This window comes from Silurus meridionalis, chromosome 1, assembly GCF_014805685.1.
Source record: "Silurus meridionalis isolate SWU-2019-XX chromosome 1, ASM1480568v1, whole genome shotgun sequence".
NCBI classification, from domain to species: domain Eukaryota; kingdom Metazoa; phylum Chordata; class Actinopteri; order Siluriformes; family Siluridae; genus Silurus; species Silurus meridionalis.
Window position 1 is genome coordinate 1,127,501 of NC_060884.1, and position 68,465 is coordinate 1,195,965.

The 68,465-nt window shown below is 38.8% G+C and overlaps 3 protein-coding genes and 1 long non-coding RNA gene across 8 annotated transcripts in view; 1 reads left to right on the top strand and 3 right to left on the bottom strand.

The window, feature by feature from the left end:
- LOC124384491 overlaps positions 1–13,915 on the bottom strand; it is a 15,346-nt gene extending 1,431 nt beyond the window's left edge. Inside the window, exons 1-2 of the long non-coding RNA XR_006925409.1 lie at positions 13,626–13,915; positions 9,807–9,892 (exon numbers count right to left, since the gene is read on the bottom strand). This is a non-coding gene — a long non-coding RNA (uncharacterized LOC124384491). The remainder of the gene's footprint in view (positions 1–9,806; positions 9,893–13,625) is intronic.
- A 9,648-nt stretch (positions 13,916–23,563) lies between these two features.
- On the top strand, positions 23,564–38,941 carry LOC124393678 (endonuclease domain-containing 1 protein-like). 4 transcript variants are annotated; one of them, XR_006927391.1, is made up of 3 exons: positions 24,209–24,233; positions 38,237–38,328; positions 38,439–38,941. XR_006927391.1 is itself a non-coding variant. In XM_046861765.1 (2 exons), exons 1-2 carry the CDS (start codon positions 23,937–23,939, stop codon positions 37,483–37,485), a joined length of 561 nt encoding a protein of 186 aa, XP_046717721.1. In that variant the 5' UTR covers positions 23,564–23,936; the 3' UTR covers positions 37,486–37,749. The 4 variants fall into 4 exon arrangements, 2 of the variants coding, with proteins under 2 accessions (XP_046717721.1, XP_046717646.1); XR_006927385.1 differs by lacking the exon at positions 24,209–24,233 and adding an exon at positions 36,829–36,900; XM_046861765.1 differs by lacking the exons at positions 38,237–38,328; positions 38,439–38,941 and adding an exon at positions 37,222–37,749 and having other exon boundaries at positions 23,564–24,233.
- Positions 38,942–49,004: 10,063 nt separating this feature from the next.
- Positions 49,005–51,190, bottom strand: LOC124389579 (endonuclease domain-containing 1 protein-like). The gene is made up of 3 exons (XM_046854948.1): positions 51,074–51,190; positions 50,461–50,805; positions 49,005–50,127 (listed from the first exon to the last, which is right to left on the bottom strand). The coding sequence occupies exons 2-3, from the start codon at positions 50,761–50,763 to the stop codon at positions 49,522–49,524; spliced, it is 909 nt and encodes a 302-aa protein (XP_046710904.1). The 5' UTR covers positions 50,764–50,805; positions 51,074–51,190; the 3' UTR covers positions 49,005–49,521.
- Positions 51,191–57,900: 6,710 nt separating this feature from the next.
- Positions 57,901–64,500, bottom strand: LOC124389222 (endonuclease domain-containing 1 protein-like). Of its 2 annotated transcripts, none has more exons than XM_046854560.1 (3): positions 64,383–64,500; positions 60,956–61,458; positions 57,901–59,421 (listed from the first exon to the last, which is right to left on the bottom strand). In XM_046854560.1, exons 2-3 carry the CDS (start codon positions 61,259–61,261, stop codon positions 58,834–58,836), a joined length of 894 nt encoding a protein of 297 aa, XP_046710516.1. In that variant the 5' UTR covers positions 61,262–61,458; positions 64,383–64,500; the 3' UTR covers positions 57,901–58,833. The 2 variants fall into 2 exon arrangements, with proteins under 2 accessions (XP_046710516.1, XP_046710522.1); XM_046854566.1 differs by having other exon boundaries at positions 60,956–61,454; positions 64,383–64,470.
- Positions 64,501–68,465: the final 3,965 nt, after the last annotated feature.

Here is a 68,465-nt window from a genome sequence, read left to right on the forward strand (position 1 = left end):
TTTTGCAAAAGCATAACTCCAGGGTTAAAAAAGAAAAAGGTAATTTCATCGTAAATCATTATTTTCATAAATTTATTAAAAAAAATTAATAAATATATATATAAATAAATAGGATCCAAAATGGTTTTAATGCAACACGACTGTACACACACACACACACAGAACAGAAACAGGTGATTTTGTCAGTTCAGATCCTGTGTGTGTGTGTGTGTGTGTGTGTGTGTGTGTGTGTGTGTGTGTGTGTGTGTGTGTGTGTGTGAGTGAGCCGGTTAATACAGGATGTTCTAAACACGCAAAACACACACACACACGCAAACACACACGCAAACGAGCAAACTTAAAAAATAAACAAATGAAGTAAACACACTGTGTAAATTATGTCAAATACACACAATGCATAGATCTCTCTCTCTCTCTCTCTCTCTCACTCACTCCATCTATTTACACATCTATCAATCTCTCTACCTCTCTTTTCCTCCCTCCATCTCTGAATATTTCTTGTCTGTCTCACTCTTTCGCTCGCTCTCCCTGTGCATCTATCTACATCTCTCTCCAAATCTCTGTATCTCTCATTTATTATATCTGTCTCTCTCAATCTACCTGCCTCATTCTCCATCACTCTATCCAACTATCTCTATCCACTCTATCTGCGTTGCTCTCTCTTTGCTCAGTCTGGCTCTTTCAACCTATCAGTCTCTCTCACTCCACGTGTCTCTTTGGTCCTCTCGCTCTATCCATCCCTCTCTCCATCAATCATCTCAGTGTCTCAGTTTCTAGCTCTCTCCATCCCCATCTGTCTCCCTCTTTCTCTGCGGGTCTGTTGATCGCTCCTTCTCAGTGTCTTTCTCTTCCCATTGCTCAGTCTTTCTCCATCACTGCCTCACGCTGTACTCTAAGAGACACTTGGTGAAATGAGACACAGCCGGCGGCGTTTTCCTGCTGCGGCTTATAAACCTCACGCTGAGCGCACACACACACACACACACACACACACACACACACACACACACACACACAGTGTGAGAGAGGGCACTGCAGAGGTGTTTCGGAGAATCTCGTATTACAGGCACCAATTGTTTGGATTTTGCTGTGCAGTTTGATACAGAACTGTCTTTGTGTGTGTGTGTGTGTGTGTGTGTGTGTGTGTGTGTGTGTCTGTGTGTGTGTGTGTGTGTGTGTGTGGGCGCTTGTGTTTCTGTTCGACAGCGGGGGGAAAAAAGTAAAACAAGCCCTTGCTTTAAGCTCAACTCATTCATTATGCTCAGATGGACAGAAGGAATTGTGTAGGATTCACACACACACACACACACACACACACACACACACACACACACACACACACACACACACACACACACACACACACACACACAATTTGTAATTGTAAACACAAAATGAAAAAAATGATTTGGAGAACAACATGAAAACGAGTGAATACAATTAAAAATAAAAGGAAATGAATAAAAAAATAAATACAATTTATTCTGATACGATGATTTTATAAAACTATTTAAATATTGATTGCTTCCCAATTTAAATTATACTAAAAAATGTCTATGTCGAAAATTTTAAAATAAGAGAAAACAAATGAGCAGAAATGAAAAAAAATTTTTTTGTTACGTGCACTACGTAGAATTCTTTCGTTTGGAATTTACGTACATTGTACATCCGGCTAACATTTTATTTGTGTTTATAAACTTTCATGGTGTTCAGAGTGAGGGGGCGGGGCCTCCTGTACTACTGACAACCGTAAATGTAATCTAGTTAGCTAGCCGATATTGGAGTAGCGAGGACTGCGGAAAGAGCATTGCTATGGTTACGACTAGCGTGCAGTAAGTCTTACAAACAAACCAAGTCTAAAATAAAAGAGAAAATCGTACATACCTACATTTATATGACAACATATTCATTGTGTACACACACATTGTTCACACACACACAAACACACACACACACACAAAGGTCATAAGCTGACAGCACTTGAGCTATTTCCGAGAGCGAGAGTTCGAGGCTATTCTAAGCTCTCGTGCTATAATGCGATCAGAAAGTAGGTCGAGGAGAGAGCTGGCTCCGAGCGTCAGAGTCGGGGAGATCGGAAATCCGATCCGCAGTCGGTGTAAATTTATCCTACATGTTCCTCTCCGGGCCTCTGGTCTCGGCGTGCTGATACCGTACACCTCTGGGAAACGTTCTGAACGCTAGTCAAAATCACCTTCATGCTACGTTCAGTGTAAACTACAACTATTAAAATTTAGGGGAGAAAGCAGGGGGCCATGTTTTATGGTCGGGAAGTTTTTCTTTCAAACGGTAAACGTGAAATAAGAAAAGTTGGACCATGAACAGCGCAGCGATGGATCGTATTAGAGTATTTTGAATAAAACAGAGAAAAAAAAACCCTGATTTGTTTAAAAAACCCAACATCCCCATTGAATCGCTCTGATGAAAACACACACTTCCTGGGTCGACAGGAAGTGATGTCGTGTAGCATGTTTCTGACCACGTGCACTAAAATAACGATGTCGGCTCGGGTTTGATGCGTCTCGCTAAAAGAGGAATTTAACGTTTGACTTGAGCTTGGGCGTCGTGTTTGGAGACGGATTGCGGGTTGGTGCCGAGCCGAGCGCTGAACGGCGGCGTAATTCCAGCTATCAGGTTTTAATTGGAGGTTATCACGTGTCAGACCTGCTCGTGAGCGTCTAATCAATGCTATGAAACGTTAGACTCTGTCTCTAATGGGTGCTGTGTAAACTTGTTATTTAGGGGATGTCACACACACACACACACACACACACACACACACACACACACACACACACACACACACACTCTCTCTGACGTCAGGGGGTGTTTAGTTCTTATTTAGCCGCAGTGTTCAGCGATAATGAGAGCTTTGCTTTGATGGAAGGAAGGAAAGAAAAAAAAGTGTCTGATACAGCAGTTACTCGTGATGCAGCAGAAAGAAAGAACGGAGGGTTTAGAGACGGCGTGTGGTGACTAAAGTGCGAATAAACACGTCTCTCTATTCTTGGAAGGGTCTGAGAAAGAAAGAGGAAACTATAGGGGTGGGGGATGAAGTCGGAAAGACAGACCAAAACAAGAATTCCGGAAACTTTCAATTGGAAATTCATCTGGGGAATTTTTTTTTTAATATTCCAAGTTAGAATCTTACCAAGAATTGTGATGGGAATAAATGTAAAATTTGGGGCGATTGATATAAACTGTATCGTACACAAACATAAAATATAAACATTTTGTTTGATCATAAACTGACGCCTGCAAACGAACAGATTTTAAAAATGACAGATTTAATCAGTATAATGATGTTGTGCAGTAATTTACACTCAGCACGAGGGAGTTTTAAACAAATGTAAAAGTCTTTTGACATTAGTGTGTGTGCAGGATTGTAGAAATGTTATGCATGTAGAGGGCGTGGCCTCAGTAACCCCGCAGTACGTGTGCTGTGTGTGCTGTGTGTGTGTGTGTGTGTGTGTGTGTGTGTGTGTGTGTGTGTGTGTGTGTGTGTTTCAAAAAAGAAATTCAACAAAAATTCCATCAAATCTGGTTGTTTTAAAAAAAAATTATCCTTCAAGATTTTGTAACTACATTTGTTATGTTTATATTACAGGCTCACCAGCAATTTAGTAAATTCCCAGTTTATTTGTATAGAAAGTTTCCTGCGTTGAAAACTACTGGAATTTTGCGACACTAGCAGAGACACGATTTTGCGCACTGCACCTTCAATTCAGGTCGATTCTATCAGAACCTCCCTGTCAAACATGTGAACCGGATCCAATTAGCAAGAACAAATACGAGCAAAATGAATAATGAATGTTCTTTTCCTTATGGCGCTTTAAAGGTGTGTGTGCGTGCGTATTGTGTCACACGTGCGCAGAACACTGTGTACTTGACGCCACGTGAGTTGCACATGTGGTGATTGAGGTTGATCGTGAAAGACTGCTGAGCAACGATGCTCAAGGTCACGCTATTGGTTTTAGAGAGAGAAAGAAATCGATGGAGATAGTTAGTTGTGGTGTTCTCTCACTTTCACTCTCGCATAGAGATAAAAAAAACCCCAAAAAATAAAGATCTGCTGTACATTACTGCACTGCGTATACTTCACCCCCCACTACCAGCTGCAGAGTGAGCGAGAGAGAGAGAGAGAGAGAGAGAAAAGCTTCACCAGACTTCCAGAACATTCCATAGAGGCCAAGACAGCAGCAGCCTGATATCTTGCAAAAACAAAAAAAAAAAAAAAAAAAACCCCACATATACTGCAGATTTATAAAGTTATTCAATAGCAATTATAAGGTTCAGCACTGAAAGTGCACAAGAGTCTTATTCCTCTACATTGGGAATAGATGAGTTGGTATCAAAAAGATTTAAGACAAGCTCTTTTTTTTTTTTACATAAGAAAGTGCTTTATTTATCTACATTTACACACCATCACCTTCAAAACAGTCCCCTTACACCACCACTAGAACGTGAACTGCAAGTCTTCTTTTCGACGCGTGTCAAGAATCTTCTGCTATTCGCAACGGATCTCCACAACAGTGTCAAATTTAGTGAGTAGGGAGGGTGCGTAAGTGAGATCGTGTTGCTTCCTTGCGAGAAACTCGCGCATGAGGAGGAGCTCGGTGATGTACACAGGACGATGTCTTTTGGCACACTGACTTATGAAGGTCGGTGCTCCCTGTGACTGTGCGTGCAGCCTCATGCTGCCATTTACTGGCGTGTTAAAACAGAAGTCTTTTTCTTTTTGATACCACCTGGTATGGTAGGCCATGGACAGCTTTGGACATTTATTTTTGACCTGTAAACTCTCACTTTAGTCACTGTACATCTCTCAATGCTTTAGGGTCACCAACAGAAGAAATCTGACTACAAGTTTGAGACTTTAGAGTCATATTGGATTTTCTACAAACTATTTCTACAAATTTGATTCTCATCCTGAGACCAACCTGAAAACAACTCTGGGATTTTTGCAGTACGGGACGTTTCAACGCCACTGGAAGGGGAAATGAGTGAGTATTCGATATTTAGTCAGTTAACATTGTCCCACAAAATATTAAGCAACTATTATTAAAAAAAAAATTATTAAAAAAAAAAAAAAAAAACGCTAACTTATTAAATGCTCAAGTTTGGTCAAGTGAATCCGCTTCAGGGCCTCAACAGAGCGAATTCTTTCCTCTCGCTTTCACACGCACTCATATCTCCAGGCGGATTTTATTTTCTCTGATCACACGCCCGATCTGTTCCCAGTCCAGCGAGAGGATTTGTTTACTGTATTATAGTAACCTTTCTTCTCCTCACTTCTCTGTCGACTTCCTGTGCGTGAAGCTCCGAGCTGATGTTCTGATCCGATCTGGTCTCATCTTTTAAACTTTAATCCCTCTGCCCCGGACTAATCCCGGCTCTCTGGAGTTTTAGCGGCACGTGTCGTCTGGGATGATCTCCTGTAATAGCGTGTTGTGTAATAATACGGGATGGTGGTAACTAACACTGATAGTGTACAAGAACAACACCACCACCAGCACCACCGCAGGTTTGTCGCTTCCTCCCTGATGAAACAGTGCATCTGTTTTCACATCCACTTCCTTCCTCCTTTCCTCTCTTGCACAACAGTCTGTAAACAATCTGACTTTTTTATATCCAAAGCCACAGGTCTGTTTTTTTCTACTGATTTTGGGGATGATTTTTGAATGCATTTGTTTTTCCAGATGTTCAGCACTGCAGAAAACACCACATGAAAGACCCCCTCTGAGCTCCAGGGAATAAACTCCAGGTCCAAATGAGAAAAGCAGAGTCAGAGTGAAAACGCAGATTTTGTAGATTAAACGCATGGATCAATACTTCGAACAAGTAATGATTAACTAAAGCAAAAAAAGAAATAAACAAAGAAATAAAAAATAAGTCTTGCTAGCTAGGAATAAACACCAGTGTTGATATGTTATTACTACTGGTTTCTATAGCAACAGGTCGTTCGAAGAGCCTAGGGTTACACTAACGAGCAACTGGTATGGTTCTGTTCCAGTCCTGCGTATTCCTTATATGGTCGTATTTCCGTATTTTACTAAAACCTCGCTGTGCTGTAATAGAGAAATAATCTACGATGTCAGAGGCATACTGTTACCATGGCAACCCCTATTTATATTTGTAGAATTTGTGTTATATTCGATTTGCTCCATTGATGGAAGGAGTCTCCAGTGTCAGAGTTAAATCTGTAGCTCGTATAACAAACGTGAGGACAAGAGTTTCACGTGAGACGCCTCTTTGTATTTTAAAGTAGCCATAAATGGATAAAAAGAAAAAGGACAACACGAGTAGTTATTAAATTCTGAATGAAATGTAACTGTAAACGGAGTGTCTTTTTTTTTCTTTAACAAATGAAAAGCTGTCATGGTTACGAGAGGAATAAATAAATATCGTTGTTTGTTTTGAAATATGACCAAATAAGGAATATGGAAAACTTTGCTGGAACAAAACCATACGACCTGCTCATTAATGTAGCTACACAACACCACACACACACACACACACACACACACACACACACACACACACACACACACACACACACACACACACACACACACACGATATAACAACCACAGCAGGGATCTGAAATCTCCCGTCGCTGCCCTGGGGAGCAGAACTCACTCGCTCTCACTCCCTGTCGCTGTTTATCCCGTTAGTGTTACTGCGCAGTAGAAGCTCTGCACTTGCAGCACAAATGATCTCACTTGGCTGCTCATCCGTGTCCTCCAGAGAAAACATGAAACAAACACCCTCTCAGGCGGGTCACGACCTCAGCAAGGATGAGAAAAAAAAAAATAACCGAGTACTATGAATAATATCTTGTGCGATACAGTGGAAAAGAATTCCTGTTTGCATGTTAAACTCAGGTGTTTCGGGAAACAGTGGAATGTTCCACCTGAGCGTTTACACAACATGCCATTAATGCATGGGAAAAGTTTCCAGTCGGAATTTCTGTCACATCAACCAAAAAAGTCAAACGTGACACTAAAAAGTCTCGAAGGGTTAAGAGGGAGATCACGTGCAGGACACGTGCAGGACCTCGAGGACGACTTTGTTATGGATGTTGGCGAACAAATCTACGTAGATGGAAAACCGTACTGAAGGTCGCGCCTCGGGAACCTGTCAGACGTCCCCATATCGAGTCATAATTCATTCACAAGACATTTCTATTACGTTTAATTTAACGATTAGATGAAGACAGACAGAAAGAATGAATGATCGATAAGAAATCCATGATTTAATTTTTGAAAAAAAAAAGTGCTGGACGAAAAACCCAAAATGGAAGGACAGTGGAAGGACTGAACTCTGTACAACACTTATTTCAGTACAGTGTTTGTGCTTGTTTGGTGTTCGGACCCCTAAAATAAAGCGTATTAGCTACAGTGGGGTTTTTTTTTCAATCCATTCACAATGAGTTTTCTGTACGTTTGAGCTTCAAAGTGAAGAATAAAAACGATATCTATGTAAATCACACTGAGGAGAGCAGTGAGGCCCAAGTGGGGCACTTCCCTGTTCCTGAGAACACAAGTGTACAGGAAGGCAAGTGTTGTGTGTGTGTGTGTGTGTGTGTGTGTGTGTGTGTGTGTGTGTGTGTGTGTGTGTGTGTGTGTTAAAGAATGCTGCAGTGAAGGAGAGAAAAAAAAGAAAAGAAAAGCAGTTCTCCGAAACTCCTGACAAGCTGCCAGCTGGCACGAATCCTGATATGGGAATTAAACTCTCACACGCCTGAGAGACGCGAATGTTCAGGGGAACGCCGGCGTTCAGAGAAACGCCAGTGTTCAGAGGAACAGCAACGTTCAGAGAAACGCCAGTGTTCAGGGGAACGCCAGTGTTCAGGGGAACGCCGGCGTTCAGAGAAACGCCAGTGTTCAGGGGAACGCCGGCGTTCAGAGAAACGCCAGTGTTCAGGGGAACGCCAACGTTCACCAAAATATACTTTTTCTGAAGAAAAGAAAGAAAGACTGTAAAACCAATAATATCTAGTAAATATAAATAAATATTAATTAATTAATTAATACTAATTTCACCTACACACAAGGATAAATTATTATCCATTACCATTGGATTCAGGAGGATTATTTATATCTAATTATAAATATATTTAAATACTAATATGTTGTTATTATATATTATTATATAAACTCACACTGTAAATAATAAATATAATCAGTATTACTGTGAATTTCTCCCAGAACTAAGAAACGCTTCTGTAACGGTTTGGGGAAGGAGTCTCCAGTTTCAGAGGGAAGTAATAATAAACGGATAAAACATGATGTATTGTGCATTACAAAATAATAATAATAATAATAATAATAATAATAATGATAATAATGATAATAATGATAATCATCTACGGAAACAATAAACAGAAAACAACAACACAAAAAATAAAAATAATACAAACGCAAATTTGTTTTTATGCTGAAAAGTTTAAATGTTTTTGTTTTTTTTTACGGGGAAAAAAGTGCATTGATAAATAATAAAAACATTGAATAAATCATTAAATCATTAATTAAATACATCTGATCTGAAAGTGGCCTGTATAGTGATCATTTCGGAGGATCAGGGGGGAGATGAAGGGGAAAAATGTGCTGTTAGAAACAGGACGAGCTGAAACACGCTGGATGTTCTGGAACATTCCGTACGCGAGCGGAACGCCGCCGCGAGCTGCGCCGGAGTTTTACGCCTTTATATCGTTCAAGGGAATGTGTACAGGAATGCAGCAATAAAACACAAAGCACGCACAATAAACAATAATAACTACACAATGCAGGGAAAAGAGAGGGAAAGGGCCGTGTTTAGAGAGAGAGCGAGAGAGAGCGAGAGAGAGCGAGAGAGAGCGAGAGAGAGAGAGAGAGAGAGAGAGAGAGAGAGAGAGAGAGCAGATTTGAGATGTGAGAATGTAAATATATCACTATTACAGAGAACAGGAAACAGGAGACGTCCATCTACTGCACCGCAACACTCCATTAACCTCCTACCACTCTGCTGATACTGCAGTCTCTCTCTCACACACACACACACACACACACACACACACACACACACACTGGCACAGTCAAACACACAGACTCGTACACTCAGTCACACACACACACACACACAGTCAAACACACTTACAGACTCGTACACTCAGTCACACACACACACACACACACTATTACACTCAGTCTCTCTCTCTCTCACACACACACAGTCAAACACACTTACAGACTCTGTACACTCAGTCACTCACTCACTCACACACACACACACACTATTACACTCAGTCTCTCACACACACACACACACACACACACACACACACACACACACACACACACACACACACACGCACACTATTACACTCAGTCTCTCACACACACACACACACTCACGCACGCACAGTCAAACACACTTACAGACTCGTACACTCAGTCACTCACTCACTCACACACACACACACTATTACACTCAGTCTCACACACACACACACACACACACACACACACTCACGCACACTATTACACTCAGTCTCACACACACACACACACACTCACGCACGCACAGTCAAACACACTTACAGACTCGTACACTCAGTGTCTCACACACACACACACACACACACACACACACGCACACACACACACACACTATTACACTCAGTCACACACACACACTCTATTACACTCAGTCTCACTCACACACACACACACACACACACACTCTATTACACTTAGTCACACACACAGGCTACCCGTTAGCGATGTTAGCGTGGGTGCAGTACTCACAGTCATGACCAGCTCGAAGGAGTGCTTGTAGACACGCACGGGGGATTGATACTGCTGTACCATCGTGAATCAGCTCTCACACCAACCTGGGGAGAAAAAAAAAAACACATGGGAGAAAGGGAAATCAAGCTATCGTCGCCATAGTAACCGCTTGCTCACAGGGTACACGTACGATGGACCCGAGATGAACATAAACACTGCGGCGTATCGTATCGCACTGAACACACGTGTAATCTGGGGTTTTATTGTGACTTTGATTGATGTAACTTTGATGTGAAGGAAGGAGTCTCCAGTGTCAGCAGTGAAAGGGTTACAAGTGTTCAGGGTGGAGCAGTCGCACCTCACGTGTTCTCTCAAACGTGACCAGCTGCGGTCTGACAAAGGAAGAACGAATAAAGGTATGGGCAAACGAGCAAGGAAAAAAAGACAAAGAAAGAGAGAATAAGAGAAAGAAATACGATCAAGAAATAGAAAAGAGAGCAGGAGAAAGAGATCGAGAGACAGAATAATACTCAGAGCAAAGGAGGTAAAGAAGAAAAACTGAGCGAGAAATCACATGCAACACAGCGAGAGAAAGAGGGAGGAGAAAGAGAGCGAGAAATCGATGGTGAGAGAATGAAGAGGAAAAAGAAAGAGAAAGAAAGTGCAAATGACAGAGAGAGAAAAGAAGAAAACAATAATTTGAAAAACGATAGATGAGAGAGAGAGAGAGAGAGAGTAATAATAAAAGAAAGAGATGAGTGAGAGGTGAAAGAGGAATGAAACAGCGCTCGAGCGTAGGAGTGTGTTAGTCCTTGTGTCCTGCTCAGTCCTGATCTCCTGATCCTCAGATCCTCACACACCTTCTGACTAATAAACAGAGACTGAAAGGAAGAGAGGAATGAAAAGCAGGAGTGTGGAGAAGAGAGTAAAGAGCAGCGCTGGGAGATTTTACACTCCATTAACATCCCTCACAGGTTCACCGCCCCGAGTTCTGGCACATCGCCCGAGGGAGAGAGAGAGAGAGAGAGAGAGAGAGAGAGAGAGAGAGAGAGAGAGAGTGTGTCTCATTGATAAATACACCTCTCCTTCACAATCAATACACAGTTTTAAAAAAAAAAAAGAGAGATGAATGAAGGACTGCAGCTGATACACTCATTCATTACAAACCACTCACTTACACACCAGCCTGCGTTCCATCTCTCTCTCTTTCCGCTTGTCTGACTCTCACCCTGTCTCTCCCTCTTTCTTTTCTTCCTCTTGCTGTCTATCTTATCCTCTCTCTCTCTCTCTCACACACACACACACACACACACACACACACACACACACACACACACACACACACACACACACACACAGAGAGAGTGTATATTTGGATGAAATTTCCAGAGAAACCAGAGTGTACACTCCCACACTGACGGCTCTAAACTTCAAAACATCAAGAAAACTTCACATTGCAACACACAATGCTGAGAATCGTAACGGATGACATCACAATACATACATACATACACACACACACACACACACACACACACACACACACACACACACACACACACACACCTGTATACAAGGAGGGAAAAAACAGGTTGTTGTGCTGTCCATGTGGAGTCAGGAAGAACATTCCAGGAACTCCGGTTCCTCTCAATGCTCCAATAAACACACGCACGCGCGCACACACACACACACACACACACACACACACACACACACACACACACACACACACACTCGCTCCGACCATCAGCCTCAAATGATTTAAACACAACCTTAACACCAACAAATCAGACACACAAAGGAGATAAATATATAAATACTGACGGAAAGGACTGCAGGAGAGGGTGATGGATGAAGAAAAAGGGATGGAGAGAATGGAGTAAACATGAGAGAGAAAGAGAGGCATTTTGTTTACTTCAAGGAAGTAAAACAACAACAAACACGCTGTGATGAACCTGCATACTAATGATGTCTGGTAATAAAACATTTCCGATCGCACCGTTTTTAAGCACAGATCCGACAAAACAAATCGACCAACATCTACTTTTTACGTTAAACGTTTACCTGAAGTACGGTATCCAGGTGTGTATTATGGTCTGGTTGAGATCGAGTACGTCTACGTGAGAGAAGCAGTAAATACATAAGAAATCTGGATGTCGACAATTACTTCTATTGTGAAAGTCAGATGTGGGTGATGTTTATATTGTGTGTATATTGAGAGGGGCGGAGCCTCACAGGCCTCCTCTGTTTGGGTCGTTGTTATAGTAACGGATAGGACGTTGCTCTATGCAGTGGTCGGGGGAAGTGTGTATTTCTATGCTAATGATACTGAATTCTATTAAATAGTAGGGAGTGAAATTTAAGGTTATAAATGAGATGTACTACAACTTTAAAGAGATGCGAGAACAGCGATGATGCACTGTTTAATCTGCGGGGTTGATGTTTGAGTTTCATCTCTCGATGTTTAATTAAACAAGTGTTGTGATCTGCTGAGCTTCTTCTTTTTATCGTCCGAACTGCAGTGGTGAGAAACCGATCAGCAGATCAAAGCCGAGAAGCGACGAACGCGTGCAGGGGGATGAGAACAGTGTAGAACAGTGTAGCGTATCATTTACTGTGTGTGTGTGTGTGTGTGTGTGTGTGTGTGTGTGTGTGTGTGTGTGTGTGTGTTTTAATGCTCCATCTGGTCACGAACAAATCAGTAGGTGCATAAAATCCAATGCAGACTAACGTGTCTTTATTTTAATCAGATTTACATTCACTTCTGAATCATCAGATGACAGTAGATTTCCTCCAGTTGTTCACGTCAGGATCCAGAATGTTCTCTTCACTGCTGTAATCCAAACATCACTTTGAGACAAACCTGCGACCACCAAACCACATGGTGACAGAGGAAAAACAAGAAAACGAGGGACAGGGAGGCAGAGACATAGGGAGACGAAAAGAGACATGGAGAGAAACAACAGAAACAGGCAGACAGAGACACAGAGAGAAAGACAGAGACAAACAGATAAAGATAGAGACAGACTGAGAAAGACAGGGATATAGGGAGAGAGACATATGGAGAAAAGACAGAGAGACAGGAAGACAGAGAGACAAGCAGATAGAGAAAGTACCATAGTATCAAGAATCATAGAGAGACAGATAAAAGGAAAGAGAGCAATATGGAGACAGACATAAAGAGATGAAGAGAGACAGAGAGAGAAAGAGAGACAGAGGAGACAGACAGAGAGAGAAAGAGAGACAGAGAGAGAAAGAGAGACAGAGGAAGACAGAGGAAGACAGACAGAGAGTGAGAAAGGGAGACAGACAGAGAGAGAAAGAGAGAGATAGAGAAAGAAAAAGAGACAGAGGAAGACAGACAGAGAGAGAGAAAGAGAGACAGAAGGAGACAGACAGAGAGAGAAAGAGAGACAGAGGGAGACAGACAGAGAGAGAGAAAGAGAGACAGAGGAAGACAGACTGAGAGAGAAAGAGAGAGAGAGATAGAGAAAGAGATAGAGAGATTGTATGATAGAAAGACAAATTTTTCTGATCCGTAAACACACTCATAACAGCCTTTAACAGCGCGCGCACAGAGCCGGAAATGTGGGTTAGTTAAAGTTAACCCTGGTTAGTTAATAATAAAGAACCCGTGTGTGTGTGTGTGTGTGTGTGTGTGTGTGTGTGTGTGTGTGTGTGTGTTAAAGCCCGGCTCACTGAACATCGTTAGCACTGTAGCTAATCCGCTCTCAGAGCCTGGGTTAGAGCGGCTAGTCAGCGGCACAAGGCTAGCACCTAGCATAACATGTTAAACCGGGTTAGATATCCGGCTTCAGGAAATATAATCACACTCACCGCTTTCAGAGATTTAAACCGGATTCAAGATTCCGCTCCGTGTGGGTGATGATCCCAACTATTATTATTATTATTATTATTATTGTTATTGTTTACTGCCGGATGAAGTGCAGTATCCCGCAGCACGACTTCCGGACTCTGCGCCAGACTGAGAAAGAAATCCTTCACTAAATATCTCCTCCATCCAGCTGGAGATCCTGACTGCACTCAGGAGAACATCTCCTAACCAGTAAAGAGCGCTCCTGCTCTACTCTGCTCTTCTCTGCACGCGCTCCTCCCTCTCTCCCTCTCTCCTCTCTCTCTCTCTCATCTGACACGCCGAGAGAGGGGCGCATCTCAAATCAAAAATTAAACCCTAAGTAGTGAGCGAACACCGAATCGACGTGGTACCGACACAATACACACGCGTACAAATTAGAGAATAATTTTATCGACGATAAAAACGATCCTGATTCTGTTCTATAGATAGATAGATAGATAGATAGATAGATAGATAGATAGATAGATAGATAGATAGATAGAAAGAAAGAAAGAAAGAAAGAAAGAAAGAAAGAAAGAAAGCTATGGCCTGATTCTCCAGCCCTGAATCACATGACCTCATTTCTGCAGTGCGTGTCACAAACCGAATGCCCTGTATGACCTAGTAAGCTCCTTTGTCTCCCTCGGTGTTGGATTGAGACGCGCACACGCTGCGGTGATCTCAGTGTTTTTCCAGAAACCCTTGTGTTCTTTACATACAGCACAGAGGAACAACCTGCAACACCCCAAAAAACCAGGAGAAACATCACATACTACAGGAGACATGATCAGATATAAGAGTTTTCAGTCCGATTCACATCTCAATCCGGTTTTTTTTTACCTGCTAAGTCCAATGAGAGCTAAATCCATGTGAATTTTACTCTGGAAAGTATTATAATTATCTATCTATCTATCTATCTATCTATCTATCTATCTATCTATCTATCTATCTATCTATCTATCTATCTATCTATCTAATCATCATCATTATTAATATATGACAGATATAAACCCTTTAATGTACAGTGGTGCATTGGCGCCACCTTCTGGACATTTCTACTACTACTACTACTACTACTAATAATAATAATTATAATATAAATAAAAATGATGATAAACAATAAACTAATGATGAACCACAATTACCCTTTATTATTTCATTATTATTATTAATAATAATATTTATATTATATATAAACATTATGGCATTATAACATTCTGAGTAATGAAGTAAAGAACACTGATGATCATCATGGCACCTGTTAGTGGGTGGATTTATTTATTAGGCAGCAGGTGAACATTTTGTCCTCAAAGTTGATAGAAGCAGGAAAAAAGGGCGAGCGTGAAGATTTAAGCAAGTTTGGCCAAATTGTTGTGTCTAGACGTCTGGGTCAGAGATGTTCCTGGTCTGCGGTGGTCAGAATCTATCAAAAGTGCTACAAGGAAGGAACAGTGGTGAACCGGCAACAAGATCATTAATTCATGTGGGGAGTGAAGGCTGGTCAGTGTGGTTCTGATCCAACACACGAGCTCCTGCAGCTCAAACCGCTGAGAATTGAGACTTGGCGCATCAGTAAATGTTTATTGATTGAAAATAATTTTTTTGGTGGAGTTTATTTTATTTGTTATATCTGAGCAAAAAAAGGACGTCGTGAATAAATGCGTGCTGCGTTGTAGGTTTTAATTTCGCCTCATATATGTATTTATTTATATTTGTAATAAAAATAACCACACAGAAATACACACGGCATTAAGTGAATAAAATAAATATATATCACATCATCATCATTATTATCATTATTATTTTAAAATTAATGTGACATTAATTCGTAAATTGTAATTCACTAATTAAAATAATAATAATAATAATAATAATAATAATAATAATTTATACGAATAATGATAATAACTTATAATAATTATAATAATAATAATAATAATAATAATAATAAATATAGCTGCAAGCAGCGATGGCGGCCTCGCACATTTGTGTATCGCTATACGGTGCCTCCCAGAAAACAATGCACGGTGGGCAAGTGCATCAAGTGGGTAAATATCAGTGGACTATTTTATGTTGTTACTGACCTATTTGGGGACTGTGGGTAAAAGAAACCCCACATTTAAAACAAACGGGCGCTAGTGAGACACTTAAGAGACACACTCTTGTCCGACCTTTTTGTCCACACCTAACAGCCGACAAATGTGATGTATGTGTCAAATTTCAAGTTAATCTTAGCATGCCAAAAGCCTTAAATATGCCTCAAATTAAAGTTAAGTTTGACGTTGCCATGAGAACAGCGTTCGAGATATCAAAAATCACATTGCAGTTTATCATCTACAATGTCTCGCATCATGTTGCTTAAGTTTGGTGTCAATCGCATGAATATTCTAGGAGGAGTATTTAAAAGTTCACCATGCACTTATAAAACAACCCAACATGGCCGACTTCCTGTTGGGCGGAGCTAATAGGTTTGATTGTGAAAGTTGTTCGGGTCTATGAGATCTATATGCATACCAACTCTTGTACATGTGCGTACATGTTTGCCTAATTTGTGCACCGATCATTTTTTTTGCATTACAGGGGGCGCTACAGAGCCCTACTGCCACGTCTGTGCCTAATCTCCGGTGTTTTTGAGCATGTTAAGGCACTCAAAGTGCATGCCAAGTGCTTAATTACGCCTGAAAATGAAAGTAAAGTTTGACGCGTTGCTATGGGAACAGCGTTTGATATGTCAAAAATTCCTCCTCAATTTATCATCTACAATGTCTCAGCATCATGTTGACCACTTTTGGTGTCAATCGCATAAATATCCTGGGAGGAGTATTTAAAAGTTCACCACATGCAACTGTCAAAAAATCCACCTTTTGTGACTGAAACACTTCCTGGCGCCTGTTGGTGGCGCTATGTCCGAGATTCACAATAGGCACATCGATGCGAACGGAATCCTTGGCAGAACATATACACAGCGTGTCATCTGAATAAGACATTTTTTTGCTTTAGATATTAAACACTTCCTGTTCTCCGAATTCGCCATAAATTTGTCGCCTCGCCATGGCAGCACCGTTCGAGATATCAAAAATCCCTTCGCAATTTAGCAAGTCCAATGTCTCGGCATCATGGTCACCACGTTTGATGTCAATCGCATGAATTCCCTAGGAGGAGTATTTAAAAGTTCACCGCATGCACTTATAAAACAAACCAAAATGGCTGACTTCCTGTTGGGCGTAGCTCATAGTTTAGAGGGCGAAAGTTGTTCGGCTCGATGAGGTCTATATGCGTACCAACTCTCGTACATGTGCGTACATAATTGCCCGATCTGTGCACGAATGTTTGTTTTTTAATTACAGGGGGCGCTACAGAGCCCCCCTGCCACGCCTGTATACCAGCCTTTCTAAGGCCCTAGTGACAAAGGACTCTGACGTGTGTGCCAAATTTCAAGAGTTTTCGAGTATGTTAAGGGACCTCTAATGACCAATGTGTGTAAAAAATAAAAAAAAAAATAAAATAAAAAATAAATTCTAAGGAAACCAATAGGGCTTCGCACCTCTGGTGCAGGCCATTCTGGCCTGCTCCTCGGTGCTCGGGCCCTAATAATGTTTAATTCAGAGTTCAAGCTTAGCAGACAAACACAACCACTAACAACTATTATAACCCATTATAACTATAACCCGTTCTAACCCTAGCCCATTATAAACTAGCCATAATAAAAACGTTTCACTTCTTAACACAAATTTCTGCCCCACGTAATAAAATCGTACCATAACAAACCCGTCTACCTAAATTTTAACGTATCTCACTTTTACGTCCTAAATGACTGCAGGAACTTCATAAATATTTTTGCTGTATCACTTATGCATTATTTTTCTGTGCAGCCACCTTTTGCTTTGATTACTGCTTTGCACACTCTTGGCATTCTCTTGATGCCTACTTTGAAGAACCTACAATATGACATTTTTCAGTTGTTTCACACTTTTTTGTTATGTATATAATTCCATATATATAGATAGATAGATAGATACAACTTTATTGTCATTGCATTGTACAGGTACACAGCAACGAAATGCAGTTTGGCATCTACCAGAAGTGCAAAATGTAGCAGTTGTGCAAAAAGTGCAGATAAATATCTAGCATATTTACAGTGCAGATAAATATCTAGCATATTTACAGTGCAGATAAATATCTAGCATATTTACAGCAGTGGTATATATATGAAGTATATACAGTGAATAAATATAAAGGCTATGAAGGTTACAGATCACATATATATATATATATATATATATATATATATATATATATATATATATATATATATATATATATACATATATAATTCCACATGTGTTAATTCATAGTTTTGATGCCTTCAGTGTGAATCTACAATTTTCATAGTCATGAAAATAAAGAAAACTCTTTGAATGAGCAGGTGTGTCCAAACTTTTGGTCTGTACTGTATATATAATATATATAAACTTTTGGTCTGTACTGTATATATAATATATATAAACTTTTGGTCTGTACTGTATGTAAAGCGCTTTGAGTGCTGCAGAAAAGCGCTATATAAATGTAATGTGTAATGTGTAATAATAATGATTTATTGTTAATTCTTTACTCAACAATGAAGTTTTAATGTCTTTAACATTGAAACAGCTTCAGATTTCACATGGTTTTAACACACACCAAGCCGAGAACACATTTCACTAAACACTATAATGTACAAACTTGTACATTATCACTAACCAGAGGTTTTTACTTCAGTGAAACTGATCAGCGTTTTGATGAAGAAACTGAACCTTTAGCAGTGTGAAGTGATGATGAAGTGAAAACATCACCCACTTTTACTGCAAACGAAGATTTATAAAAAGATCTGCAGTTTAACAGAGAAACTGAATTTATATCACAGAAATACAGAAAACGGTGTGTGTGTGTGTGTGTGTGTGTGTGTGTGTGTGTGTGTGTGTGTGTGTGTGTGTGTGTGTGTGTGTGTTCACCTCGAACTTCACTGCAGCACTGCTGAATTCTGAACTGTGATTAGTGTAAATTCTTTTACAGGTTTATGTTTATGCTCTCACTCTAATGTACAGTAAAATCTCCGCTGTACCGCATAAATAATTAGTTTGGCTGATTTTCCCGGAGTCTCGCACCAAAGACCAAAACACTGATAGGGAATTGTTTTTATGGAGCTTTATAACCTCTTTATTAACTCTTTATTAACTCTTCTGTGGATTGTGCACTTATTTATTAGGCAGCAGGTGAACATTTTGTCCTCAAAGTTGATGATAGAAGCAGGAAAAAGGGCGAGCGTGAAGATTTAAGCAAGTTTGGCAAATTGTTGTGTCTAGACGTCTGGGTCAGAGCGTCTCCAAAACCCTAACCCTTGTGGGATGTTCCTGGTCTGCAGTGGTAAGTATCTATCAAAAGTGCTACAAGGAAGGAACAGTGGTGAACCGGCAACAAGATCATTGATGCATGTGGGGAGTGAAGGCTGGTCAGTGTGGTTCTGATCCAACACACGAGCTCCTGCAGCTCAAACTGCTGAGACTTGAGACTTGGCGCATCAGTAAATGTTTATTGATCAAAAATAATTATTTTGGTGGAGTTTATTTTATTTGTTATATCTGAGCAAAAAAAGGACGTCGTGAATATATGCGTGCTGCTTGTAGGTTTTAGTTTCGCCTCATATATGTATTTATTTATATTTGTAATAAAAATAACCACACAGAAATACACGCGGCATTAAGTGTGCATTAATAAAATGAGTGCTTTTAAAATCAATGTGCGTTAATTTTGACACCCAAAATAAATATAAATATATATATATATCACATCATCATCATTATTATCATTATTTTAACATTAATGTGACATTAATTCGTGAATTGTTAATTCACTAATTAAAATAATAATAATAATAATTTATAATAATATAATTATTATGATTATTTATAATAATAATAATAATAATAATAATAATAATTATAATATAAATAAAATGATGATAAACAATAAACTAATGATGAACCACAATTACTCATTATTATTTCATTATTATTATTATCATTAATATATATATATATATATATATATATATATATATATATATATATATATATATATATATATATATATATATATATATTTATATAAACATTATGGCATTATAGCATTCTGAGTGGTGAAGTGAAAAACACTGATGATCTTCATCATGGCACCTGTTAGTGGGTGGATTTATTTATTAGGCAGCAGGTGAACATTTTGTCCTCAAAGTTGATGATAGAAGCAGGAAAAAGGGCGAGCGTGAAGATTTAAGCAAGTTTGGCAAATTGTTGTGTCTAGACGTCTGGGTCAGAGCGTCTCCAAAACCCTAACCCTTGTGGGATGTTCCTGGTCTGCAGTGGTAAGTATCTATCAAAAGTGCTACAAGGAAGGAACAGTGGTGAACCGGCAACAAGATCATTGATGCATGTGGGGAGTGAAGGCTGGTCAGTGTGGTTCTGATCCAACACACGAGCTCCTGCAGCTCAAACTGCTGAGACTTGAGACTTGGCGCATCAGTAAATGTTTATTGATCAAAAATAATTATTTTGGTGGAGTTTATTTTATTTGTTATATCTGAGCAAAAAAAGGACGTCGTGAATATATGCGTGCTGCTTGTAGGTTTTAGTTTCGCCTCATATATGTATTTATTTATATTTGTAATAAAATAACCACACAGAAATACACGCGGCATTAAGTGTGCATTAATAAAATGAGTGCTTTTAAAATCAATGTGCGTTAATTTTGACACCCAAAATAAATATAAATATATATATATATCACATCATCATCATTATTATCATTATTTTAACATTAATGTGACATTAATTCGTGAATTGTTAATTCACTAATTAAAATAATAATAATAATAATTTATAATAATATAATTATTATGATTATTTATAATAATAATAATAATAATAATAATAATTTATAAAAATAGAAATAATGTTTAATTCAGAGTTTAAACTTAGCAGACAAACACAACCACTATAACCCATTATAACCCTAGCCCATTATAAACTAGCCATAATAAAAACATTTCACTTCTTACCACAAATTTCTGCCCCACGTAATAAAATCGTACCAACAAACCCTACTACCTACATTTTAACGTATCTCACTTTTACGTCCTAAATGACTGCAGGAACTCTGTAAATATTTTTGCTGTATCAATTATGCATTTTTTCTGTGCAGTTTTTGGTCTAAAGGAATAAATGTAGTAATTATCAGACTATCATGTAGCTTCTACTTCTTACTGCACTACAACTTCTGATAATCTCTGGTGTTTGTGGTCTAAAATAATCTCATTTATACCCCTGAGCAGTTGAGGGTTAAGGGCCTTGCTGAGGGGCCCAGCAGTAGCAGTTTGGTGTTGCTGGGATTTAAACTCACAACCTTCTGATCAGAAGTCCAACATTACTCAACAATGAAGTTTTATTGTCTTTAACATTCAAACAGCTTCAGAAAACACGTGGTTTTAACACACACCAAGCCGAGAACACATTTCACTAAACACTATAATGTACCAACTTGTACATTATCACCAACCAGAGGTTTTTACCTCAGTGTAACTGATCAGCGTTTTTATGAAGAAACTGAACCCTCAGCAGTGTGAAGTGATGATGAAGTGAAAACATCACCAACTTTCACTGCAAACGAAGATTTATAAAAAGATCTGCAGTTTAACAGAGAAACTGAATTTATATCACAGAAATGCAGAAACGGTGTGTGTGTGTGTGTGTGTGTGTGTGTGTGTGTGTGTGTGTGTTCAGTTCACATGTACCTTCTTTCACCTTCCTGTGCTGCACATGTCAGTGTTTCTTACTCCCATGAAGGACGAATAAAGGATGAGTTTTCACTGACTAACAGCTTCTTTCTCTTCCTCCATTCTCTTCCTTCATAACAGCTGGAAAAACATGTACAGATTTGCAACACTTTATGACACAAAGCAGAGGATCCCTGTTTACTCAGCCTTCATATTCACTGATCAAAACAACAACAAAAGAAATGGAGAATGGAAAAATGAGCCACAGGTGAGTGAAGAATGCAACATTTCACTAGCATTTATATCATTTGTGTTTGTGTTTATAAAACCAGACCTGATAATGACGTGTATCTCATTTACAAACAAATGAATGTTTCTGAAGGAGTCAGAATCAGTAGCAGATTAATTCTCTTTATTCAGTTTATTGCTGTTGAAGAACTTCACAATTCAGTATGTGTTCAGTTCACATGTCAAATTTCTCTTTAAAAGTTAAAACCTTCCTGTGCTGCACATGTCAGTGTTTCTTACTCCCATGAAGGACAAATAAAGGATGAGTTTTCACTGACTAACAGCTTCTTTCTCTTCCTCCATTCTCTTCCTTCATAACAGCTGGAAAAACATGTACAGATTTACAACACTTTATGACACAAAGCAGAGGATCCCTGTTTACTCAGCCTTCATATTCACTGATCAAAACAACAAAAGAAATGGAGAATGGAAAAATGAACCTCAGGTGAGTGAAAATTTCCTCCAGCATTTATACTGTATGTGTTTGTGTTTATAAAACCAAACCTGATAATGACGTGTAACTCATTTACAAACAATGCAGTGTTTCTGAAGGAGTCAGAATCAGTAGCAGATTAATTCTCTTTATTCAGTTTATTGCTGTTGAAGAACTTCACAATTCAGTGTGTGTTCAGTTCACATGTCAAATTTCTCTTTAAAAGTTAAAACCTTCCTGTGCTGCACATGTCAGTGTTTCTTACTCCCATGAAGGACGAATAAAGGATGAGTTTTCACTGACTAACAGCTTCTTTCTCTTCCTCCATTCTCTTCCTTCATAACAGCTGGAAAAACATGTACAGATTTACAACACTTTATGACACAAAGCAGAGGATCCCTGTTTACTCAGCCTTCATATTCACTGATCAAAACAACAAAAGAAATGGAGAATGGAAAAATGAACCTCAGGTGAGTGAAAATTTCCTCCAGCATTTATACTGTATGTGTTTGTGTTTATAAAACCAGACCTGATAATGACGTGTATCTCATTTACAAACAATTGAGTGTTTCTGAAGGAGTCAGAATCAGTAGCAGATTAATTCTCTTTATTCAGTTTATTGCTGTTGAAGAACTTCACAATTCAGTGTGTGTTCAGTTCACATGTCAAATTTCTCTTTAAAAGTTAAAACCTTCCTGTGCTGCACATGTCAGTGTTTCTTACTCCCATGAAGGACGAATAAAGGATGAGTTTTCACTGACTAACAGCTTCTTTCTCTTCCTCCATTCTCTTCCTTCATAACAGCTGGAAAAACATGTACAGATTTACAACACTTTATGACACAAAGCAGAGGATCCCTGTTTACTCAGCCTTCATATTCACTGATCAAAACAACAAAAGAAATGGAGAATGGAAAAATGAACCTCAGGTGAGTGAAGAATGCAACATTTCACTAGCATTTATATCATTTGTGTTTGTGTTTATAAAACCAGACCTGATAATGACGTGTAACTCATTTACAAACAATGCAGTGTTTCTGAAGGAGTCAGAATCAGTAGCAGATTAATTCTCTTTATTCAGTTTATTGCTGTTGAAGAACTTCACAATTCAGTGTGTGTTCAGTTCACATGTCAAATTTCTCTTTAAAAGTTAAAACCTTCCTGTGCTGCACATGTCAGTGTTTCTTACTCCCATGAAGGACGAATAAAGGATGAGTTTTCACTGACTAACAGCTTCTTTCTCTTCCTCCATTCTCTTCCTTCATAACAGCTGGAAAAACATGTACAGATTTGCAACACTTTATGACACAAAGCAGAGGATCCCTGTTTCTGTATCACGTGACCAAATTATTCGTCTTTTAGACTATATTCCTACCTTGTGCTCGGTGTTCTGAGGATGGACATCAGATCCACTGCCAACAGATCATCATAACAAGTTTATAGTAAATAAGGGAATGAGTTTCATTTTAGGATTTTTAAATCATCTATAATTTTGTCAAGAAACTGAAGATATTCTGTGTGTAGGTTTATACGTCTTTTTAACTATTTTTACTGACTCCATCCTCAGGTACATTTCTGCCCTCTTCAGACTCGTGCTTCACACACTTCACACACTCCTCACACACATCTACACACACTCCTCACACACTCCTCACACACACCTACTCACTCCTCACACTCCTACACACTCCTCACACACATCTACACACATCTACACACTCCTCACACACTACTACACACTCCACACACTCCTATACCGTGTGTCAGGATGAAACTCCTCGCTCTGGTGCTCCTGCTCTCCGCTTTCTCCTCACTGACCCTGACGGAGGTTGTGAAATCTTTCAGTGAAACATGTCCTTTATTATTTATCAAAGATTCAGAAGATAAAATCGTCACTCCCACTGTTTTAAAAGGGGATGAGTATAAGCAGATTTGTCAGCGCTGGAAAAACATGTACAGATTTGCAACACTTTATGACACAAAGCAGAGGATCCCTGTTTACTCAGCCTTCATATTCACTGATCAAAACAACAAAAGAAATGGAGAATGGAAAAATGAACCTCAGGTGAGTGAAGAATGCAACATTTCACTAGCATTTATATCATTTGTGTTTGTGTTTATAAAACCAGACCTGATAATGACGTGTAACTCATTTACAAACAATTGAGTGTTTCTGAAGGAGTCAGAATCAGTAGCAGATTAATTCTCTTTATTCAGTTTATTGCTGTTGAAGAACTTCACAATTCAGTGTGTGTTCAGTTCACATGTCAAATTTCTCTTTAAAAGTTAAAACCTTCCTGTGCTGCACATGTCAGTGTTTCTTACTCCCATGAAGGACGAATAAAGGATGAGTTTTCACTGACTAACAGCTTCTTTCTCTTCCTCCATTCTCTTCCTTCATAACAGCTGGAAAACCTGAGCTACACTGCAGACATGAAGGAGATCACAGTTGCTGAGATGGATGAGTATTATAACCAGGCTGTGAACAGAGATTATACAGAGAGTCAGGCAGATTCCACCTTCACCTTTACTAATGTAGCACCACAAACACAACATAGTAATGGTGAATGGGCAAAAGAAGTAGAGATAAAGATAAAGACTGACATAAAGACCAAGTGCAAGCCAAATGTTAACACTAATGTAGTGACTGGAGTGATTCCAGGGGAAAATTGGATCTCTATCAAAAGAAAAAATGAAACTAAAGGCATTAACATTCCCAAATATTTCTGGACTGCTTATTGTTGCATCAATGGGAAGAATGAACGAATTTCAAAGGCCTACCTTTTCCTGATAAATGAACAAAACAAGAAAACATATGAATTAACTGAGATGAGTGTTGATAGGATGAACTATCATCTCAAAAATTTCTATAATCAAGATTTCACAATTTTTGGGGATTTGTGTTTGACTTAATACACTATAAGCTCCTCCCCTTTAATTCTCCTGTTAGAATTAAAACTGGTTCATCCAAATACTTCTTCATTTCACATTTATAATCAGCACTGATTCTTTAATACGCTTCATTTGGCTTGCAGAAACACGTTTATTATGCTTTGAGGATTAAATGCTTCTTTAATGATAAGTAACTTTAAAACAAAGATCAAATACGAGGTGTGAGGAATGAAACTGTGTGTGTGTGATGCTGTTGTACTAAATTAATCATCCAGAAGAGTTTCATCCTTTTTGTCCACTTTTTATCCGTTTTATTCACTTAGTCACATTTAATATTCTGAAATAACCATGAAAGCAGTTATGTGACAGTCCCCTCAGTGTTTTCTGTGTTTGTGTCTAAAAATCTCTTTATTCTGTTAATTATCCTGCAGATCTTTAATAAAACTTCACTGTTTGCTGTGGACGATTTTCTCGCCTGGTTTTTCCATCACACTGCACACTGACACTTTCTGTACAGAAATAAGATGTTTTATGAAAATAATTCTGTTCAGTATGTTGTGTGTTCTACTGCACGGTATAACCTGAGTAAAAAAATGTTTAAAGCCTCCTTACTCGTGATAATATCACTGAAACACGCCCTCTTGTGGCTGACTGCTTTTACAGCAGGAGAAAGAAAACAGTATAAAAACCCAGTGTTCAGTAAAGATCTGAGCAGAGATGATGGGATTCTGGACACATGATTCATTAAGTGTAAAAACAAATGAATTGTTCTGAAGAGGTCACGTGTCTGCTGATAGCAGGGATTTTTAGGTGACATTTTACAACAATCAGCTTGATTCCTCCTGCAAGCTGCTGTTCTGAAGATGTTACATTTTATTCTACATATAATGCAGTAGATGTACATTTAGAAAACCTGAAGTCAAGACTCAGGATTTTATCTACAACCAAAGTCCAAGAACAGCTTAAACACCACAATGCATGATCAGAGAAAGTAGCTGTTACTGGACATGGAGACAGACCCAAAACCGAACAAGCCAGAAGATTAACTTTAAGATTTCTCTAAGTTTAGACCCAGAACATACACAGTACCTAGACTATAGCAAGTCTGCCTCACGCCTGCGCAGTGCGTGAATGAAAACTATTCTTATGTAGACTGAGTTACAGGTGGAGCCGATTGTCACTGATTACAAATTAGACATTGCTCTTTGGCGCCCTCATGTGGCAGAATACAGCCTAGCAATATTTCTGTGGTCGTTATTTTCCCCTTTAACACCAGAGCGAATCTGAGTTCATTTACAGTACAGTACAGAACACACACACACAGCTTTTTATACATTCTCACTCCCCAGAGAATCAGTTCAGAGCAAATATCTGAAAACTAGCATACATTTCGCATTAGAACCCAACTCTAAACTAACCAAACCAAATCCCCACCTAACCCTAATCCTCACCAAACATATCCTAACCGAGCCCTAATCCTAATCCTACTTTAACTTTGCTGTTCAGTGGGTGAAATGATGAGACAATAATATCCTCTTTTCACAGCAAACAGTACATTTTATTAAAGATCTGCAGGAAGATATATATATATATATATATATATATATATATATATATATATATATATATATATATATATATATATATATATATATATATATATATATATATATATATATATATATATATATATATATATATATATATATATATATATATATATATATATATATATATATATATATATATATATATATATATATATATATATATATATATATATATATATATATATATATATATATATATATATATATATATATATATATATATATATATATATATATATATATATATATATATATATATATATATATATATATATATATATATATATATATATATATATATATATATATATATATATATATATATATATATAAGCTCCTCCCTTTAATTCTCCTGTTAGAATTAAAACTGGTTCATCCAAATACTTCTTCATTTCACATTTATAATCAGCACTGATTCTTTAATACGCTTCATTTGGCTTGCAGAAACACGTTTATTATGCTTTGAGGATTAAATGCTTCTTTAATGATAAGTAACTTTAAAACAAAGATCAAATACGAGGTGTGAGGAATGAAACTGTGTGTGTGTGTGATGCTGTTGTACTAAATTAATCATCCAGAAGAGTTTCATCCTTTTTGTCCACTTTTTATCCGTTTTATTCACTTAGTCACATTTAATATTCTGAAATAACCATGAAAGCAGTTATGTGACAGTCGCCTCAGTGTTTTCTGTGTTTGTGTCTGAAAATCTCTTTATTCTGTTAATTATCCTGCAGATCTTTAATAAAACTTCACTGTTTGCTGTGGACGATTTTCTCGCCTGGTTTTTCCATCACACTGCACACTGACACTTTCTGTACAGAAATAAGATGTTTTATGAAAATAATTCTGTTCAGTATGTTGTGTGTTCTACTGCACGGTATAACCTGAGTAAAAAAATGTTTAAAGCCTCCTTATTTGTGATAATATCACTGTAACACGCCCTCTTGTGGCTGACTGCTTTTACAGCAGGAGAAAGAAAACAGTATAAAAACCCAGTGTTCAGTAAAGACCTGAGCAGAGATGATGGGATTCTGGACACATGATTCATTAAGTGTAAAAACAAATGAATTGTTCTGAAGAGGTCACGTGTCTGCTCAGGGATTTTTAGGTGACATTTTACAACAATCAGCTTGATTCCTCCTGCAAGCTGCTGTTCTGAAGATGTTACATTTTATTCTACAAATAAGGCAGTAGGCGTCCTTTAGACTACCTGGAGACAAGACTCAGGATTTTATCTATTACCAAGAACAGCTTAAACACCACAATGCATGATCAGAGAAAGTAGCTGTTACTGGACATGGAGACAGACCCAAAAACAGAACAAGCCAAAAGATTAACTTTAAGATTTCTCTAAGTTTAGACCCAGAACATACACAGTACCTAGAATATAGCAAGTCTGCCTCACGCCTGCGCAGTGCGTGAATGAAAAACTATTCTTATGTAGACTGAGTTACAGGTGGAGCCGATTGTCACTGATTACAAATTAGACATTGCTCTTTGGCGCCCTCATGTGGCAGAATACAGCCTAGCAATATTTCTGTGGTCGTTATTTTCCCCTTTAACACCAGAGCGAATCTGAGTTCATTTACAGTACAGTACAGAACACACACACACACACACACACACACACACACACATACCTTAAAAAAACTAAATCCCTAAACAGAATAATATAACAGCTTTTTATACATTCTCACTCCCCAGAGAATTAGTTCAGAGCAAATATCTGAAAACTAGCATACATTTAGCATTGGAACCCAACTCTAAACTAACCCAACCAAATCCCCACCTAACCCTAATCCTCACCAAACAAATCCTAACCGAGCCCTAATCCTAATCCTACTTTAACTTTGCTGTTCAGTGGGTAAAATGATGAGACAATAAAATCCTCTTTTCACAGCAAACAGTACATTTTTATTAAAGATCTGCAGGAAGATATATATATATATATATATATATATATATATATATAAATATATACATTTGCTTTGGACAAAATATTTGCATGTTTAACAGCAGGACAAACAAACTGGAATGAAGGACAAATGAAGGTCACCAAAGTGTTTTTATGCTGCTTTTAAACTTTTCTAACAAGAAAAACACTGACTGGACCTCATTTTGCACAGAAAAGAAAAAAATGGAGCATTTTATATGTTTGTTGTTGCGCCAAAGGATTGAAGCTTTTTTTATGCTATTTTTCGATTTAAAAACACAGAATTTTAGTTTATTCCCACTGGTAATCCTGGAAAAACACTGAAATTCTGATGATACAAAGCAGATAGTTGGTTATTTAGAACGTCAATAGAGGACTTTGTGACATGAAAGTTTTCTTGCTGAGCAATGTACCCCTGAAAAATGGGTAATAAAATATAAATAAAACATGGTTTTATTGCTGCAACAGAACGCACTCCAATAATGACTGGGAATGTTGATTCCATTTGGTATCATTGTATTGCCTCTTCTTATGGGTATCCATCTGTCCCCTGGAACGACCCCAGTCACAATATACGCCAGGTGATTTTGGTCAAGCGTGCAGCTGTTATTTATTTCTGCAAGCATGTGGGTCTCCACTTGTCTGTCCCACTGCTGATTGCTGTTTTGTGTTTGTGGTGCTGCATTGGTTAAAGTGAAGGTGGAATCTGCTTGATCCTGATCAGCAGCATACTGTTTTGGAAAAACGTGACCTCGAGTATAACTAGTGTTTGTGTAGTCAGAGTTCACGGCTTGGTTACTTATATCTTTCACAATTTGCTGATTGCGACCTGGGGAGGAAATCATCTCCTTAATAAGCTGTTTTGAAGGAGAAATAAAAAGTAATGAATTAATTACAAACACTTTCAGCAACAAGTTTATTTGGTGTTACATTTTCTCTGATTAAATACTGCAATCTATATTGTACTCACTTAGAACAAAAGAAAAAACCTACATTTTAGTTCTTTCATATTTATTTGCTACTCTCAGTGTTAATTTGTTTCCTGCCTGAAAATCAATTCTTTCACTAATAACATAATAATAATAAAAGACGTGGACTGACCTGAGGTTCAATTTTCCAAATACAACTGCGTTTAGTTTGAATATACTTTGAGAAGGTGTAGGCGGAGTAAACAGGGATCCTCCTCACAGTGTCATACACAGTGGCAAATCTGTAATTGTTTTTCCAGAGCTGACAAATCTTCTTATACTGAGCATCAGTGAAGACAGTGGGGACGATGATGGCATTTTGATTTTTTGGGTTTTGGATGAAGAATGAAGGACAGGATTTTTCAAAAGAATCCACAACCTCCATCAGGGTCAGTGAGGAAAAAGAGGAGAGCAGGAGGAGGCGGTTACACATATTGTATTTCTTCAGAAGCATTGCTAAAAGTTTAGCAAGTGGTCATCTTAAAATATTTTATGTTGTTTAAAACAAAATGTTTTATTAGTTAGTAGTTTCTCTTCCACTGCACTCAAGCATATTTTTTGTGCACTTTTTGGTCTAAATGAATAAATGTACTAATTTCATCTGAGCTGCAAACTGCTACTTGTTACTGCACTAAATCCTCTGTTCAGTGCTGCTTTTTGTGGTCTGTAGCACATGAACAGCTCTATTAACTTTTAGAATACCATGTGTTACCAGTAGGGGGCAGTGCATTTCACGCCTAGGCTTTCTGTGGTGTCCGATCTGAATCAATCCACCTTCAAATCATCAATGTTAAGATAAAGTAGAACAGAGCGCTGCATCACAGACAGTAATCTCATACAGTAAGAATAAATATTATTATTAAAGTAAAAAAATCTAATGAACACAACACGTCTCTGTAAAAGCTCCCGAGACTATTGGGAATAATTTAATACATATTCAGACTGCTATTACATGTTACTAATGTGATATTACCAATAGGACCATTTACACTCATGCCATTTATTCTGGAAACTTCTAAAACTGCTGAGTGAATGAATTTGATGAATTAATTGGAGTGAGAAATATACCGATAAGCCACACACACACACACACACACACACACACACACACACGCACGCACGCACGCACGCACGCACGCACGCACGCACGCACGCACGCACGCACGCACGCACGCACGCACGCACGCACGCACGCACGCACGCACGCACGCACGCACGCACGCACGCACGCACGCACGCACGCACGCACGCACGCACGCACGCACGCACGCACGCACGCACGCACGCACGCACGCACGCACGCACGCACGCACGCACGCACGCACGCACGCACGCACGCACGCACGCACGCACGCACGCACGCACGCACGCACGCACGCACGCACGCACGCACGCACGCACGCACGCACGCACGCACGCACGCACGCACGCACGCACGCACGCACGCACGCACGCACGCACGCACGCACGCACGCACGCACGCACGCACGCACGCACGCACGCACGCACGCACGCACGCACGCACGCACGCACGCACGCACGCACGCACGCACGCACGCACGCACGCACGCACGCACGCACGCACGCACGCACGCACGCACGCACGCACGCACGCACGCACGCACGCACGCACGCACGCACGCACGCACGCACGCACGCACGCACGCACGCACGCACGCACGCACGCACGCACGCACGCACGCACGCACGCACGCACGCACGCACGCACGCACGCACGCACGCACGCACGCACGCACGCACGCACACACACACACACCTCTCTATAGAAGCCTCACAACTGACAATGCAGATCAGAGCAAAAACCAAGATTTTACCGAGAACTCATCACCTTCTGAATCAAGTTCAATGCCTTAACTCACTAAGCTACCACTTCCTAACATTTCATCTCAAGATGAGGAGAGCAGGAGGAGGCGGTTACACATATTGTATTTCTTCAGAAGCATTGCTAAAAGTTTAGCAAGTGGCCATCTTAAAATATTTTATGTTGTTTAAAACAAAAGTTTTATTAGTTAGTAGTTTCTCTTCCACTGCACTCATGCATATTTTTTGTGCACTTTTTGGTCTAAATGAATAAATGCACTAATTTTATCTGAGCTGCAAACTGCTACTTGTTACTGCACTAAATCCTCTGTTCAGTGCTGCTGTTTGTGGTCTGTAGCACATGAACAGCTCTATTAACTTTTAGAATACCATGTGTTACCAGTAGGGGGCAGTGCATTTCACGCCTAGGCTTTCTGTGGTGTCCGATCTGAATCAATCCACCTTCAAATCATCAATGTTAAAGATAAAGTAGAACAGAGCGCTGCATCACAGACAGAAATCTCATACAATGAGAATAAATATTATTATTAAAGTAAAAAAATCTAATGAACACAACACGTCTCTGTAAAAGCTCACGAGACTATTGGCAATAATTTAATACATATTCAGACTGCTATTACATGTTACTAATGTGATATTACCAATAGGACCATTTACACTCATGCCATTTATTCTGGAAACTTCTAAAACTGCTGAGTGAATGAATTTGATGAATTAATTGGAGTGAGAAATATACCGATAAGCCACACACACACACACACACACACACACACACACACGCACGCACGCACGCACGCACGCACGCACGCACACACACACACACACACACACACACACTCTCTCTCTCTCTCTCTCTCTCTCTCTCTCTCTCTCTTGTTCTCTTTACAAAATCTCATAAAATAAACAAAGAAAATGAAGCATCAGTTTTGATCCATTTATTCAGTTTTGTTGTAACTTGTCAAACCTGGGAAGTGACCATGGTATAAGGTGATAATCCACGGCGAGGTGTGATGACTTATATATTATTATACTGCTCTCAGCTGCTATTTATTACTGGTTCAAGACATGAAATAGAATAAGAAAAAAAGAAAGAGAGAGAGAGAGAGAGAGAGAGAGAGAGAGAGAGAGAGAGAGAGAGAGAGAGAGAGAGAGAGAGTTTCTCACCACAGGCTGCAGGAACTTTGTGAGTAAAGCTCAGTAGAAGATGTGAGATGACTGCCAGAGGAGATCTGATGGTCTCTTGCTCTCCTATTTCAGAAACTCGCCTTTTTATACCACTGCTGTCACGTACATTTTGTCATGTGGTGATCTGGTGGTGAATAATCAGTACATCAGCACCGTCCACCCATGGGCGTAAATCCCGGGGGGATTCCCATCCGAGGGTTGTCCCCCCCCAAAAAAAAAATTATAAAAAAAATCGCACTCTTCATTATATGTATTCCCTATTATATGAAAAATATATGTATGTATACCTAAAATAATTGTGTAAGTAGAAAAAAAACCCGCAAAAAAATAATTTAGAAACAGTTGAGTCCCCCCTCTCCTTCCTCACAGTGGTTTGACCCACTGCCTGTGTTCACAGTTCATCTCACCTTCTCTACACACACGAGTCAGGTAATGTACTAGTGCACTGCAGCTAACACTGCAACTAATGTACTAGTGCACTGACACTAACACTGCAACTAATGTACTAGTGCACTGCAACTAACACTGCAACTAATGTACTAGTGCACTGACACTAACACTGCAACTAATGTACTAGTGCACTGCAGCTAACACTGCAACTAACACTGCAACTAATGTACTGGTGCACTGACACTAACACTGCAACTAATGTACTAGTGCACTGCAGCTAACACTGCAACTAATGTACTAGTGCACTGACACTAACACTGCAACTAATGTACTAGTGCACTGACACTAACACTGCAACTAATGTACTAGTGCACTGCAGCTAACACTGCAACTAATGTACTAGTGCACTGACACTAACACTGCAACTAATGTACTAGTGCACTGACACTAACACTGCAACTAATGTACTGGTGCACTGACACTAACACTGCAACTAATGTACTAGTGCACTGACACTAACACGCCAAAGCCGTTTCACATGCAGTGTTTTATTTGGGGAGACTTGGTATAATGTTAACATTAACATACAATTAGCATATTGTTTATCTGTGCATTTACTAAATGATCACTGTGCTACGTCCGAACTGACCCCACTGTATTTTTATAATCAGTTTCTATTCTGTTCTTGTGTTTTAATTAATTTGTAAATAAAATGTTAAAAAAAATTTAATTCCTTGTTTTTATTGTTGTGATTATTTTTTTATGATAGTTTTACTTTCTTTATGTAAAGCACTTTGAATTATTATTGTAATTGACGCAGTCTCCGTGCTACAATAATAATGATTGAAACAAAGTTTTTCACTGTGGGGACACTGTGTCTTTATACTGTAAGTACAATTTGACTGTATTATTTGTGTCCCCCTTCAAAAATTGCTCATGAGAAATTTTATATGTAATGTCCCCCCATACTGTTAAATAAAATTTACCCTCATGCGTCCACCCTGTCTTTACATTCCACTGTGTTAAATGTGTTAAAAATAAATTATAATATAAATAATAAATGAGTAAATGTATGATGGGATATTGATAGTGTTAAGAAGATTCTCACACTGGTTCACACACATTTCTTTGTCTGTTCAGTGTCAATATTTACGATGTTAGTACGTAAGGTATACAGGAGGTCTTTATCTGGCCTCACACATCTCCGGTCTTCTTATACATGCAGAATCATGAAGAAGATGAAGTCCACTTCTCCTGCATCACACCATCCTGCTGTGGATCATTTTCCTCGAATACATTTACAGAATTCAGCAGAGGACTTTATCTCATGTGGCTTGGTTTCATTTAAACCCTGAGCAGTTGAGGGTTAAGGGCCTTGCTTAGGGGCCCAGCAGCAGCAAATTGGTGTTGCTGGGATTTGAACTCACAACCTTCTGATCAGAAGTCCAACATTTTACCCACTGAGCTCCTACTTTACCTGCAGCAGGAGCATTAGATTATTAATAATACTGATTTATTGTTAATTCATTACTCACAACAATGAAGTTTTATTGTCTTTAACATTTAAACAGTTTCAGAAAACACATGGTTTTAACACACACCAGGCCGAGAACACATTTCACTAAACACTATAATGTAACAACTTGTACATTATCACCAACCAGAGGTTTTTACTTCAGTAAAACTGATCAGCGTTTTGATGAAGAAACTGAACCTTTAGCAGTGTGAAGTGATGAGGAAGTGAAAACATCACCAACTTTCACTGCAAACAGCAAAGATTTATAAAAGATCTGCAGTTTAACAGAGAAACTGAATTTATATCAAAGAAATGCAGAAAACGGAGTGTGTGTGTGTGTATGTGGGTGTGTGTGTGTATGTGTGTGTGTTCACCCCGAACTCCACTGCAGCACTGCTGAATTTTGAACTGTGATTAGTGTGAATTCTTTTACAGGTTTATGTTTATGCTCTCACTCTAATGTACAGTAAAATCACCGCTGTACTGCAGTTCGAATCTCGCGCCGCGGTTTATCACGTAACTAATTAGTTCGTCTATTTTTCCCAGAGTCTCACGGATTGTGTGGATTGTGCACTTATTTATAAGCAATGCATGAATGATTTGTAAAATAGCATTAATTATTGACTTTAATAGCATTAATACCAGTGTTATTATCAATAGTTTCTATCAATTTATGCCAAATAATATAAGAGGATTACACTTACATTTACTAAATTAGTTAGCATGACCGGTTGTTTAAATATTGATGGTGTGATGTAGAAGACGTGAGATTAAAGTAATATTTTCATCATGAAGTGAATTATTTCCCATAACTGCACACAAGTGTTTTATAGCAGAACAATTGACCACAGTTTACAGTTTTTAGTTTGAAATAATGAAACACATCGTGCACTTTATTATCTTATAGCTACATTTAATGCTGTGAAATGTGAATATGGTATTTAAGTTACTTGGCAGATTGTGTGATACTGATCATCATTTTTTTCCTCACACCACAAGACCATGTGACAAGTGACGTACGTGACTGTAGCAGTATCTGAGACTAGAGAATGAGAGAGCAACAGATCCTTGTACAGATAAACATCTCTTTGTAAAGAGATGTTTATCTCGTCATATCACACTAGAAATATTACACAGCTTTTAGACTATATTCCTACCTTGTGCTCGGTGTTCTGAGGATGGACATCAGATCTACATCCAACAGATCATCATAACAAGTTTATAGTAAATAAGGGAATGAGTTTCCTTTTAGGATTTTTAAATCATCTATAATTTTGTCAAGAAACTGAAGATATTCTGTGAGTAGGTTTATACGTCTTTCTAACTGTTTTTACTGACTCCATCCTCAGGTACATTTCTGCCCTCTTCAGACTCGTGCTTCACACACTTCTCACAAACCTACACACTCCTCACACTGTTACACACTCCTCACACACTACTCACACACACACACACTCCTCACACACCTACACACTTCACACACTCCTCACACACACCTACACACTCCTCACACAGTTACACTTCTCACACACTTCTCACACACACCTACACCTCCTCACACAGTTACACACTTCTCACACACTTCTCACACACACACCTACACACTCCTCACACTCCTACACACTTCACACACTCCTCACACACTCCTCACACACTACTCACACACACACCTACACACTCCTCACACTCCTACACACTTCACACCTCCTCACACAGTTACATACTTGAATTCATTCATTCTTGCCGCAACAATAAGCAGTCCAGAAATATTTGGGAATGCCTTTTTCTTCAGTTTAATTTTTTCTTTTGATAGAGATCCAATTTTCCCCTGGAATCACTCCAGTCACTACATTAGTCTTGTCTACATTTGGATTGCACTTGGACGTTATGTCATACTTCATCTTCTTCTCTACTTGTTTGCCCATTCATTAAAACACACTACTCACACACACACCTACACACTCCTCACACACCTACACACGCCTCACACAGCTACACACTCCTACACACTCCTCACACAGCTACACACTCCTTACACACTACTTACACACACCTACACACTCCTACACACTCCTAAACACTCCACTCAGGATTTTATGATGAAGCTCCTTGCTCTGGTGCTCCTGCTCTCCGCTTTCTCCTCACTGACCCTGACGGAGGTTGTGAAATCTTTCAGCGAAACATGTCCTTCATTATTTATCAAAGGTTCAGAAAATAAAATCGTCACTCCCACTGTTTTAAAAGGGGATCAGAATAAGCAGATTTGCCAGCGCTGGGAAAATAAATACAGATTTGCAACACTTTATGACACAAAGCAGAGGATCCCTGTTTACTCAGCCTTCATATTCACTGATCAAAACAACAACAAAAGTGAAAAATGGAAAAATGAACCTCAGGTGAGTGAAAATTTCCTCCAGCATTTATACTGTATGTGTTTGTGCTCCTAAAACCAGACCTGATAATGACGTGTAACTCATTTACAAACAATGCAGTGTTTCTGAAGGAGTCAGAATCAGTAGCAGATTAATTCTCTTTATTCAGTTTATTGCTGTTGAAGAACTTCACAATTCAGTGTGTGTTCAGTTCACATGTACCTTCTTTCACCTTCCTGTGCTGCACATGTCAGTGTTTCTTACTCCCATGAAGAATGAATAAAGGATGAGTTTTCACTGACTAACAGCTTCTTTCTCTTCCTCCATTCTCTTCCTTCATAACAGCTGGAAAACCCGAGCTACACTGCAAACATGAAGAAGATCACAGTTGATGAGATAGATGTGTATTATAACCAGGCTGTGGACAGAGACTATGCAGAGAGTAATACTATTAATGATATTAAATATACTAGAGGTCACGTATTTCCACGTCAGTATGCTGCTGCAGATTCCACCTTCACTTTTACTAATGTAGCACCACAAACACAACATAGTAATTCACCTTTTTATACCAATGCTGTCACGCACATTTGTCACGTGGTGATTTGATGGTGAATAATCAGTATTATCAGGATATTGTTAGTGTTAAGATTTCATCTTAAGATGAGGAGAGCAGGAGGAGGCGGTTACACGTATTGTATTTCTTCAGAACCATTGGTAATATACCATTGATTTTGTTTCTTTCATTCCTTCAAGTGGTCTGATGCACGAGAAGTGAAGTGAAAAGAAAACTATTTCCCATAACTAAGAATCAGTGATTGTTCTGAACATCTCCCAGTGGTTTATACCAAAACACCCTACTCTAGTTTACATCAGTAAAACACATCAAGCATTTTATCAGTTTATAACTGAGCAGTTAAATCTTAGGGGACTTCCTGAGGGCCACAGTGCTCAGTGTTGTGGCGCTACAGGTGCTTTTCCAAATCTAGGAAAGATCTCTCAGTCAAAAAGTCCAGGATCCAGTTAGATGCAGGTGTTTAGGCCCAACAGGCTCAGCTTTCCAAACATGTGCTGATTAATTATGGTGCAGAATGCTGAGATGAAGTCTATAAACAAATATCCAAATATAGAGCATATTATCCAGTTAGGTGAGGACCAGATGGTGTTTGCTGAAGACCCCATCATCAGAAATTGAAAAATTCTCCTGATTTAGGACAATTTTTGGAAGTCTTGTACTGGTTGCTAGGATTGACAAATTTGACTTTTGTAAAACCATCACAGTGGGATAATCTGTATGATGCTACTTAAAGTTTTAGATGTACAGTAAGGCGCTAACTTATGCTCACTTTACATTCTTCAGAATGTCCCCATCAACAAAAAACACAAATGCATCCTGAAAGCCCTTACTGTCTACCTGAATGAAGACCACCAAACCTTGTGAAGGAGTATTTGGTAAGTCATTTACATTTTTTCTAAAACATATTTTATGTTTCTGTGCAAGAAAACCCCTCCTCTCCCTCTTGATCTGTTGGTAATTCTCTTTTTATACTTAATATTTTTAGGATGTTAAAAGTGATGCCGTTGCAACCTCGATGCCCAACACCACACTGGGAATCTATGACATCGTACATGAAGGAGCAGATGCTACAGACCCATATGAAGATGTTGGCATCATCAATAAAGGCATCCAAATATTTAAAACCTGAACAATGTGGCAAATGCATGTTCTGTGATACTTGGTTAAATTTATGCATTAAACTTGGCTTACCCACAAGATCTGAGATACACTTTTAAAGTATGTCAAAAGTTATTTATGGAACTAAATGCAAACAAGCATTCAAACAAGGTCCAGGTCCTGAAAATAATAAACTCTTGTCATAAGGCAGGACAGACTGTATGTTTTCTCCATAAAGTTGTGCTGTTTGCTGTAGCAGTACATTTGTTTCAGTACTGATCATGTTCATTCCTTCGTGTGGGTCTTGCATTGAATAACTGATGCATTGTTAGCTTTTTTTTCACTTTCAAAGAAAAAGGATATATTAAAAAAGAAAGCTTTTGTATTATTATTTTGTGAATGCTTATAGTTTTATTAGTATTTTTGTAATAAGTAAAATAAATGAGAGTTTTGGAAAATAAAGGCAGTTTTCATATTTTGTACTGTACACATTCTTGTTGGAGAAAAATGTAAATACCTGTAGATTTATTGAATAAACTAATCAATAAAACTGGATTATTTGTTTTGGCTGAAGGCAACAATATAAATTGTAGAATAATTGAACTTAATTAACTTAATATATTAAAACTAAATTAAGAATGTTAAGTTGATTTAACTAAACAACATTACATTAACTTTATGTAATAAACTGAAGTTTACTGACATTAATATTGTTAATTAAATGCAACATAACTGAGTTACGTGGAACCTGTTGACATAAGAAAGTTAAATAAGGACAACATTTCTTTTTTTTAGTGTACTCGTGTTTTAATACCACTGCTGACACGAACACTCATCATGTGGTGGATTTACATTTGATTTCTGTAGAAGTCGTCATTAAATATTAACATTAGTGAAGGATGTTTACCTGTTCAGCAGAAACAGATGGCAGTCAGTTCACTTCCACACTCATTTAACAGCACAAGTGAACATTAATGAGTTTATGTAGAATTACATTTTGTTCATGGGCACAATGAGATTCTTTCAGACTGGTGTGGACACACAGGACACTGAGGTGCACTGATGGTATTTTTGTGCTCAAGAGAAAAATCTGAACTGAGCCTGAATGAAGTCCCAAAGTTTTCACCATCCAGGAAATTATCAGCTTTTGAAACATAATGTTCCTGCTGGGGTTTTATTGGTCACTGTCACTATGAGATGAATGACAAGTGTGTGAGGATGAAGTACAGAACTCTACCTGAGGACAAGAGGAACATGAACACCAATAAATACTCCATTTTTATCATCTGAATCTGTGAATTTATCTGTTTATCATCATTTTACATGAAGAAGGAAACAAATCAAAGTGGAGTAAAACAGACAGAAAGAGTTTATTACCACAAGCTGCAGGAACTTGATGTTTAAGATCAGTAGAAGGTGTGAGATGATCACAGGAGGAGATCTTTGTGGAGATATTTGTATCCTCCTGGTCTCTCGCTCTTCTTTTGTCTCTTTTTTATTTTTATTTTCTTTTAAAAAATTAACAAGTAAACAAGCATAAAGTAACTCATGAAGCAAATGGATTTCTACAAAAACTCATGAATGTATACTTGTGTGGTTGGTGTGGAAGAGATCTGACTGCCATCTGTTTCTACTAAACAGCAAAAACATCCTTCTATAAATGTTAATATTTATTACTATTACGTTTATAAAACTGCTGCAGTAAAAGTCAATGATTAAACTTTCCTCCAAGTGAGACGGATTTAGAAAAACATTTATGGATTTCATACTTGTTTTTAAACTTCACCGGTTCTCCCCCTGCAAGACTCAGTCCATCGGCTTCCTGTAGCTGCCAGCATCATATTAAAAGTTCTAAAACTCACTTACAGAGACAAAAATGGACAAACACTTCTCACATCTTACCCTGAACTGCACCAGGCTCCTCTGATCCACAATCACTGTTTAACTGGTCTTCTCATTTTCCAGGGTAAAAGGAAGACATGCTTCAAGACTCTTCTCTGTTCTGGCACTGAGGTGGTGAAATAAACTTCACTTGGTCAAACTGAAACAGTGAAACAGACCTCCCTCTTTCAGCATCTGTTTCTGTTTCTTCTCCAAACAGAGTGAGAAAGTAGCCTTGGTTCATTGTATCTTAATGAAGGTCAGAGCTGGAGGTCTCAAGTGTCCCACACATGTTCTACTAGCAAATCTTCTTTGTTGCAGTAGGTGATACAAAGAGGGAAACATGAAGGAGAGGAACGAGCCTATAGAAAGAGTCTAATACACAGAGCAGTGTGTGGTAATCTCAAAGAGATCTTGAAAACATAGCAGTGGCAAAATAAATCTACTGTAGATCTTTTTCAGAATTAGTGGATGGGTGAAGCAGGGACCAAAAACCGCCTAAATAGGAAGCTTTTCCCCCCAGATTGTATGGGGACGGCCCTTTACCCTGCATGCAGCACCCAGAGTCTTACTTTCATGCAGGCTTTGGTGGTCACAACTCAAATCCACCAAAACATAGTATGAACTCCCTTAGATATTCACTGGTATATGGTATGGCCGAGCTCAATTAGACCTTGGCAACCAGTCTCTGAGGAATTGCCCCAATTTCCAAGTGGCATTCTCATGAGGTTAATGGCATTGTCGACCTCACACTCTTTTCCCAACATCAAATGCATTTTTAGGCTTTATATACCTACTTTAAATCGAGTGAGATTTATATATACTGAACAAAATTATAACACAAATCTTTTTGCCCACATTTTTCATGAGCTGAATTCAAAGATCTGAGATGTTTTCTATGTACACAAAAGACCTGTTTCTCTCAAATATTGTTCACAAATCTGTGTAGTGAGCTCTTCTCCTTTGCTGAGATCATCCATCCTCCTCACAGGTGTGGCAGATCAATATGCTTACAAAAAACCTCACATCTTGTGGGTTCTGGTCAGTGAGGGCACCTCTGATTCATCTCTGAATCTGGTCTCATGCACGTAACTGATTCATACCGAAACTCAGTTCAGTATGAGGTTTAGAGGTTTTACAGGAATATTCCACTTTGATTTTCCCATGCATATTAGACAGTTATGTATATAATATACACTAATATGTGACTCAGTTTTAACATGGAACCAAGCAAACTCTATGAGTTTCACCTCCGAACACCCGACATTACCAAACTGAATGTTTATTTAAAGTACAGTGAGGAAAATAAGTATTTGAACACCCTGCTATTTTGCAAGTTCTCCCACTTAGAAATCATGGAGGGGTCTGAAATTGTCATTGTAGGTGCATGTCCACTGTGAGAGACATAATCTAAAAAAAAAATTCAGAAATAACAATGTATGATTTTTAAACTATTTATTTGTATGATACAGCTGCAAATAAGTATTTAAGAAGGGGGCCGAAGGGGGCGTGGCAGGTGGATTCCTGACAGATAAACATGTACAGTATGTATATTTATAGCATGCCTTCATCAAACAAATCGTGGCAACACTGTTGTGTAAAAAAACCCTTCAAAAACACGTGCATGCACATTCTTATTTATTAACGCACATCATGTACATAAAGAAATTTCAAGCAGGTTAATATATTGCCGCCATTTTGATTTTCGTTTATCTCGATCCTCGGTTACCTCGATGCTTTTTGGCGACCCCCTATGACATCGACATAACCGGGTTCCACTGTATTTGCAAGAAGAATCCTTCAAGACCGCTGAGCAAGCACTCCAACAGGAACAAGAGTCATTGTTAGACTTACTGTTATAACACACGGAAGTTTAGAATCTACTTCATGATCCTTTATTCCCTGATTCAACTGATCCCACTGTTCCATATGAGATAATCAATTTGACTAATTTGAACTTTTTATTTGAAACATGATACATTGGTATAATAGAGGTCCTCTTCTTTTAAGTTGTTAAGCTCTGTTACCTTTACCAATACCACTGGTGACATCCAAAATGATTCTAGTCTGGTGACAGACTCCCTGACTAATCACACATGCTTTTGCTACTGTAACTATTAATCACATCAGTGGCAGCAAACATATTAGTTGACCAAGGCTTGTTCTGTACTGCCAGAAACACATGTAATCCATTTTACTTTTAGCAGTTTCTGAATCACTGGAGCCCAGAGGCATCACTATGGTTTCTGGGCCCCCTGGCTAATTTGTACTCTGGGCCCCAAGGCCCAATCCCCTAATTATCAGATCTTTTTGCTACCTGTAACAACAATCATTATCAATTAGCATAACAATTATGTATTCAGTAAGAGACAATAAAGAGCTACATTTAAACAGGTTATTAAATGAAATTGTGAACTGAAATTATGCAGACTGTATACAGTAAAGCAATTGACTACATTGTATGGTCTGACAAAGATGAACAATTGAAACTGTCAGGATCCTCCGGGCTCACTGCGCGCACTTCCGGTTTCGCAACGCGCACTTATGGGTGGCGGCCATCTTGCCGTTTTTCCCGGCGAAACCGGTTACTTAAGGACAACAAAGACATTCACTTGCGGCAAGATTATCTCACCGGCTTTCTAAGTCCCTGAGAGTTCTCTTGCCACTCTGCCTGATCCTGATCCTTGTTCTGCTTTGCATTCCTAGTACTCGGTTTGGATTCTGGACTGTTTTTGGTTTTTGCTCTGCCCTTTGTTGCCCTGTTTTTTTTTTTTATCTCTGCCTGCATAGCCCTGTTTGCCTTTGTTAGGACTCTGGACTGTATTTTCTCTGTCTGTTGACTCTGGAACTGTTTTTGACCTGTGTTTTCCCCCTGCCTGTTTCTTTATTAAAGACTGTTTTCATTATAAATCCTTTTGCGTCCAGCATATTGGTCCTTCTAGTCACCAACCCTGACAGTATAATCTGGCCCTGTCCCTGCACTGTGTTCTACTGACAGAAACTTTCTCTGGATTATTATAATCAGAGTGATAAGACAATAGGCGCGAATAATACGTTTCACACAACAGCAGCTCCAGAGAGAAATACGGACATTAGCTTACACAGCGACAGGATCATCGAATCAGTGATTTTAGTTTGAGAACCAAATCAGTTCTATTTGTGAACCACTCAGGCTGGTTTCTTTATTGAGCTGCTCCAATTCATTGAAATTATCAGACTCAAACGATTCATTACAACAATCTTAATATTATTACTACAACACTTATTTCATGACAAGTTTGATTGATTCCATACAGAAAGTTGTTCCAAGGCCCTCCAAACCTATTTACATCACTAGTTTTGTTGCTGTTTGATGATTTTCCATATTTTCTGAAGCTCAATGCTGAAGTACAATACTTCAAACAAAATGTATTTCATTAAAAGTGAATTACACATTTTAAAACTACTTTAAAAATAGAAGTACACAAAAAACTACTCAATAAAAATAACGCAAACAAGTACAATTCATTGCTTGCCACCTCTGGCGATGTGTGTGAGGTGTGTGTGGGGAGAGTGTGTGGAGAGAGTGAGTAAGGGGTGTGTGCGGAGTGTGTGGGGAGAGTGGGTAAGGAGTGGACGAGCAGTGTCTGGGGAGAGTTGGTGAGGAGTGCGTGGGAAGAGTGTGTGAGGAGTGGATGAGTGGAGAGTGTGGGGGCAGTGAGTAATTAGTCTGTGGGGAGAGTGTGCGGATAGTAAGTGAGGAGTGTGTAAGGAGCATGAACAGATTGTATACACAACCACCCATAAGAGAACCCAACACCCAGGATCCTAAAGTTGGTCACTCTCTCCATCATCACACTTTTCTTTTTACCCTACAACTTTAAATCTTTACATGTTTATATCTTTTATATTTTACGTAGTTTATTCTCTTTATTTATCTACCTTCTTTTTTCTTAGTTTTATTTCTTCTTCCCATCCTATTTCCTCATGCAGTCGTACAAAGCATTTCACTGCATGTTGTACTCTGTATGTATGTGTATATGACAAATAAAATTTGATTTGATTTTGATTTGATTTGAGAAGTTTATTACAGAAGGAAGCGTGAAGAAAAACCTGAAAAGAACATCCAGACTGCAGCAGGTTTCAGGAATCCACTGGTGTCCCCAGAGAGATTTTTTATCAGGTTATTAAACACAGCATACTGAGGGAACATTTGCACCTGAACATACATCATTGGTCATTGGGAAAGTATTTAGACTCCCTTTATGTTTTTCAATGTTATGTTGAAGCCTGATACTATAATCGCTCAAGTTGCTTTATTTTCTTTCAGATTGCTTTTTTTTTTACTTATTAATCTCCACTTGGTACCCCATAATGATAAAGTGAAAACAAATTCTAGCAATGTCTCTAATTTCTTTAAATAAAAAACTGAAATATCACATGTACATGAGTATTCAGACCCTTTGGACATGATTTGTACACACACACACCCCTCTATAGACGGCCTCACAGCTGACAATGCAGATCAGAGCATCAACCAAACCAAGAGGTCAAAGAAAGTGCCTGCAGAGATCAGAGACAGGATTGTTGCAAGTCACAGATCTGGAGAAGCATGATGGTGGCAGCATATGTCATGTTGTGAGAGAGTTTTTTCTGCTACAGGGACTGGGAGACTTGTCAAGGTTTCAAAACATTTCAGAGTTAACAATCTAGTTAAAAGCCCTAACCTAACCCTAACCAAACCCTTCCCCTATGCAATCCATCACCTCACCCTATTCAAAATGTATCCCAGACTGAACCCTAACCCTGACCCTGAGCAAACCTTAACATGTAGTATTAGAGTTAAATGCAAATTTATGTTTTGGATAGTGTTAGGTCATGGTTTCATGAACATGCTGTTAAATTATAAATTATGTAATATTATTGTTAAGGGAATTGTTTTTTTTTACTGTCACATTTTAAACCATAAAAAAAATACAATTATTCTACAGCAAAACTGATCACACCAGGGGTGTTTATTAGACTGGTGTATGAGCTCCAGGCTAAAAGTGGCCAGGGGACAGATACTGGAGTGTATTTAGTACTACAAATTAATGTTTAGTTCTATGTTTAGTATATACCACTTTAGGAGTAATGCCAGAGTAATGATGTAGACCATCATGCCAACTGGAAAAAACTACTGCTGAAGCCCACTACAAACAATTTCTTATTGATATTTTCTTTTAACTGTTTTTTTTTTCTTTTTTTTTTGCAGACTAAGATGTGGTTTTAACACACACCGAGTTGAGAACACATTTTACTACACAGAATAAAGTACACACTGGTCAGAAGTACCAACCTCAGTGAAAGAGCTCAGCATTTTTATATAGAAGCTGAACCCTCAACGGTGTGAATTGATGATGAAGTAAAAACATTGCCCACTTTCGCTGTAAACAGTAAAACAACAGGTTTGAATGGGAAAATTTTGGGCCAATGGTAAGTAAAGCAGTAGAAGTTAGGCAGTGTAACCGACACACAACTCTTTCATACACCTTTCACCAGAAAATCATTTTTTGAGAATATCACAGGTGGAAATAGATCAGATAGTAGCTACACGCACAGAGAAATCATGGGGGAAAGGGGAGTAAAGCAGTTACCATAGTATTGACTAAAGTAAGGAAAGATCAAGAAGCAGAGAAAATGTTGAAGTGTCAGAAAGCCTATGGACAAAACATCCAAGAGATGTACGATTAGTGAAATCTGCAGGACTACTAAGATACAAGTAAAGCCACGGGTACAACTGCCATACTGGAGACAATACCCATTTTCAGCACAAGTTAAGAACGGAATAAGACCCATATATTTGCAAGAAGAATCCTTCAAGACCGCTGAGCAAGCACTCCAACGGGAACAAGAGTCATTGTTAGACTTACTGTTATAACACACGGAAGATCAGAATCTACTTCATGATCCTTTATTCCCTGATTCAACTGATCCCACTGTTCCATATGAGATAATCAATTTGACTAATTTGAATTTTTTATTTGAAACATGATACATTGGTATAATAGAGGTCCTCTTTTTTTAAGTTGTTAAGCTCTGTTACCTTTAACAATACCACTGGTGACATCCAGAATGGTTCTAGTCTGGTGACAGACTCCCCGACTAATCACACATGCTTTTGCTACTGTAACTATTAATCACATCAGTGGCAGCAAACATATTAGGTGACCAAGGCTTGTTCTGTACTGCCAGAAACACATGTAATCCATTTTACTTTTAGCAGTTTCTGAATCACTGGAGCCCAGAGGCATCACTATGGATTCTGGGCCCCCTTGGCTAATTTGTACTCTGGGCCCCAAGGCCCAATCCCCCAATTATCAGATCTTTTTGCTACCTGTAACAACAATCATTATCAATTAGCATAACAATTATGTATTCAGTAAGAGACAATAAAGAGCTACATTTAAACAGGTTATTAAATGAACTGAAATTGTTCCCCTGGTGGTCTAGTGGTTAAGATGCAGCGCTCTCAGCGCTGCGACCCGGGTTCGATTCCTGGTCAGGGAACCATCCCCAGCCACCCTCAGTGCCGGTCCCAAGCCCGGATAAATTGGGGAGGGTTGCGTTAGGAAGGGTTCGATTCCTGCATCCAGCGTAAAACGTGCGGTGGATCCGCTGTGGTGACCCCTAAGGGGAGAAGCCGAAAGAAAGTTTTTTTTTATTAAATGAACTGAAATTATGCAGACTGTATACAGTAAAGCAATTGACTACATTGTATGGTCTGACAAAGATGAACAATTGAAACTGTCAGGATCCTCCGGGCTCACTGCGCGCACTTCCGGTTTCGCGACGCGCACTTATGAGTCTGCGGCCATCTTGCCGTTTTTCCCGCGAAACCGGTTATTTAAGGACAACAAAGACATTCACTTGCGGCAAAATTATCTCACCGGCTTTCTAAGTCCCTGAGAGTTCTCTTGCCACTCTGCCTGATCCTGATCCTTGTTCTGCTTTGCATTCCTAGTTCTCGGTTTGGATTCTGGACTGTTTTTGTTTTTTGCTCTGCCCTTTGTTGCCCTGTTTTTTTTAATCTCTGCCTGCATAGCCCTGTTTGCCTTTGTTAGGACTCTGGACTGTATTTTCTCTGTCTGTTGACTCTGGAACTGTTTTTGACCTGTGTTTTCCCCCTGCCTGTTTCTTTATTAAAGACTGTTTTCATTATAAATCCTGTTGCATCCAGCATATTGGTCCTTCTAGTCACAAACCCTGACAGTATAATCTGGCCCTGTCCCTGCACTGTGTTCTACTGACAGAAACGTTCTCTGGATTATTATAATCAGAGTGATAAGACAATAGGCGCGTATAATACGTTTCACACAACAGCAGCTCCAGAGAGAAATACGGACATTAGCTTACACAGCGACAGGATCATCGAATCAGTGATTTTAGTTTGAGAACCAAATCAGTTCTATTTGTGAACCACTCAGGCTGGTTTCTTTATTGAGCTGCTCCAATTCATTGAAATTATCAGACTCAAACGATTCATTACAACAATCTTAATATTATTACTACAACACTTATTTCATGACAAGTTTGATTGATTCCATACAGAAAGTTGTTCCAAGGCCCTCCAAACCTATTTACATCACTAGTTTTGTTGCTGTTTGATGATTTTCCATATTTTCTGAAGCTCAATGCTGAAGTACAATACTTCAAACAAAATGTATTTCATTAAAAGTGAATTACACATTTTAAAACTACTTTAAAAATAGAAGTACACAAAAAACTACTCAATAAAAATAACGCAAACAAGTACAATTCATTACTTGCCACCTCTGACGATGTGTGTGAGGTGTGTGTGGGGAGAGTGTGTGGAGAGAGTGAGTAAGGGGTGTGTGCGGAGTGTGTGGGGAGAGTGGGTAAGGAGTGGACGAGCAGTGTCTGGGGAGAGTTGGTGAGGAGTGCGTGGGGAGAGTGTGTGAGGAGTGGACGAGTGGAGAGTGTGGGGGCAGTGAGTAATTAGTCTGTGGGGAGAGTGTGCGGATAGTAAGTGAGGAGTGTGTAAGGAGCATGAACAGATTGTATACACAACCACCCATAAGAGAACCCAACACCCAGGATCCTAAAGCTGGTCACTCTCTCCATCATCACACTTTTCTTTTTACCCTACAACTTTAAATCTTTACATGTTTATATCTTTTATATTTTACGTAGTTTATTCTCTTTATTTATCTACCTTCTGTTTTCTTAGTTTTATTTCTTCTTCCCATCCTATTTCCTCATGCAGTCGTACATAGCATTTCACTGCATGTTGTACTCTGTATGTATGTGTATATGACAATTAAAATTTGATTTGATTTTGATTTGATTTGGAAAGTTTATTACAGAAGGAAGCGTGAAGAAAAACCTGAAAAGAACATTCAGACTGCAGCAGGTTTCAGGAATCCACTGGTGTCCCCAGAGAGATTTTTTATCAGGTTATAATCAACAGTTAGAAAACACAGCATACTGAGGAAACATTTTAATGATCAGAATAATGTTCATAAAACATCTTATTTCTGTACAAAAAGTGTCAGTGTGCAGTGTGATGGAAAAACCAGGCGAGAAAATCGTCCACAGCAAACAGTGAAGTTTTATTAAAGATCTGCAGGATATTTAACAGAATAAAGAGATTTTTAGACACAAACACAGAAAACACTGAGGCGACTGTCACATAACTGCTTTCATGGTTATTTCAGAATATTAAATGTGACTAAGTGAATAAAACGGATAAAAAGTGGACAAAAAGGATGAACCCCTTCTGGATGAGTTGTTATAAGAAAGTCAGTATTGGTGTGTATCAGTAACTGCACTTCATCACATCACCACCTCACTGATTCATTTCCTACAACAGCATCACACACACACAGTTTCATTCCTCACACCTCGTATTTGATCTTTGTTTTAAAGTTACTTATCATTAAAGAAGCATTTAATCCTCAAAGCGTAATAAACGTGTTTCTGCAAACTAAATGAAGCGTATTAAAGAATCAGTGCTGATTATAAATGTGAAGCGATTTTGTGTTTTGTAGAAGTAATGAAGCAGTTTTATGTCTAAACTACAGAATTAAAGGGGATGAGCTCAGAGCAAATTAAGTCAAACACAAATCCCCAAAAACGTTAAAAAAATTTTTAAGTAAACTTCCCTCGTACAGTTCTGTAAGTCGACCATTCAAAATATTAACACTCATCTCAGACAGTTCATAAGTTCTGTCATCAGGTTGGTTTTGCAGCGAGAGGAATCCCTTTGAAATTCTTTCATTTTTGTGGACACAACAGTAAGCAGTCCAGTAATAACTGGGAATGTTTACACCTTCACCTTTAACTTTATTATTATCTTTTCTTTTAATGGGGATCCATTTATTCCCTGGAACCACTCCAGTCACTATATAAGTAGGATTATTATTATTTGGCTGGCAGACACTCTGTATTTCATCCTTCATTGGCGTCTCTACTTGTTCTGCCCATTTCTGATTACTATGTTGTGTTTGTGGTGCTACATTAGTAAAGGTAAAGGTGGAATCTGCCTGATCCTCATCAGCAGCATACTGACGTGGAAATACGTGACCTCTAGTATATTTAATATCATTAATAGTATTACTCTCTGCATAGTCTCTGTTCACAGCCTGGTTATAATACACATCTATCTCATCACCTTTGATCTCCTTCATGTTTGCAGTGTCGCTCGGGTTTTCCAGCTGTTATGAAGGAAGAGAATGGAGAAAGAGAAAGAAGCTGTTAGTCAGTTAAAACTCATCCTTTATTCGTCCTTCATGGGAGTAAGAAACACTGACATGTGCAGCACAGGAAGGTTTTAACTTTTAAAGAGAAATTTGACATGTGAACTGAACACACACTGAATTGTGAAGTTCTTCAACAGCAATAAACTGAATAAAGAGAATTAATCTGCTACTGATTCTGAAACACTGCATTGTTTGTAAATGAGATACACGTCATTATCAGGTCTGATTTTATAAACACAAACACACACAGATTGTGATGCTGAGGAAATATTTTTATTCTTCACTCACCTGAGGCTCGTTTTTCCATGTTACATATTTTCGGGGAGGGGCGTTTATACCAGTGTATTTGTACGCTGAGTAGATGGGGATCCTGTTCTTTGTGTCATAGAGTGTTGCAAATCTGTATTCATTTTCCCAACGTTGACAAATCCGTTTATACTGATTCCCCTTGAAAACAGTCGGAGTGATGATGTGATTTTGGTTTTTGATGAAGAACTCGGAACATTTAGACTTGCTAAAATCATTCACAACCTCCATCAGCGTGAGTGAGGAAAAATCAGAGATCAGAAGAACCAGAGCGAGGAGCTTCATCTTGGTCAGCTGGTAGTGGATCTGGAGTCTATTCTTGGAACACTGAGCACAAGAAATGAGTACATGGAAAATAAGCACATATTTTATAAATAAAAACAATTTTTTGGTAATATGATATAAAATATTTGTTATTTGTCTCACAGAGTGTCACTGATGAAATTGTTCAAAATTACTTCATAATCAGTGTAGAACTAAGAGGGAGGGAAAGATCAATTGAAAGAGAAAAGAGAGAGAGTGTGTTGAGAGAGAGAGAGTGAGAGAGAGTGAGTGAGAGAGAGAGAGAGAGAGAGAGAGAGAAAGGTTTTCTCACCAAAAGCTGATGGAACTTGATGTTTAAGTTCACTAGAAGGTGTGAGATGATTGCAGGAGATTTTCGTATAGAAATCTGTAAAAGTCTCTACTGATTTCTAACGTTTCTGTCTCAGATACTCACTTTATATAACATTGCTGTTATGTGGGAGGTTATGTGGGTATGTGGGAGGTTTCTGTCCAGACTTTGGAAAACTGATGGTTCTTGCAATTATATATATATATATATATATATATATATATATATATATATATATATATATATATATATATATATATACAGTGCCCTCCACAATTATTGGCACCCCTGTTTAAGATGTGGTCGTGGACTTCTAAAAATTCTCCTTTTTTTTTAAAACAACATTTATTTTTTTTATTTTTATATATATTTTTCTGTAGTTGCTAAGGTTGGTCAGGGTATCTAGGGACTTTTAATTAGTAATTCATGATTTCCTGTTTCCCTGGGGTATAAATATGACGTGACACAGAGGCCTAATTCTCTTACCCATTTGTCAACATGGCAAAGACAAGAGAACACACCATTCAAGTAAGGCAGATGTGTGTCGACCTTCATAAGTCAGGCAATGGCTACAAGAAAATAGCCACTCGCCTTAACTTGCCGGTATCTATAGTCAGAGGAATCATTAAGAAGTTTAAAACAACTGGAACAGTGACAAACAAGGCTGAAAGAGCTCCCAAGTTTATCTTGCCACAACGCACAGTGAGGAGGATGGTAAGAGAAGTAAAAAAATTTCCCAAGCTCACCGTCACAGAATTGCATCAAAGAGTGGCATCTTGGGGTCACAGAGTCTCCAAAACAACCATCAGGCGCTCTCTACATGCCAACAAGCTGTTTGGGAGGCATGCAAGGAAAAAGCCTTTTCTCACTAACACTCACAAACGTAAACGTCTGGAGTTTGCTAAGCGGTACTGGGACTTCAACTGGGATCGTGTGCTTTGGTCAGATGAGACTAAGATTGAGCTTTTTGGCAACAAACACTCTAAGTGGGTCTGGTGAATGAGTATGCCGAAAAGCACCTCATGCCCACCGTGAAGTATGGTGGAGGATCTGTGATGCTGTGGGCCTGTTTCTCTTCCAAAGGCCCTGGGAACCTTGTTAGGGTGCATGGCATTATGAACGCTTTGAAGTACCAGGATATTTTAAATAAAAACCTGATGGCCTCTGCCAGAAAGCTGAAGATGGGTCGTCATTGGGTCTTTCAGCAGGATAATGATCCAAAACATGTGGCAAAATCTACACAAAAGTGGTTCAGCAGTCACAAACTCAAGGTCCTCCCATGGCCATCTCAGTCCCCAGACCTCAACCCAATCGAAAACCTGTGGGGCGAGCTAAAGAGAAGAGTGCATAAGAGAGGACCCAGGACACTGGATGATCTAGAAAGAAGAATGGTCAAAAATCCCTCTCTCTGTGTTCTCCAATCTTGTGAAATGTTATAGGAGGAGATTAAGTGCTGTCTTGTTGGCAAAAGGAGGTTGTACAAAGTATTAACATCAGGGGTGCCAATAATTGTGGCACACATGATTTCAAGTTTTTTTTTTCTTAATGTGTGATTTTTTTACCACCAAAGTAATGTACTTAAATAAAAGGTTGGATTTTTCTCTTTTTTTGCATTTGGGTTCTTTGTTGTTTTAAAAAAAAAAAAGAAGTCCATGACCACATCTTAAACAGGGGTGCCAATAATTGTGGAGGGCACTGTATATTGGTTAAAGATGGAATCTGCTTCATTTTGATTAGCAGCTTAGTGATGTGGAAACATACTGTGGACTAAAATGTACACTTTGGCTTCAAGTTCACCACCTGGTTCCTTTTATTTCTCACAATTTCATTTCTCAGGGAATCAATCTTAACAATTGTCTTTTTATATTGTTTGATATCTTCAAGCTGTTATTAAAAATAACTCATAGTAAATTAAATGCAAGCACAAACAGAAACTTACTTAATATACTTGTTATATTATTTAATCATTAATTGGTAAAATCCAGTCTTTTTGCTCTTTTACCTAAACTGAAATAAATATATATATATTATTTATTACATTGTTGTTTAATATTGTTTTATATGGACTTGCAAATCTCAGTGTTCACTTTATTTCTGACTGAAAACCAATTAGTTAACCTTTTTAGTTCACACAAAATTATTAACAGAGACTTGAGGGCAAATTTTCTACTCTCTAATGTCTATATACTTATTATGTAAGAACTGTAGGCTGAGTAAACAGGGATCATAATATTGAACACAGTGTCAAATCTGTATTTGTTTTCCAGTTTTTCTATTGTTGTTTTTTTGGAGAAATTAAGTCTGGAGACAAGAATGCAGAAAATTAAAGGGGAGACCTGCACTTATCAGTAAATTGATAACCAAGAGATAAATGTACATAAAGCGTATACTTTGCAGTAAAACAGTGTGGAACAAGCCCTTAAATACGGAGCATTAGGAAATATTCACAGCGCTTCACTTTTTCCACATTTTACGTTGCAGCCTTATTCCAAAATGTATTAAAGTAATTGTTTTCTCAAAATTCTACAAACAATATCCCATAATGACAACATGAAAGAAGTTTGTTTAAAATCTTTGCAAATTTATTAAAAAGAAAAAAGAGAAAAAAAAAATCAAATGTACATAAGTATTCACAGCCTTTACACTGTAAATGTACTAATTTGAAAAGCTAGACTATCATTTAGAATAGAAGTTGGTGCATGCAGACATTTCTACTTCTTAATGTGCTAAAACCTCTGGTAAGCGCCGCTGTTTGTGGTCTTTAGCTCATGGATGGCACATAAAACTGTTAGACAACCATGTGTTACCAATGTAATATCAGAAATAGGACACTTGTGCTATTAATTCTGGAAACTCACACACACACACATCAATGACAATACAAACATGCTGGAGTTTAACATTTAGTACTGATGCAGTAATGTAGGTAAAGGAGATCTGAGTGCAGACTGTGAGCAAATTATTTTTATAAAATGATCAGTTTGAACATCAGGACTAATTCCTGATCTGTATAAATTCATTTACAGTATTTGGCAGACGCCCCTATACAGAGTGACTTACACTTATCTCATTCACACAACTGAGCAATTAAGGGCCTTGCTCAAGGGACAAGCAGGGAGGTGGGATTTGAACTCATGATCTTCTGATCAGAAGTACAACATCATAACCCCCTTCACACCTGAACCACTGAGCTACTGCCCCCGCCCGAACTGCTAAACTACCCTTCATGTGACCTCATCTGAACAACTAATTTCTCTATATTTCTCTTGCACCAAGTTTACCAGTGAGTTATTAGAATCTGTCTGAAAAATAATAGCTATGCATAAGTAAATCTAGTTATTGATAAAAAAAACAATGATACCCATTAATAATATAATAGAAATAAACCAACCCCGAAAATAGTTTTGTCAATCAGCAGAAATGTATAGAAACTATTCAAACTAACACTAATGTTTTTATTTAAAATAATTAATAATATTTTACAAATCATTCACACACATTGGTTCAAATTAGTGAACAATTCACAGTTCAACAGGCATTAAATATTTACACTTTTTCCTCCTACATCTGCAATGTGTAATGTGCCTTTCACATAACACCAAATATTAATATCCAGTTCTTTAATAGCTTCATGCTTGAAATTTCGATTATATTTGAGTCTTTGGGGATTTGTGTTTGAATTAATAAAATCTGTTCATTCTCTTTAAATCTCCTGTTAGACCTTCATCCACTTTCTTCTTCATGCTTTCAGTATTAAATGCTTCTTTAATGATAAGTAACTTTAAAACAAAGACCAAATACGAGGTGTGAGGAATGAAACTGTGTGTGTGTGTGATGCTGTTGTAGGAAATGAATCAGTGAGGTGGTGATGTGATGAAGTGCAGTTACTGATACACACCCATACTGACTTTCTTATAACAACTCATCCAGAAGGGGTTCATCCTTTTTGTCCACTTTTTATCCGTTTTATTCACTTAGTCACATTTAATATTCTGAAATAACCATGAAAGCAGTTATGTGACAGTCACCTCAGTGTTTTCTGTGTTTGTGTCTAAAAATCTCTTTATTCTGTTAATTATCCTGCAGATCTTTAATAAAACTTCACTGTTTGCTGTGGACGATTTTCTCGCCTGGTTTTTCCATCACACTGCACACTGACACTTTCTGTACAGAAATAAGATGTTTTATGAACATTCAGTAAAATGTTTCTCAGTATGTTGTGTGTTTTAACTGCACGTTATAACGTGATTAAACCCTCTGTTTAAAGCCTCCTTACTTGTGATAATGTCACTAACACGCCCTCTTGTGGCATAAAATCCAGTGTTCAGTGAAGAACTGAGCAGAGATGATGGGATTCTGTACACCGAATATATTAAGTGTAAGAGTTTTATTGGGTTTAAACCTGGTACATTAATACACAAATTATGTGTGTGCACATAGCAGGAATTTTGAGGAGCAAATCACCTTCAACTCCCACGTTACTGACAAATACACTAAATTACCAAAAGTATTGGCACCTGGTTATAAGTACAGAATGTGATTTTTGAGCATCACATTCCACATTTAGTCCCAATTTTCTCTAATTCCCTCCACTCTTCTGAGAAGATGTTCCACTAGATTTTGGAGTGTGCTTATAGATATTTGTGTTCATCAGTCACACATGCATTATGAAAGGCAGGCACTGATGAAGGTGAGGAGACCTGAGGTGCAGTCAGTGTTCACATTCATCCCAAAGGTGTTCAGTAGGGATGAGATCAGAGCTCTATAGCAGGAGATCTTCCTATCCAAAGCATGTAAACCAGGTCTTCAAGGAGCTCATTTTGTGCACAATGGCATCGCCATGCTGGAACAGGTTTGGGTTTCCAAGTTCAAGTGAATGCAAAATGTTATTATAGCGCCATCTAAAGACGTCCTGTACAACTGAGTGCCTTCAGCTTTGTGGTAACAGTTTAAAAAAGTACCACATAGAGCAGGAAAGAACAGGTGACCCAATACCCAAATGGCTCTTCGGCTTTATAAATAATACCAGTAATGACTCTGGTGACTCTTGATATTGATAAGTAGTCAATATATTACATCCTTATGTGAGAGCAGAATCTTCTGGAATCCCTGGTGGTGTGGGAGGGCTACAGTCCTGAGGAACTATGCTGGGTGTGTACACAGGACATCCTTGACCAAAGTTGACCAAACTCAAAATTTAGACCCAGAAGATATACCTAGGACAAAGCAAGTCTGCCACGAGCCTGAGCAGTGAGTGGATGAAAAGCTCTCCTTACATAGCCGATTGCCGTTGGTTATAATTAAGTGCGTTCTGTCTGGCGCCCTCTGGTGGCAGAATCCAGTCAGTTACGGACACTGATGCTGCTTTTGCTTCTGAATTTTCTGCTGCTGTGGGCTGTTTGGGTTGGGAGCTGCGAGGCTTGTGTCGGAAAAGCGGTTCATTGATTTGACTTGACTTGCTTTTTTCCTCTTTTATTTTTGGTTGCATTCTGAGTTTGTTTTGATGGCTTATTTTCCTTGTTTTCCACGACTTATTTAATTACCTAGTTTTCTTTTCTAGTGTAGATTGTAGTAATCGTTATTATAATCTTTGGTTACGATGTTTCTTCTGTTTGTTTTCTTTTTTTTTAAGTAAATGTTTCAGGGTTTGGGGTGCATTAACACTTCCTTGCCTGGACGTTTTCCATATTTTGTGTGTAGGGGAAGTATTTTTCAGTGCTGTTCTCTTTTTATAATAAAATAGTTTTTCTGTAAAGATGCCCATGCCTCATCTTTGTTCTTTGCTCTCAATTGGTAAAACTTACCTGTGTGTCTCTATGTGGAGTTTTTCCCTGGCACTCAACCAGGGTGCAGTAATCGGATTAAATTAATTCAAAGTCTTGTACTTCTCTATTATGGTCATTGCACTTCCTTCGCCCTGCCACATAAAGACCAAGAACATCTTAAACACCACAATTCATGATCAGAGATTGCAGCTGTTCCTGGACATGAATACAGACCCAAAACAGAACAAGCCAAAATATTAACTTGAAGTTTAGACCCAGAACATATAACTAGGATGTCGCAAATCTGCCTCACGCCTGCGCAGTGCGTGGATGAAAAGATCTCCTTATATAGACTCAGTTACAGGTGGAGCCGATTGTCACTGGTATATAACTAAAACATTGCTCTCTGGCGCCCTCTGGTGGCAGAATCCAGTCTCGCAGTGTTTTTGGGGGATCCTTCCCTTCAGCACCAGAGCGAATCTGATGGTCCATTAGAATTTCTACAGAGTTCAATTACAGTTTTTATTATTTTCTCTTTTTGATTTTGTCAGGGTAAAACCTGCCATTTAAACACACCACATCTGAAAACAAAATTTCAATTAAATTTAATTATTTGTATTGCGCTTTTAACAATGAACATTGTCTCAAAGCAGCTTTACACAAATAATGTGGTGATAAAGAAATATGTTCTTTATAAGTAAGTTTGTCCCTAAAGAGTGAGACGGTGGTGACTGTGGTGAAGGAAAAACTTCCTGAGATGCATAAGAAAGAAACCTTGAGATGAACCAGACTTAAGTGGGAACCTCATCCTCATCTGAGTGGCAAAATCCCTAAACAGAATAATATAACAGCTTTTTAACATTCTCACTCCCCAGAGAACCAGTTCAGAGCAAATATCTGAAAACTAGCAGGTATTTAGCATTAGAAACCTAACCCTAACATCTTAACACTAACCTAATCCTAATCCTACTTTAGCTTTACTGTTCAGGGAGGTGAAATGATGAGACAATAAAATCCTCTTTTCACAGCAAACAGTACATTTTTATTAAAGATCTGCAGGATGATAAACAGAAATATATGCATTTGCTCTGAATATAATATTTGCACAGCAGGATAAAACACACCAAACACAAAGCATTTTTTTTTTGCACAAATGTACAGGAAGATTTAAAGGACAAATGAAGATCATTAAAGTGTTTTTATGCTGCTTTTAAACCTTTCTAACGGGAAAAACACTGACTGGACCTCGTTTTACACTGAGGAGAGAAAAGAAAAATCACACAGTGTAACATGACGATCTTAAGAGTGCTGAAGTGAGTGCTTTAAAACAAATCTATTATTTTTAGCTATTTAGATGAAATCAAGGTGAATGTAAATATGGAGACGGAGATGTTTTCCATCTGATGTTTTCCACGTCGTATCTCACTTTATATTCACTCAGTAAATTTTCTCAACACTTCACATTTGTTTGTTTTTTTGCTCACCATCACCATGTGACCAGACTGTTCAATTCCACTATAAGAAATTAAAGGTTTACTTCCTGTACAGCGAGAAAACAGCTGTAAATAAACACAGATTCAGTACAATGAAAAGAATAAGATGTATTATAATGGAGCATTTTTATATGTTTGTTGTTGCGCTAAAGGAATGAAGCTGTTTTTTATGCAATTTTTCAATTTAAAACACAGAATTTCAGTTTGTTTCCACTGGTAATCCTGGAAAAACACTGAAATTCTGATGATACAAAGCAGATAACTGGTCATTCAGAACATCAATATGGGGCTTCATGACATTAAAGTTTTCTTACTGATCAGATTATTATTGGTTTTATGGATGAAACAGAAATCGCTGCAAAAATGAGTGGGAATGTGTTTTTTATTTTGAATGACTTTTTGTTTATTTGTATGGGTATCACGTCTCTCTTGTAAAAGCCCCACCCACAACACACTGATTGTGAATTCTATAGAGAAATTCAGGTTAGAATAGAGGCTCTGTATTCTCAAATTTTAATCCTGGAAACACAGAAAATGTAATTTTATACAGTTTAGTGAGTTGTTTATTCAGGGCGGCAATGTCGAGTGTTTCGAGTGTAAAATTATCGAGTTTAGCGAGGTAGGCCCTAAATACCAGTTTCTTTTTATTATTTCTATCGGTGCAGCAGAAAGCGCTCCAGAAGTGACTGGGAACACTGATTCCATGTTTAATTATTTTAACTCCTCTTCTTATAAATTTCCATTCCTTCCCTGGAACAACCCCGGTCACAATATATGCTGGTTGATCTTTGTTCAGACTGCAAATGCGCTCTATTACTCCAACCATGGGCTTCTCCACCTTTTTGTCCCACTCTGTGTTGCTGTTTTTTGTTTGTGGTGCTATATTGGTTAAAGTGAAGGTGGAATCTGCTTGATCCTGATTTGCAGCGTACTTTTTTGGAAACACGTGACCTCGAGTATAACCAATGTTTGTGTAATCAGAGTTCACTGCCTGGTTTTGAATTTTTTCTATTTTGTTCTGATCTGGTGGAATCATCTCTGTTTTATTTTTATATTCTTCGATTTCTTCAAGCTGTTTTGAAAGAGAAATGAAAAGTAGTAAATTACATGAAACACACAGTTCATCTTATTGATGTAAAATTAAATTTAGACTTAACTACTGTAATCTATATTACAATTACTTCACACAAAAGACTGATTCATTACATGCCCTCAGTGGTAAAAGTAGTACTGAGAAATCATACTCAACATAAAGTATTATAACAAAACAAATAATTTAGTGTTAAAGGAGTACAAGTCTCTTTCCTAAATACTCAAAATACAAGTAAAAAGTAGCTCTTTTAAATGTTTTCTAGAGTAGTGAGCATTATGCTGTGAATGTTATTCTACATTCCACCCTGCCGTGTCATTCTCTTCTCAGGATTTTCCTCAGTAAAGAAAATAAATAGTAAGAAAAACTATAATTTCTTTTATAAAGGTAGAGAATGTAGTCAGTTGAGAAAAGACAGGAATGTCCTGCACACTCATATATATATATATATGTATAGTTCTGTTCTTTAAGCCACAAATGTAACTTTGTCTAGTTATAAGTGCAACCATGAACAGCACATGTTGTTTTTGAGCTTTTAATACCATACAGCACTGCAGTAAACAGGTGGATAAAGTAGCAACAGCAGGTTGAGGGAAAGTAGCACAGCAAAAGTACTGATACAGCACTAAATATGTATTCCAGTAAAAGTACAGTGGAACCCCGTTGTACGAGCTTAATTCGTTCTTGAAAATTGCTCTTGTGTCCATTTGCTCGTACGTTCGAACTGATTTTCCCCATAGGAATGAATGTAAAAGTGATTTAATCCGTTACGAGATCTCATTCGATCGCTTATTTCTGCACTTAAAAGTATTTGTAGCCTATTTTTAACAAACAAATACACAGCAAATGACCGTAATATAAACATAATTTAACACTTACTCGTGTGGTAGTGGTTGATTGCGAGTGTGAGACGCACAAAACGCTCATAACCTCCTCAGTTTCCATGTAATTCTATTTACTTTCGTTTTCACAGCACCATCACTGATTTTCTTGGGAGACATTTTTCAAGATTTCTAGTGAAATAAAAATATTAAACTAAAAAAAGTTACTGTGGGAGAGCGTATGAATACAGGAGCCACTTTTATTTGTTTTTTTTTGTGTCGGTCTGCTTAGTGACCCACGCAGCACGTCTCTGGCGCGTGCGCGCACACACACTAACACCCACACACGCACGCACACACACACACACACACACACACACACACACACACACACACACACACACACAAACACGGGGAACCGGCAGCGTGGGTTTCCTCGTGCCTTTAAAATTTGCTTGTGAAACAGGGTAAAGTTTTGTGCGTATATCCGTTTGCTCGTACTATAGGTTGCGGGGTTTCACTGTACACTGTTTTTAAACTACTTGATTTGAAAAAAAAGTAATGAGACTATTTGTAATTAATTATTTTACACCACTTATTATTATTTATTTCATATTTACTCACTTCTCTGTGTTCATTTTGTTCCTGTCTGACATTCAGTTAATACCCAAAAATGTTTAAAAACACAAACTGACCTGAGGTTCAATTTTCCAATTATCATTGCGTGTCGTTTCCACTTGCTTTGAGAAGGTGTAGGCCGAGTAAACAGGGATCCTCCTCACAGTGTCATACACAGTGGCAAACCTGTAATTGTTTTTCCAGCGCTGACAAATCTTCTTATACCGAGCATCAGTGAAGACAGTGGGGACGATGATGGCATTTTGATCTTTTGGGTTTTTGACGAAGAATGAAGAACAGTTTTCAAAAGATTTCACAACCTCCATCAGGGTCAGTGAGGAGAAAGAGGAGAGCAGGAGCACCAGAGCAAGGAGCTTCATCATGACTCACAGTGGAGAAGTGTGTGATTAGTGTGTAAAGAGTGAGAGAGGAGTGAGTGACGGGTGTAAAAGGAGTGTGTGAGAAGTGTGAGATGATGGTGTGAGGGGTGAGTAAGGAATGAGTAGTAAGTGAGTGGTGTGACTGAAGTGATTAAAAAGCGAGTGAGGTTCTTGTGAAGCGATGGAGAGCTGAAATCTACCTGGAGACAAGAAAACAGAAAACCATTAAAAAGTAAAAGGAGGAACCTGCTCTTAATAAGTTAATCACAGAGATTATTATACACAGAGCGTATACTTCTAGTGAAACACTGAGGAACGAGTCCTTAAATACTGCATGCTTGTAACAGTGTTGTGTTCTGGATATTGTAGTTGGACGTCTTTTCCTGCGGTGACAAGAAGTAGTTTTACATGGACGAGTCAAATAATTTTCTAGTAACACTGACTGTGTTTCCTCTGCTGTGAAAATGTCAATTATTCGTCTGGTGGAAGAGACTGAGAAAGTAGTGAAGTACTTTGAAATTATGTCTTACTTGATAAAGTAGTTCTAAAGTGCTTAAAATCATTTAGATGGTTAAACGTTTGATAAGACAGTGCATGAAGTGGAGAGATGTGTGTGAGTCTGATTGAGGCAGATCAGATTCAGATCAGTGATGTATGGCAGCTCAGAGATCTGAACTTGAATTTTTTAGATAATTGTGTTAAATTATATTATCATTCAGCTATAAGCAAATTCCACACCTTATTTAAATTCATGGCATTTGGTGGACACCCATTCTTAAGAACATTACAATTACAAGTGTATCAGAAAGCATTCAGACCCCCTTCACTTTTTAAATATTATGTTGCAGCCTGAAACTACAATCGTTCAATTGATTTTTTTTCCTCATTGATCTACACTCAGTTCCCCATCGTGACAAAGTGAAAACAGAATTCTAGAAATGTCTGTACATTTACACAAGTATTCAGACCCTTTGCAACAACACTACCTGTGGAATCTACCTGTGGAAAAGTTTATTAATTGGACATTGTCAGGGATCCACCTGCCACGCCCCCTTTGGTGGCTCTCTATGCCTCCACTCTCCATAGAGCTCCAGGTTTAACGAGGCACACCTGGAGCTCATCATCACTCATGCCTCCACTCTCTCTGAAGCCCCAGGTTTAATCACGCTCACCTGGGGTTCATCATCACTCCACCCCGCTTCTATATAAGCTCCTCTTTCACTCCCTATCCCCGTTCGTTATTGTATGTGTTGGACGCTACGTACTGGTTGTATGGGTTGTTTGTTTTGTGCTTATGTCTATGTCTTCCGTTCCGTTCTGTCCGGACTCCACAATCCCGTACCGGCCGCGCTTCACCTCCCCACGCATCTCGGGTCAGCTAGCGCACCTCGGACTCTTTCAACATAAGGACCGCCGTGTGCTTGTGCTTGTATGTGTGTGTGCGCGCGCGTGTGCGCGTCTCTGTGTGTGTGTGTGATCGTGTGTCTCTCTCCCCTCACGCTTGTATTAAAACTCGAGCGAGCTGTACTCCGGCTTCCGCCTTCTGTTTTCACTCGCACCCTGACAGACATAAAGCCTTATAAAGGCACACACCTCTCTATAGAAGCCCTCACAACTGACAATGCAGATCAGAGCAAAAACAGCTCTATTAACTTTTAGAAGACCATGTGTTACCAGTAGGGGGCAGTGCATTTCACGCCTAGGCTTTCTGTGGTGTCCAATCTGAATCAATCCACCTTCAAATCATCAATGTTAAAGATAAAGTAGAACAGAGCGCTGCATCACAGACAGAAATCTCATACAATAAGAATAAATATTATTATTAAGGAAAAAAAAAATTTAATGAACACAACACGTCTACTTTCACTGTAAAAACTCTTTGTTGCAGCGCATCCGAGACAATTGGGAATAATTTAATACATATTCAGACTGCTATTACGTGTTACTTATGTGAGATCACCAATAGGACCATTTACACTCATGCCATTTATTCTGGAAACTTCTAAAACTGCTGATTGAATGAATTTGACGAATTAATTGGAGTGAGAAATATAACGATAAAACACACACACACACACACACACACACACACACACACACACACAGACATCGTATGCACATACAGACACACTCCTAGTTGTATCAGTGCAGCAATCACATCCATTATTATTTATTTATTTTTATAATAGTATTATAGATAATTCATTTTATTCATTTATTTCTTTATTTATAATAGTATATAATATACGTATAAACAAATATTGTGTGTGTGTGTGTGTGTGTGTGTGTGTCAGCATCAGAAGACAATCAGAGATGAACACAAATCGCACTACGCAATTAACGCGGTACATGTTTATGGTCAGGAGAAATACCTGCTGGTGAGATTCTGCTTTTACTCTTCACATATTATTATTATTATTATTATTGTTATTATTATTATTATTGTTATTATTATTATTTCTACGCTGAGACGTGTTTAGTGTACGATGTGAATGTAGACAGTTTTTCTGTCTTTCTCTCTGTAGCTGCATGAAATCTGCTCAGATCTGGACTTCCTGTCTGAGTCTGATCTCTGCTGTGATGTTGTGTGTCTGATTTATGACGTTAGCGATCCCGACTCATTCGACTACTGCGTTCGAGTGTTTATGGTAAAAACATTTGTTCAAAGTTCACACGTGTGTATTTAATCCATTGTACTGCACATTACTTTTTTTTTTTATTCGTCACGAACACGGTTATATCCAGAATACAGCTCTCTCTCTCTCTCTCTCTCTCTCTCTCTCTCTCTCTCTCTCTTTCTTTCTCTCTCTCTCTCTCTCTCTCTCTCTCTCTCTCTCTCTCTCTCGTTCTCTTTACAAAATCTCATAAAATAAACAAAGAAAATTAAGCGTCATTTTGATCCATTTATTCAGTTTTGTTGTAACTTGTCAAACCTGGGAAGTGACCATGGTATAAGGTGATAATTCACGGCTAGGTGTGATGACTTTTATATCATTATACTGCTCTCAGCTGCTATTTATTACAGGTTTAAGACATAAAATAGAATAAGAAAAAAGAAAGAGAGAGAGAGAGAGAGAGAGAGAGAGAGAGAGAGAGAGAGAGAGAGAGAGAGAGAGTTTCTCACCACAGGCTGCAGGAACTTTGTGAGTAAAGTTCAGTAGAAGATGTGAGACGACTGCCAGAGGAGATCTGATGGTCTCTTGCTCTCCTATTTCAGAAACTCGCCTTTTTATACCACTGCTGTCACGTACATTTGTCACGTGGTGATCTGGTGGTGAAGAAAATCAGTACATCAGCACCATCCACCCCGTCTTAACCTTCCACTGTGTTAAATGTGTTATAAATAAATTATAATATAAATAATAAAAGTATCATAAATGAGTAAATGTATGATGGGATATTGTTAGTGTTAAGAAGATTCTCACACGGTTTCACACACATTTCTTTGTCTGTTTAGTGTATATAGAATATTTACTACATTAGTATGTACGGTATACAGGGGGTCTTTATCTGGTCTCACACATCTACAGCTAGTATATCCTCTTATCCAAACAGAAAACAGCTTTAGGTCAGGTTTTCTTTCCAATGTGTGTATTTACCTGTCTGTTGCCTGCAATAAACTGAAGAAGAACATTGCTCCATGCTGTGTGCTGTGTGATTCTTCCCTGATCAGAAAAACACCACGAGCATCGTAGATCGTATGGAAAACCACTTTAAAGAATAAAGTTTTGTTTGGGCAGGATAAAAATCTAACAGATATTCAGTAGTAAATTGTTCTGGTATAAAACACTTGTGGATTTGCAGTTATGGGAAATTATTATCTTCATGAATAAGATGAAGTCCACATCTCCTGCATCACACCACCCTGCTGTGGATCATTTTCTTCAAATACATTTACAGAATTCAGCAGAGGACTTTATCCCATGTGGCTTGGTCTCATCTATACCCCTAAACAGTTGAGGGTTAAGGGCCTTGCTGAGGGGACCAGCAGTAGCAGTTTTAACACACACCAAACCGAGAACACATTTCACTAAACACAATAATGAACCAACTTCTTAGATGTTTTTACCTCAGTGAAACTGAACCCTCAGCAGTGTGAAGTGATGAGGAAGTGAAATCATCACCCACTTTCACTGCAAACAGTGAAGTTTTATCAAAAGATCTGCAGTTTAACAGAGAAAATAAATTTATATCACAGAAATACAGAAAACAGTGTGTGTGTGTGTGTGTGTGTGTGTGTGTGTGTGTGTGTGTGTGTGTGTGTGTGTGTGTGTTCACCTCGAACTCGACTGCAGCACTGCTGAATTCTGAACTATGATTAGTGTAAATTCTTTTACAGGTTTATGTTTATGCTTTCAGTCTAATGTACAGTAAAATCAACACTGTACCGCAGTTCAAATAATATGTTTGGCTGATTTTCCCAGAGTCTCGCACCAAAGACCAAAACACTGATAGGGAATTGTTTTTATGGAGCTTTATTAACTCTTTATTAACTCTTTATTAACTCTTCTGTGGATTGTGCACTTATTTACAGCAATGATTTGTAATATAGCATTAATAATTTACTATAATAACATTAATACCAGTGTTATTATTATGAGTTTCTATCAATTTATCGCAAATTATATAATTGGATTTTTTGGGGGTGAGGGGGTTCAAATCAGGATGCGGAAAAAAATAGTTTATGCTTTTGTTACATCGAGATTCGACTTTATAATGTTTTACTGAATAAATGTTCTAGGAGTCAAATTTTTGTCTCTACTTTACTCAAATATATGGTGGTGTCCAGTAGGGTTGAGGTCAGAGCTCTATAGCAGGAGATCTTCCACTCCAACCCATGTAAAGCACATCTTCATGCAGCTGGCTTTGTGCACATGGTCATTGTCCTGCTGGAAATGGTTTGGGTTAGTTCAGGTTAGTTCATGTGAAGGGAAAATTCCATGCTACTTCATCCAAGGACATTCAATAAAATGTTTTGCCTCCAACTTTGTGATTACAGTTCGAGAAAGAATCACATTTGGCTTGAAAATGCAGGTGTCCCAATACTATTAGTACAAATAATCTAATATGACCAAAAACATGGTTTGGACAAAAGGATGATATTGGAGATGTTTACCAGCTTTTTCCTTTTTTTCATGAAGTACAACTTCCTTCTCTAAATGTTAATAATCAGATAAAAGAAGGAATATCATCTCTCCATGTTCTGTCATGTGGTTACAGACACCTACTGGATTATTCTATTAATTCTTTAAAATGTTTATTATAAAAATATGATGAGTTGGAAGGCTGAGAGAGTGGGAAGTTCATACATGTGTCAGGAAGGGTGTTAATTTCTCATTAAACATGACTTTAAAAAATGGTGTAATGTAATTACGAAAGAGTCGTGACTTTTACAGAAACAAAATGGAAATCCATCATGATGAGTGTACGTGACAGAAGTGGTATAAAATGACAAGTATCTGTGTCAGGCTGAAAGAATGAGCAGAAGCCGAAGTTCAACAGAACAAAGATGCGTTTTTATAACGTAGGTCACCTTGTTAATCCTCCTCTCCACTCTGAAGGGCCCGATGTACCTGGGGCTCAGCTTTCTACAGGGGAGCCAAAGTCAGAGGTCCCGGGTAGACAGCTAGACCAAGTCCCCGGGTAGATAGGTGGGTGTCTCATGCCTCCGTGCATCAGTATGTCTCCGGGTCTCCCTCAAAACCCGACGTAGCTGGGTATGAGCCGATTCCCACACCTTGAGGCTCTTCCGGAACCAGTAGTCCACGATGGCATATAGAAAGGTTTATCGGACCAAGAAAACAGTGGGGGCTGGAACCCCAACACACACTGGAAGGGTGTGAGACCCGTAGTGTCCTGACGCAAGGAGTTTTGTGCGTACTCCGCCCAGGGAAGGAACCAACACCATTCCACCTGGTCCTGATGGCAGTACGTATGCAGATACCGGCCCAACTCTTGAATCTTGTGCTCAGTCTGTCCATTGGACTTAGGGTGGTAACCAGAGGACAGGTTGACGGTAACCCCCAGTAGGCGAAAGAGCGCCCTCCACACACGAGAGGTTAGGTTAGGTTAGGTCAACTTTAATATCCCCGAGGGGCAATTTGTTTCATAGCCAGCAGAATCCATACGCACAGCAACAACAATACAAATACCAAAAAAAAAAAAAAAAATTAATGTTGGAAGAGTGATTCTGACGTCTCCAGGGCGGTAGGGAGGCTTCGAAGAGGGATAAACTGGCATGCCTTGGAGAACCAGTCCACAGCCACAAGGACACAGGTGTTTCCCTCAGATTGTGGTAGATCCGTGACGAAGTCGACGCCGATGTGGGACGAGGGTCGTCGTGGAATGGGTTAGGGGACTAGCTTGCCCATGGGCAGGTGCCAAGGGGTCTTGGCCATGGCGCAAGCATTGCACCCGCGGACGAAGGTGGCGATCTCCGCGGCCATGCCCGGCCACCAGTATCAGGCTTGTACTAAGCGGAGGGTTTTTCGCCTGCCTGGGTGTACTCTGTGTAGCCTGGCGGATTTCTTTATCAAGATCCCAGACGATGGGGCAAACAATCAACTGGGAGGCAAGATGGGTACAGGGTCGGTAGGCTCTTCTGGGCCGTACAGGCGAGATAGGGCATCTGCCTTGCCATTCTTCGAACCCGGCCAATAGGTGATCTGGAAGTAGAAGCGTGTGAAGAAGAGGGCCCATCTTGCCTGCCGGGGGTTTAGCCTCTTGGCTTCATGGAGATACTGGAGGTTCTTGTGTTCGGTAATGACGGTGAACGGGTGTGTAGCCCCCTCAAGCCAATGCCTCCACTCCTCCGGGGCCAGCTTGATGGCGAGAAGTTCCCGGTTGCCGATGTCATAGTTTTGTTCCGCCGATTACATCTTTTTGGAAAAGTAGCCGCAGGGTAGAGCTGGGGCGGATTCCCCAACCGCTGGGAAAGGTAGCCCCTACGCCTGAAGAAAACGCGTCTACCTCCACCAGGAACGGGACCTGGGGTTCGGGATGACGGAGAAGGGGAGCAACGCAGAACCTACGCCGGAGTTCTTTAAACGCCTCCTGTGCGTCGGTGTCCCACGTGAGGGACTTGGCATTCCCCCTGAGGAGCGAAGTGAGTGGAGCGGAGACTTGGCTATAGCCACAGATGAACCGGCGGTAGAAATTTGCAAACAGCAAGAACCTCAGCAACTCCTTTATCATAGTAGGGACTGGC

Bases quoted from the DNA above. Each gene is read 5' to 3' on its own strand.
- LOC124393678 (XM_046861690.1), top strand. From the start codon at position 23,937: ATGAAACTCCTCGCTCTGGTGCTCCTGCTCTCCGCTTTCTCCTCACTG. The intron at 24,234-24,574 runs GTGAGTGAAGAA...CCTTCATAACAG, and splicing joins AATGGAAAAATGAACCTCAG to CTGGAAAACCTGAGCTACAC.
- LOC124389579 (XM_046854948.1), bottom strand. From the start codon at position 50,763: ATGAAGCTCCTCGCTCTGGTTCTTCTGATCTCTGATTTTTCCTCACTC. The intron at 50,128-50,460 runs GTGAGTGAAGAA...CCTTCATAACAG, and splicing joins CATGGAAAAACGAGCCTCAG to CTGGAAAACCCGAGCGACAC.
- LOC124389222 (XM_046854560.1), bottom strand. From the start codon at position 61,261: ATGATGAAGCTCCTTGCTCTGGTGCTCCTGCTCTCCTCTTTCTCCTCA. The intron at 59,422-60,955 runs GTCAGTTTGTGT...CTTTCAAAACAG, and splicing joins ATTGGAAAATTGAACCTCAG to CTTGAAGAAATCGAAGAATA.